General features: G+C 37.2%; 1 protein-coding gene across 4 annotated transcripts; it reads right to left on the bottom strand.

Moving 5' to 3' along the window:
* Positions 1 to 799: 799 nt before the first annotated feature.
* Positions 800 to 47,409, bottom strand: RBBP8 (RB binding protein 8, endonuclease). Of its 4 annotated transcripts, XM_061995276.1 has the most exons (20): positions 47,230 to 47,409; positions 45,472 to 45,514; positions 38,055 to 38,269; positions 32,350 to 32,392; positions 27,061 to 27,156; positions 25,110 to 25,222; positions 23,376 to 23,451; positions 20,217 to 20,386; positions 17,931 to 18,032; positions 16,801 to 16,898; positions 15,105 to 15,226; positions 13,396 to 14,278; positions 13,178 to 13,304; positions 12,036 to 12,136; positions 11,144 to 11,258; positions 10,186 to 10,356; positions 9,532 to 9,601; positions 8,437 to 8,533; positions 4,729 to 4,870; positions 800 to 1,402 (listed from the first exon to the last, which is right to left on the bottom strand). In XM_061995276.1, exons 3-20 carry the CDS (start codon positions 38,164 to 38,166, stop codon positions 1,305 to 1,307), a joined length of 2,736 nt encoding a protein of 911 aa, XP_061851260.1. In that variant the 5' UTR covers positions 38,167 to 38,269; positions 45,472 to 45,514; positions 47,230 to 47,409; the 3' UTR covers positions 800 to 1,304. The 4 variants fall into 4 exon arrangements, with proteins under 4 accessions (XP_061851260.1, XP_061851262.1, XP_061851263.1 ...); XM_061995278.1 differs by lacking the exon at positions 45,472 to 45,514; XM_061995279.1 differs by lacking the exons at positions 45,472 to 45,514; positions 47,230 to 47,409 and adding an exon at positions 40,994 to 41,060.
* Between the last annotated feature and the right edge of the window lie 13,539 nt (positions 47,410 to 60,948).

The following is a 60,948-nucleotide window of genomic DNA, read 5'->3' as shown; positions in this document are numbered from 1 at the left end:
TTTAAACTTAAGAGGATTTAGTGTTACTTAGGTGTTAAATTAACTTCTTTTTTTCCAGTTTTCTTTAGGCATATGCCATAACCTCTCCACCAGCAGAACCCACCAACAATCCTATATAACTACACCTTGAATTAAATGGTTCTTCCACAAAGTTTTGAAATGCATACTTTTTTATACACAACAATATATATAAAATACTAGAACAGAAAGTACAGATATATATAAAAGTATCTATCTATATATATGAAGTACTTTCTATACTTTTATTTTAGCTTAAGGCAGTTAAATAGTTGCTTGCTTTAGGATCTCTTTAAAAAAAGGGAATTCTCACTGGTTGAACCTAACTCTGCCTGCACGCTGCTTGAACTTTTTACGCTGTTCTAGAATGCTATTTTATTCCTAAACATCTTATAGTGTTTTTTTGCCTGCTTAGTTATCTAAAAGCATTACACTGCCTCTATGATACTAGATGCTCTTACTCCGTGAATGCAAGTATAAAACTATATTCCCTACTAAAAAAAATAATTTAAAATACCTCTGGAGAATTCTTCATGATCTAGCAGACAGCAACAGTTATCACTTAAGAGAACTCTGTGCACAGCTGTCATCCAAATTTAGAAATAACAGTGCTTATCTGTATCAACAAGAGAGCCAAAGAAATAAAAACAGATCCAAATTAAGAAAAAAAAAAAGAGAGATTTTGAATATTCTAATTTAAACACTGAGGAAAACATGGTGCTATAACACCAACATTTAAGAACGACACGTAGACTTTGTGGTTTTAATATCTCCAAGCTATTAACAGTAGATATGTTTCATATTTAATGCAGCTTTATTACAAGTAGATATAACTGTTATTGACAAAAGAGAAAGGCTATATATTAAAAAAGTCCAGTGCAAAATAAAAGCACCCTACAAAATCTGCATTTCTGTTGTTATTGACAGGCACTTAGACCTTGCAAGAACAAATGATGTCGGAGCAGTTACTGACACAAGGCGTAGACAGGATTTGGTGGAATTTTAGCTGTTGACTTCAAAGAGAAAAGGAAAGGAAGACCCATTTTCTGACAGGTGCAAAACTTCATACAAAATGTATTGACACAATATGAAACAAACATACATTAAATAGTTTTGTTTCCTGGTACGTCAGATTTTCAAATGAATTTAATAAAATTTACATATTTAATGAAACAATTTATCTATCATTGTGGAAAACGGTTCTTTATTTCAGGTTTATATTAACTATAAATATCTAAGGACAGGAAAGATACTCTTCAAATTGGCGTGCCTTACTTCCCCATCCCTTATGTCTTCTGCTCTTTGGCTTTTGGAGAAAACATTACAGCATAAGGCTGCCGTCTTTTTGGACGTTGACAAGGAGCAAGGTCCTCTTTAATATATCCTTAAAAGAGAAACACAAAGTAAGAAATACAATATAAAAGCACACAAAATTTTAGTTTCTTTTTTTGTTTCCCCTCAGAAAATATGATTATTATTTTTCCCCTTTTGTGGCAACTGGTTCCCACTGGACAAAAAGTGACGAGGTCTGAGGGTGCCACATCACTAACAAAAACATTTTGCTGCTTTCTGATAGATGACTGCATAGTAATGCAATGCAGAGAGATAATACTGAGGAGGAGAACAGAAACTATGAATTGCTCACTTATTCAGAATTGCATTTTGCATCATCAGTTCTACAGAAGATTTTACATAAGAGTAAGAAAGTATGCAAGTGCTGCATATTCAGTTGATTAATAAGTCACAGTCCTAGTTGTAAAGAGAAAACTTCAGGCATGTGTGTTTCATAGGTCTAAATGGTACATCCCTCTGTTTTGAGGACATTCTTATTTACTAAAACTTGGCCATCTGTAAAATGCCAAACATGGACCTATGGATGAAACACACCGTGAAAGCTCTCTGGTAAGGAAATTGTGCAGAAAATTTCTGTAACATCCACAACTTAGTCAACACTGATAGGAAGCAGATATTTTAATGCCAAGCAGTTACAGCACCTGGCTTTTGTCAAACTCTTACTGTTTATCAGCGCTAACATCTGCTGAAGCAAGAGTAGTAGACTCCTACTTCATAGCTGGAAAATACTGTCTCTGGAACTCAGTTATTTAAAAAAAAACCCATCATAAATCACATTTAGTTCAAGACACCAATAAGAAGTAGAAAATACATTCTTTGTACCCCATTACTTTGGAGTGACAGCTGCCACTGCTCATCATGGGAACTCTCTGGTGTTTTGGTGTTCTTGCTGCACTCTCATATAATACCAAGAAAAGGCTGTTCTAATGTCTGCCTCTGATAACTCTGTTGAGGACCACAACAGCTGAAGAGCTCTATTCTCAAGCAGAACAAGGAGGTAGCCAAGAAACTAATTTTAACCTAATAGGAAGATGACAGATGACACCAAGCTGGCTGGGTGCATAGACCTGCTCGAGGGCAGAAAGGCCCTTCAGAGGGACCTGGACAGGCTGGAGTCATGGGCCGAGGCCAACTGTATGAGGTTAAACAAGGCCAAGTGCCAGGTCCTGCACTTGGGCCACAACAACCCCAGGCAATGCTACAGGCTTGGGGCAGAGTGGCTTGAGAGCTGTCTGGCAGAAAGGGATCTGGGGGTATTGATCAAAAGCAGCTGAACATGACCCAGCAGTGTGCCCAGGTGGCCAAGAAGGCCAATGGCATTCTGGCCTGTATGAGAAACAGTGTGGCCAGCAAGACCAGGGAGGTGATTATCCCCTTTTACACGGCGCTGCACCTCAAATACTGTGTCCAGTTCTGGGCCCATCAAGACATTGAGGTGTTGGAGTGTGTCCAGAGACAGCAATGAAGCTGGTGAAGGGTCTTGAAAACAAGTCTTATGAAGAGCAGCTGAGGGAGCTGGGGGTCTTTAGCCTAGAAAAGAGGAGGCTCAGAGGTACAACTACTGGAAGGGAAGTTGTAGTGAGGTGAGGGTCAGTCTCTTCTCTCCAGTAAAGAATAACAGAACATGAGGAAATGGGCTCAAGTGGCGCCAGGGGAGGTTTAGATTGGACATTAGGAAGAACTTTTTCACTGAGAGGTTCATTAAATATTGGAAGAGGTTGCCCAGGGAGGTGGTGGAGTCACCATCCCTAGAGATATTCAAAAGACACACAGATGAAGTACCGAGGGACATGGTTTACTGATGGGCCTGGCAGTGTGAGGTGACTGGTTGGACTCAATCTTAAAGATCCCTTTTTTTTTTTTTTATGGTTGGAAAAGACATTTCAATCATGTGAAGTCATAAATGGACATGCCTAGCTCTTAGATCAGCTTTCTTATCAGCTGGAACAGCTTAAGAGGCCTTGTTCTCCTTGAAAGATAATGATCAAAGGCAGTTCTAGAGCAGCAAGAACTCTCTGTCATGACTTCAGGTAAAGCAGGAACAGACTAGCCTCAGCTAAGCGCTACGAGCATACACAAGAGAGGAAAGACACTGCTCACAAAGGAAGTGGCAATTCATCAAGGTTCCTGAGGTGCTGGCTAGCTGGATTGAGTGATTCACTTTTCCTTATGTGATATCAGAGACATCGTGGAAAAAACACCCAACATTTCCCTGTAGCCTCACCAAGCCCAAGGAATCTTAATAGCCTGCAAATTCTGTGACTATCTTAAGTCTTTGCAGTGGATATTTAAGAAGGGGGAACTTGATTAGGACTTGAAGAGCAAATTTGACATTTGTTCCCCACAGTGGGGGAAGGCTTAAAGTTCTGAACATCATGTTTGAAATATCCATATTTCTTGGAAATATAGCTTCAAATTTAAATTGACTTGGTATTATCTTGCTTAAGCAGTATGATTTGTATTATGAAAGTTAAAAAAGCCCCTAAAAATCAAGACTCACTGTTCTGAAACATTAAGGATGACACTGCAACACTATCACACAAGAACACATACACATCTCTGGCTACATTTTTCTATGCCTGACCTGAAAGTGTTATAAGAACAGACAAAAATCAGGTTAATGCTTCACAGATAACAACTTAATGCACAAATACTGATGTAAGTAACTCAAAGAGAGCTCATATAGGGGTTTCACCACTTCTGAAGAAATGTACATATAGCACACTACAACCTCACCATATTTTACAATTATTACTGAAAACTCATTTCTATGCCAGGGTCTAGGATTTAGAAGAATTATTTATGGAAGAACAATCTGAGTGAAGAGGAGTCAAAACCCCCAAACAAAACAGCTTTTGAGTGTTACTAACAGGCAGAGTCCATGTGCTAAAAACTATTTAGTCACACCTTACCTTCAACATTTCCATCATCATATGGTATTGGGGAGCTCTAAAGATACAGACAAAGCACATAAATAATGCTGTCTGTCTCTCCTCAGTAAGTAACATCTCTTGGCCTTTGCCTCAGAAAACGTTGACCCAATTCTTGCTTTGGTTCAATGGTATGTAGGTATTTAATTAAGTTCTATGAAAATACCAATTATTTCTTCCTTCTATATCCAGTCTCTAAGAAAGCTTCCCTCTATTTACTTCTAATAGGACAAGAGCTGCTCAAAAAACCCCATATTTATTCAAAATAACGTCTGCTGCCAAGTAAAAAAACTTCAGCAAAAATGGGTGAGAAAGACTGTTTTATGACCTAGAGATAATTTCAGGGAACCATTTCGGAAAGATATCTCAAACAAAACAATAAACAGATTTTAAAAGTGCTTTGTAAGCTTTTTTTCCCCACACAAACCTCTTTCCACACAAGTTTGGGTGGAAGGAAATCCAACTTCCCAGAAATTTTCAGGAGTATTTGGAGGAATGTAGCGAAATCTGTGTCTTGAACAGGAAGCTAGTTTCTTTTCTCTCTCTTCTTCTGGAATGTCTGCATAATACTGAATGTCAGGAGGGAAAAAAATTAATCCAAGTTAACAAATTAATATATAAATGACACTGTCAATTACTGTTTAACAACACAGTTATCTAAAAACAATGGTGAGGATAGTCAGGAGTAAAGAATCATTATCCAAATGACAAACTCCCGGTCTAGTATTCCACAAGCTAACTGAATTTACAGATTAAGTATAACCTTAAAATGACAAATCTGTTAGCTTTATATTTTTTTAACACACCATAGGTACATGGTTTAGGCATGTGTACAATTACTTAATGTCAACAGTTTTATTGACTGATTTTATAAAGCTAGGTAGCACAGGCGTTGAAATAAATGAGAATTTTACAATAAAACAAGTTTCAACTTGCATTTACAAATAAAAATAGAAAAGTGAAAAAACACAAAAACACACTACAAAAAAATCCATCTGCAGAATTATTTCTAGTGTTTAAATTTACAGTAATAACAGCAAACTTAAGTCAAAATGCTTCCTACTTTAATACACTTAAATTATGAGTAAATAAGGAGCTAGATTAACTAGCTGACTAACAGTGGGTCTCCAGAAACTACTTGCCAGCTCTGCATTCTCTGGAGTATATAGTAAACTGGCCAGCTACTCTTTCATCCCTGTCCACTGTTCCTAAGGCTGCAACAGAAAAGCATATGCACTCTCCAGACTTTTTTGCTGGGTGCTCCTATGAGTAGCACCACAGAAAGATTAGTGTCTTTTCCATGCAGTTTTCTACTGTTTTATTTGGTGATGCTAGTTAGCATCTCCTAAAAGTAGCAGTCTGGCAATTAGATATCACAGAGTGGCAAAATATTTTCAAAGTGAATGCAGGGGTTTTGATTCAAGTGGTAAACTTACAGCCACGGTCTGGATTGCACAAGAAACCTAACCCTTGTAAAAAGGGTAAAACAATTCTACTCAAATAAGTGTGCAACAATTCAAACCAGCAAACTGAAGTTAAAAACATAATTCAATCAGCTGGAAAGTGATCTACACTGGGGAAATCAGGAAAGGCACAGAATGCCGCTGCCTCTACCTATCTACTAGTAGGATTTCAGAACACCCACTTGGAATCATAAAGTACACCAATAAATTCCTTTTTTCCTACTAGATAAAATATAAAATATAGACAAAATATAAAATAGGCATAAACATCCTCCTCCACTGATAAAAGTTAAGAAATAAAACTGTGTTAAGTCAACAAAATTAAAGAATTCTACAGTATCTGTGTAAACCAAGTCAACTAATAGCCAAGTCTTACTTGGGAATAATTTTTTGTCCTTTAAATAGTCAGAAAATTTAGAAATCAGTCTACTAAAAGTTTGCAGTGCAGTTTTTTCTTTTAAAATGTTTATGATTACTGAAGAATATTTACCAATGAAACAACAAAAAATACAGTACAGTTTTGTAGGGACAGAAAATGAAAAGATCAATCAATAATCGACAAGTTTATATTCAAAAGCAATTACAAAGTTCAGAGGTTTTTTTTGCTTGTTCAGAAATCTGTTAAAGGAGTGACAAAGAACATGCCTGCTGAAGAGCAAAAAGAACCCTTGTCTGTTTTCTAGGTTGATCTCCCTATCAACAGCATTTTCATCCCACATGAAATACTCTAGCTTGGCTTTTCCATGTGTGAAAAGATATGCAGAAGTCTCATCCTGCTGTGTCTTCACTGTTAAAAAAATTATTTACAGAACTGCACAATTTGCAGTCTCAACAAGAATAAACCTTTAAAATGTTCCTCTCATTAGTTTAGCACAAAGCTAAAGAGCAACTTCTGTAATCTAACCGCACATAAACATCTGACTGATTCTCCTACTTATCTGAAGTGTAGCTAACAAAAGGTACTTTTACAAACTACCAGTAACTCCTGTGTACAATCTTCCTCTGATTGCATGGCGAACTAATAACAAAGCAAAACAAGACCTCTTATCAAGTGATCTACACTGTAAAGTGAATAAGATGCTTTCACAGAGTTTTAAGATCAGGACTTTGATATCAGTCCTTTACTGCATGTGCAGAAGTTAAATATCTCATCTTTTCAGAATGACAGGGTTCCCAGACAGAAACAATTTACTGATTTCTACCCAGTCCCTAAATATTTCCTTGGACTTTCGAGACTTTTCAGATCCAGATGAGTAATAAATATGTCAAGACTTTTTTAAAGCATCTTTTATGCTTTGTCTACTACTCCCTTCTTCCATAGGCATTTCATTCAAAACTACTTTCAATAAGGTGCAGTGACACAGCCAAGCATTCCACACATTCCCCATTTTGACTGTGGTAGTCTTAAAAAAAAAAAAAAAGAGATCAAAATCAAAGCCAACAAACAACCCAGACTTTTCTGAACTTTTAGAAACCTAAGATTGTAATATTGGAGCTGTAAATGTTTCCAAAAAACATAGTTACTAGTTACCATAGTTCTAATTTGCCACAAAGTAACAATAACTGGATTTGCTGAGAAGAGATGATCTGTAGCTTACAGAGGCAGGAAATTAAACCTCTTAACACATGGCTCTTGCGCCAAGAAATAAACTGAAGGCTTCTTTTTTTCATTTGGTTTTAGTTTTTTTCCAACATCTTGTTTTCTTTTCAACTCTTTAAATAATTTTTTTTTTTTAATGGTATTTGCAGTTGGCTGTAAAACTTAATTATCTGCATGTAAAAGAGTTTTACCCAAGCTGTTCTTCAGGAATGGGTTTTTGTTAAAAGTCTACTCTTAATAAATTTCTTCAGCTAAGTAAATGTGATTTGACTATAAAGCAAACAGCAGAAGAATATACTAAAAATGTTGGCTCTATATAGATGTGGAAAATAAGTGAAATAATTTTAGAGAATCCATCATTATTCAGTCATTTATACCTCATCAGAACTGTGGATTATGTGTTAGATCATTGCCTAACTCCAGCCTGAAAGTCTATTAATGACCAAATGAAATACGTCCTTAGTACACATAGAGTTACTTCAATATTTTATGTCTAAGAGTAATTTAGTATTTTGAAAGGGAGGAAATCAAGTAACATGAAACCTAAAATCTCATACTTTTTAACCTGCTACTTTATGCATGTATTTGCACACGTATACATGTTGACACCTATGCTGGTGTATCTGAAAACACAGACATCTCAGAAAACAAGAAAAAAAACCCCACACCCCAAATCAAGACATATCTATACACAGGTACAACAGGAAACAGAACTTACTAATTCCAGTACCTGTAAGTTTCGGGAGATTTTTTGAGGTAAAGTTTAGAAATTTTAGAAACTAAAGAATCATTCTTTACCTAGCTAATGTATTTTTTATTACCAAAAGTTTTAACGGAAGCATGATATCATACACACATAAAAAATAAGACTTCAAGTTATATGCAGTTACTACAGGTAAAAACTATCAAATCAACCCCAAACTAGGTAAAACAGCTTTGGTATAAACACTTCTCTGCAACTGTAGGTACTGATGAGGATATTAGATTCGTAATTTCAACAGCACTTTAGCAATTAAAATACTAGCAGAGTTAGGAGAATGGAAGATTAACCAAGTTTTCAAGCACTACTTACTATTTCACATTCCTTACAAGTATGGCCAAGCAATTTTCTTCTTTCTTCTTTTTTCCGAATAACCTCAATATGAGGAAAATCTAATACAGCATTCTTCCTAAAAAACAAAAATGTTTCCACACGATAGCACATTTATTTTTTCTATGTATCTGGAAATTTCCAATTTTTACAACACAATTAAAAAGAATCTCAAGAAAAGAAAAAAAAAAAATCAGAAAATGACTGCAAACACAGGCATACTGCACTTCATAGCTGAACAGGACTACTTTTGCAACTAAAACAGTTCCAGGATTTTAAAAGTGTAATGTGATCTTTTACATATCTGGTGATGTGTGTCTCATTATTGTGGCTTTTCATAGTGTGAAAGTAATTACTGGATCAAAAACATTAAAATCTAGATCTTCTGTAGAATACTTGTATTGTCTGACAAACAGATGTGCTTGCACCGACTGATTTCTGCAAGAGGAACACATGTTGGAGTTCAAGAACAGAATATATTCTTTTCAACTTATGTGCTCATAGAACACCAAACAAGTTTTCCTCTACAAAGAACACATATGCTAAGGTTAAAATAATACGCTAATAACTGAAAGGCTTGACATCATCATGCAATCAAGATTCAGAATACCAAGGATGATTATGCAGAAACGCAATAGTTAGGAAAGCACTAAGAGGTACAGTCATTAAACATTATTTATCTGTTGCCTAGAGGAAGGGGCAAAAATGGGAGAGAAAGAAAGGTTTTTATTTGTACAAGCAACTCATAGGGTCTTCGCTCGAATTCATGACCACATGACTGTAAGACACAGCATGGATTTTAAAATCCTGCATTCAATAAAATTATAAAAAGCAAAAGAAGTATTTCCTTCTCTTTAGCAAATGTGATAGGCAGTTCAATATATTTATTCCCCTTTTTTATCTAATTCAATCTTTTATCTAACTGATCATCTTCTTTATATAATTATTCCACATTTTACCTGTGGCTTCAGCCATTAGTATGTTGTGCACAAACATGTTTATTTTGTGGAAGAACAAGTTCCCTGTAGGGAGGTTATAAAGAGTTTTAAAATGCTTGTACAGAACAAATCAAATTACCTTTCATCACTTTTGAAATATGGCTCCACAAAAGCTTTCTGCTTGGCTTTATCTTGTTTATCCTCATGTTCTGTAAATATACAAGCAAAACAAACAAAAAAAAAAACCAATGTCATGTAAGGTTAACGGATGAGAGAAACATCTGTAAAATTATTAGCCAGCTATTAAGGAATACAAAACTACCATGTGTGTTCAGTCTGAGACAACAGATTCAAACAGATACTAAAAATAATATCGACTGGACTGAACCAGTGAACGAAAAGCATTACTGGAGTAGCAGAAAAACTGCAGTGAGACAAGTTAAAAAAAAATAGGCAGAATAGCAAAAGAAAGGTTGCTTAAATTACAAAATACTGCAAAATGTTTGATAGAGCCTAGAATACAGAGAAGAAAGCAAACAAATAACTGGCGCTTCCTGTAAGAGTCCCTTTGCTGTATAGCACCTATGTCAACTTCCATCACATGTTTCATATTGGTGTGGTGGCTATACAAATGAACTACCAAAATAGTTTTCATATTGGTTTGTGGTATGGACTTACAATGAACACACTCTCCTGTGAATTTATCATCCTTGTTCCTAGAGAAATCAACTTATTTCAAGTCAACTTTTGTGATTTAACCTGGCTAAAAAAGACAAAACAAATTATATCCCACTTTTTAGTTTCTTGCTTGCTGCTGTTATTTCCTTATCCTGCTCTTCACCATGAAGAGTTTCTTTTTCATCATACGCAGAAGTACTATCTTCTGGTAGGCAGGACTCATATTCTTCATGGGCTGTCTGATCAAACATCTCCATTAATGTATTATTCTTTTTTTTTTCTCCTCCTATTATAAAAAGCATAATGAATACCCAAATCAATATCTCCACAACTGAATTCAAGAAACTGCATTTTGATTGACTATCAAAAGAGCTAACATTCTTTCTGCTCTAGTACTGCTTAACTCCACATCAGCTATACATTTATTCTTTCTGCAGCTTCTCTATCAAGCTTTCAAATGTGGCCAATACTCATTTATTTTGCACTTATTATTTATTCATTTTTATCTCCTTCCTGAAATTTGATTAATTGCTGAACTACTTTGACGTACCTTTAACCTTAATACTGGACACATTAAATTTTTGCTCTTGTAATTATGGAGTTATCCAAGCAGAAGGAAATACTTTCTGTGGGTAGGAGGTAAAACTATGGAAATGTGATCAAGTTGCAACAGCTTAAAAGACCAAAATACAGTGTTAAAAGTTACTGTCCTGCAGCCATGATTCATCACATATCATACATGAAATGTGATATAAACATATTTGGATTTATTTTAAATATACTAGTTCTATTTATACGTCATTAAAAGTGAAATTAGTTTTCCCATAGAAAGTCTGATACAATTACATAGCAAACTTCCAAAGCTGTTTGTCATTAAGAGTGACTGTTGCAGGTTACATCAGATTATAAGGTAAATACTTAAACTCTTTAAGCACTGTAAAAGCATAACTGCTGGCTCTATCTCAGCACAAATGCTATAATTTTCTTAATCTAAGTTAAAAAAAAAAATCAGTGCTTTTTTGCTGCAAACCATTTTTTACTGTCTACTCAAACAGGGGGGTAAAAGATCTTACTTGGACTGCTTTCATGGTTTTGCTCCTGACTTTTCATTTTTAATATCATACTTTCAGTAACGTATGTGTAATCCATATCAACATCTTCCCCTCCAACTCTTGATTGAGAACCATCCTAAACACAAAAAGCAAACATGACAATTGCACTCAGAAGCAACTGGTGTAGTTAATATCATTGCTGTGTATCTGAAACACTTTCACAACAGTTGCTGACTTTTTCTTGGACTCTTTCTGTGATTTCTTTTTTCTGCAGTAACGTCTGCATGACAAAGATGTAAAATCTAGGTAGGAGAGTAACATGTTTTGAAATTCAGATGTGAAGCAACTACCCTGGTTGATTACATTACTTGATGGGCAGTAAATGCCTTAAAAGTTTTAGTATCAAATTCTACAAAGACAGAAAGTAACATACAGAACATTAAACATTAAATGTACAGAAATTAAGGACTGGGCAAGTTAATAGATTTTAAGGTAGCCTTTAAGTGGCAAAACAAACAGAATTCAGGAAAATGCTCATAGACTAATAACCTGCAACCAACTCAAGGAAATTACTTAACAAAAAGAGATATCACAGTGAACATTTTCACTGGAAAGCTATGGGATTTAGAACATTTTTTTTGTCTTAAAAGAAACCTCAAGCCACCCTTAAACACACCAGTTTCATACTCAGCCATCTGACTGAGCTTATCAAATAGACTAGACACTGGAAGTGTTTTAGGATAACTGTAGTGTACCATACATAAACATTTCAGCAATGCAAATGTAACAAATTAGCCAAATTTAGAGTATTGTTAGAAAGTGGTTTTGGTCTGCCCAGAATTAAGTTCAAGATACTACTTTTGTAGAATGTTTTGAATATAATAGAACGTGCAAGCTTGATATGCAAGTTTACCTTTGTATCAATCACAGTTATGTCCATTTTGTACTGTGAAAGGTCAGCACCTGGGTCTATGCTCCACTGGAGGTTTTCTAAAGGAGGTTTATCTTTTAGGTCTGGATGCAGAGAACAGGATAAAAAAGACAATCAGAATCTAATTCTGCCAATGGTATTGTATAGTTAGTAAATTTTAAGACTGTATTTCTTTTATCAATTCATCTTAGGGTTTAGGGACTGACTTTTGTCAAACAATAAACATGTTCATTTGGTGTAAATCATATTTTGTTGGAAGAGTTAGAAATAAATCTTGAAGTTTTTTGTCCTATTCAAGGAGCACATCACTCATTCATGTTTGTATGAGGTATGTAACACGTAAATACTCTTGCAGGTCAAATCTCTGTGCTGTGCAAATCAGGCAGTATTAATACTGAAGACATTAGACTGATAGGAATACAAACACCAAGTCTTAGGATATGAGGGAGTACAAAAGTGTCTGGTCATTGCTGCAGAGACGGCACCTGATTTACCTGTGGTCTGGGTTCTAAGCTACATCACCACACCAACTACTGACACATCTTTTAAAAATTCATAATGGAAGTATTTCTAGATAGAGTACATGGTGTAACAGCTCAGCTAAGGAGCACAGAGACAGCGATTCTGCAATCCCAGTTTGAAAAATAAAGTTTTCACTTAATAGGAAAGAAAATGCAACAGCATGTGTTCATTATCATTGAAGGTACAAGATTCATTAATGGATCATCAGGAATAATGAAAAATATTAATAAAACAGCTTATCCTTGAGTACAGTTTTCAAGCATTTGAACTCAAACTTCCTGAGATTTTATTTCAGTATCTGTAATTCATATGCTGCAGTAAACAATACCACTGAATAAAGGAATAAGAACAAGGTTCCTAGCCTGCGCAGTGTACAGTTGAATGCCAGTGACACATGTATAGGCAAAAAATGCCAGGAAGATACTGATTTAAAGTGTGGGGGGTGATTTTGAGAAGTCCTGAACAGATTGAGACTGAGTTAGAAGCAGAACAGAGAAAGTGACTGAAGTGAGAGAAAAGAAGATATGAAAAATATGAAAAGAAGATATGAAAAATTCTGTTTAACCATAGCATAGGCTGGGGGAATATTTTCATCAAGTTACCTTGCTCATTTTGCAGTGCTTTATTTTTTGATACTCTACAAGGGTTTGGTTGAAGTACAGATGCTGGCTCAGACTCTCCATGTCCTGTCCTTGTTTTCTTTCTATTTGGTTCATGGCCACTGGCAACCTAACAACATATTGCAATTTTACTATTTCCCAAAACTTAAATATAATATTTCAAAGGAGAAATAATGACAAAAAGATTCAGAAAAGCATACCTTCACACCATCAAAAAGTTGCTCTGTCTCTGTAGAACTTGACAGTGGTGGAATTTTGCAGGGAGAAACTTCTTCCTTCATTTGGATCTGTTTTTTCTTATCTGGGAATGTTTTTCCCAGCACTGCCTCTTGTACATAGGATTCCTCTTGTAAATCTCTGCCAAACAAATAGCTCTCATTGTTGGCATTTTGCAGAGACGACGAACTTTCAGCGATGGGCCTCCCTAGCTGTAAAAAAATGTCATGCAGAGTCGCCTGCTTCAGTCTATTTTTACAAGTCTCCTCACTTCCTTGTTTCTTCTCTTGACAATGAACACCAGAGAAGCGATCAGACAGATCCAAGGGCTTATCAACTGTATGCTCCCCATTAATATGCTGAACATCTGATCGAAAGGGCACAGAGTTCTCTTTGTTGAAGGATGTTTTTTCACAGCTAATTGCATGCTCATCTTCAGCTTTCTTTCTCTTAGCACATCTGCCTTCTAGCTGCTTCTGGTGCACGAGAAGGAAATCGTTCTTAATCACCTCATTTTTAGCTGTGCAAGTATTTCCAACATAGGCTACAGCCTCAGTGTTCTTTTTCACAACTATCTGCCTATTGATAGAGGCCTGGCTGATAACAGAGTTGATTTCTGTTCCAAGATTCAGTGGTGCAACAAAAGCAACATCTTCAGATTTTGATCTACCTTTATGAGATCTGGAACTAGAAGGATTGTTGAAGAGGTTGGTTTTGAGATTAGGCTTTAGTCCCGAGTCTAAAATACAAGAGGCATGACTGGTACTTGAGTTTTTCTTCATATTGCTAGAAGCTCCAAAAACAGGAGAAGCTACCTGAGAATCCCAGCCAACATGTGGTGGAGTGTTCTGAGACGGATCTGAAAGACTGAATACAGTAAGAGATTAGATATTTTCCCACTGTATGTAGAGGGCTGGGAGGAAGGAAAGAGACATATAAAACGTATAAAAGTTTCCTAACGGTGACCTGCTTTAAAGTTGTCAAGAGTTACTAATATTAACTGAAAATAGAAGGAAAAAGAAAAGAGAAATATAAGCCTACCTAGGAATCTCATCTACTAAAGGCCTCCCTTCCTTTCAATGCAGTGAAATGGAAGAAAGTGAAAATGGCTGCAATAGTAGCCTGTCTAGGGTCTTGTATAGATCTTGTAACCATAACAGATTCACAGAGCTTCTGCAATTGAAGGAAAAATGTGCAAGCTTCTTTCAGATACTCTGGTTTTCACTTGTCATCTTTAAAACATACATTTAAGATGTTTAAGTAGAGGCTTAAGAAAAGTGTAGTTTAGACTAACACATCCTGAGGAGAGTGGGAAGGGCAACAGTCAACTGCTATGACATCTAGTCAGCAAAAAAGTTTTCTGATCATTTTTCTATCTCAGCTCCAGACCTCTTACACTCAGGTTTATGGGCCTGAGAAAATATCTTGCAACAAAAAGAAAGAAGTGAGGGAGGGACTGTGTACATAAGAAGTCCAAATCAGAAGTCTGAGAACAAAGTAAAAATCCACAGGTTTGCATTCTATCCACTCCTTTGCTTCTAATGTTATTTACTTGAAAGAAGCCCTTATAATATGAAAACATTTCCATGTCTGTACCTTTAAAGCAAACTGTTGTAAGGTTTTAAGTTCTCCTAAAACTTCATTTAAGCCTGCTTAAAAATATTATTATTATTATAGCCAAGTGGAAACACACCCTAAATTGTTGTCTTCATTTTTTGATTCAGAAGTTGGATGTTTTCTTGAGTCTTCAGACTGTATGCTCTCTGGGGCTTGGCTCATATCAGTGTGGGGAGGACTCAGTACACTCTGGGACTCCTTGCAAGAAAAAGGAGAACAAAGAAAGGAAGTGTGAGAAGGCATTGGAATTACAAATTAGAAATAGGCTAGGTTTGCACATAAATATTCTGAAGATCCATTCAAAACTCTGAAAAAATAAAATAAGATAAAAGATATGAAATTTTGATCAGTAACTTTACAGAAATCTTATGGAAATTAAAAAAATCACAATTCAAATACATACACACAAAAAACAGTCTGCATGCTATAATTTTCCCTGTACTTACCAAGCAAAAACATCAATCTCACCTGAGTCACCAGTCTCTCATCATTAAATAATCTTTTTAAGCATCTTAGATTTGATTACTGCACAGAGGGACTTTTGGCAGATCCAGGGATTTATAAAATCACATAATCATTACAGTTGGAAAAGACCTTTAATATCATTGAGTCCAACCACTAACTTCACACTGTCAGGCTCATCACTAAACTAAACCATATTCTTCAGCACCTCATCTTCTATGCATCTTTTGATTACCTCTAGGGATGGTGACTCCACCATTCCCCTGGGCAGCCCCTTCCAATGCTTAATAACCCTCTCAGTGAAAAGATGTTCCTAATGTTCAACCTAAACCTCCTCTGGTGCAACTTGAACACATCTCTTGTCCTGTCATTCAGTACTGGAGAGAAGAGATTGACCCCCACCTGACTACAACCTCCTTTCATGTAGTTGTAGAGTGTGATCACGTCTCTCTTCAGCCTCCTTTTTCCCTGGCTAAACATCCCCAGCTCCCTGAGCCAAACCTCATAAGGCCTGTCCTCTAGACCCTTCACCGGCTTCATTGCTTGTCTCTGGACACACTCCAGAACCTCAAAATGTCGTTCTTGTAGTGAGGGGCCAGAAGTGAACACAGTATTCGATGTGTGGCCTCACCAGTGCTGAGTACAAGGGCACAATCACCTCCCTGGTCCTGCTGGCCACACTATTTCTGACACAGGCCAGGATGCCATTGGCCTTCTTGGCCACCTGGGCACACTGCTGGCTGTTGATTAACACCCCCAGATCCTTTTTTGCAGGTCACTTTTCCAGCCACTCTGTCCCAAGGCTGTAGCATTGCCTGGGGTTGTTGTGGCCCAAGTGTAGGACCCAGCACTTGGCCTTGTTAAACCTCATAGGACTGGTATTGGCCCATGGCTCCAGCTTGTTCAGGTCCGTCTGAAGAGACTTCCTGCCCTCAAGCAGATCTATACACCCACCCAGCTTGGTGTCATCTGCAAACTTACTGAGGGTGCACTCAATCACCTCATCCAGATCATTTATAAAGACCTCAAACAGGCCCCAACACTGAGCCCTGGAGAACACCACTGGTGACATTCAAACACAGAAGTTGTACACATAGCAGTAACCGTGCCCCTACCCTCCTCCCCAGCTCCCAAACAGGATAGCACTGTTACACCTCTTCTTGATAGAGTAATTCTCTAACAAGTAAGCAAAAGCAAACCAAAGTAAGCTTACTGGAATTCAGAATACCTTTGCAGAAAGAAAAATATTGGTTTTGAAAATAACTGGCACAAAAAGTTGACTGTGTAAGAAATTTGGGAATGCTACTTACAGATTCCTCTTCAACAGCAAGTCCAATTGTTTCTGCTACAACGGCAGCCAAGTTAAAAGATGGCTTTGGAACAGAATAGTCTCCCATCCTTGGTTTATCTTTGAGTAGAAATAAGCTCACAATAAATTACATATACATTACAGTATCTTACTCCACTCACACAGGTGGTACAAACATGTAACTAAAAAGATCACAAATTAAAATTGGTAATCGTGGAAAAACTTTGGCCTATGTTAGATAAAAAAAATCTTATCCAGAAGTGAGAAATGGTGAAGAGGAGCAAAAGAAGAATTTCTGGTACAGCAAACTGCTTTATCATCACAAAGAAATGTTTCCAAATTGAATACAGCTCCCCAAAATTAAAGACAAGTCAATGTAAAAGTTCCTTCTCAAACTCCAAGTCCAGGGAATGAACAGTCTGAGAAACCATTTAAAATGGTGATAATGTATATAGCGAAATGCTTGTGTTACATATCTTCTAGGTGACACTTAAAAAAACTCTTTCTGTGTTTTTATTTGGAAAACAAATAGACAAGTTTTTTTTTTTTCAGGGGTTTAATGTTACTTAATTTATTGAACTGGGTCAAGGTAATATGATGGGAAAGTACAAAAAACTACAACCACCACAACCATGACTCGCACAAATAATTCCAAAATACTGATTCTCTCAGTTATTCATAGTTAAAATCACAGAAAAAAAAAAGTCACACAGAAAGTTCCTGTCAAAGAACTGTTTATGGAGAAGGACTTGAGACTTAGACTTATACCAATTCACAAATGCAAAAAAAAAAAAAAAAAAATTAAGAGAAGCACTTCTAAATTCATGTCAGGTAGCAAGTGTAATTCTCAGAATACTCCTGTAGTTGGAAAATCAGATATAAGACAATTAAGTTACTTAAATTGTAAGATGTCTGAATTAAGAGCTGAACTTCCTTATTTCTTGACTCTGAATCCTGATGCTAGGCCTCTAGATTATGTATCTAGTGACACACAGGCATTAGAAGACAGGCATTTCAGCAGCAATTCCGTAATTAAACATAATATCCCTTTTCTGTCTGTTTTGTTCAAAGAGATGAACCCTCAGCTCCACAATATTTTTACCTTATTTTATATGGAATTAACACACTTACTTTGTACAGGGGACAGCTGTGGATCACAAGTTTCTGCCACTAGTATCTCTTCTCCATGGTGACTATTCACTTGTGTGGAATACAGTGGAATTCTTCCAAACTCTAGAAGTTGGAGAAACATTTTCACATGGTGAAATTACATTTATATTTTATGAATTTATTACATTATATAATAATGTAATAAATATAATATTTTGTTACATTTATATTTAATGAATTTTGTGTAAATACAGATCACAATCCTGATCTTTTTTTAAAAACACTTGAATGTGAGATTTGATACGTCAGTAGATTCAGTAATCTAAGCACATCTGACTTTTTATTCTGAGGTATTGTTGTGACAAATTAGTCACAAATATTTCCAGTTTATCCTTTCTCTCACAATTATGAGTCCAGTCAGCCATAATTTCTTATAATTATATCACTTTCTATAATCATAGAAAAGTAGGGGTTGGAAGGGACCTTCAGAGATCATCCACTCCAAACCCCCCTGCAGAAGCAGGTCAACCTAGATCAGGTCACACAGGAACACATCAAGGTGGATCTTGAAGACCTCCAGGGAAGGAAACTCTACAACCTCCTTGGGCAGCCTGTGCCAGGGCTCCCTCACTCTCACAGTGAAATAATTTTTTCTTATGTTTAAACTTATTGTGTTCCAGCTTCATCCCATTACCCCTTGTCTTGTTGCTATACACTATAGAAAAAAGGGATGCCCCAACCTCCTGACACCCACCACTTAGATATTTGTAAATATCAAAGAGATCCCCCCCTCAGGCTCCTCTTCTCTAATCAGCTAAAAAGTATGTATTCAATCTATATTTGACCTGTTAAGATGGTAACAAAATTAATACTAAGGTAATGAAAAAGTGAAAAATGTGAGATTTGAATCATGGTCAACTTTGTGTCATGTAGTCCTTTTCATAACCATAACCTGGGCTTTTCATAACCATTAACTGTGATAGGTGTTTACATCATTTCTTAAATTTTAAACTTCAGTTTAATTTAGTAGCTCAATTTTTAATTCGATAAATGGAGAGAAGTAGGTATGTTCAGAAGCTATTCACACCACTACAATTACATATGCAAAATAAAGGGTGTGAATAACCAACACACCTTCTTCATCCCACATTTTGCTATTTTTATTCTTGAAAAGAGGCTTTCAGTCAACACTCACATTTAGATGGATTTACATATTATTTAAAACACTTTTTAAAAAAACCCTACAAGATAAATGAACATATTAAGAGCACCTGGACCATTTATCATATTTCCTGTGTATCATTAAAATTTAAGCACAACGTTCTGTATTTCACAAAAATACCATAGAATCAATCGTAGAATGGTAGGGGTTGGAAGGGACCTTTAGAGATCATCTAGTCCAACCCCCCTGCAGAAGCAGGTTCACCTAGATCAGGTCGCATAGGAACACGTCAAGGTGGGTCTTGAAGACCTCCAAGGAAGGAGACTCCACAACCCCTCTGGACAGCCTGTGCCACTGCTCCGTCACCCTCACAGTGAAATAGTTTTTTCTTATGTTTAAGTGGAAGTTTTTGTGTTCCAGCTTCATCCCATTACCCCTTGTCCTGTTGCTAGCTACAACAGAAAAAAGGGATGTCCCAACCTCCTGACACCCACCCTTTAGATATTTGTAAATATTAATAAGATCCCCCCTCAGTCTCCTCTTTTCCAGACTAAACACCCCAGCTCCTGTAGCCTTTCCTCATATGAAAGATGTTCCAGTCCCCATTGAGAGCTATTACTACAACACTACAGAACAAACTTTTTGAAATTAAATGCACACAGTATCTCTGGATTTAGATACAAACCAAATACAAACATAAAAGTAGGTAACTATCAGTTTCAGTAATCTTACTTTAATTGAAGAATAACTGCTGAATGTGACAGAACACGTATTTCACTGTCCACTAGATGGTGGCATCACTGCACACACAAGTCAGGCCTTAACAGATTTTTTTTCTTTTTAATTAAGAAGATGTATGGGTTGGAAAATGTTACATTTGCATGTGGATGTTGATGAAGAAAAGCAAGAGGCCAAGATAAGCTTTGAACATAAAATTGGTACTGCTAAGGACATTTTTCCCTGACTCATGTATCTATGATTATTGGATAAATGGAAAGAAAGCCAAACTAAAAAAAAAAACCACAGGGCTTTTTGCTTGTTGTTTCCACTCTTTGCAATCAAACTTATATGTCAGCTTTTTCCTCAGGCCTTAACAAGAATTTTAAAATTAATTCTTTAAAACAATCTAAATACAATACTCTTACCACTGTTGCTTTCTGCAAGTTCCAAATCTGGGTGTGCATGTTCCGTGTATCGGATATGCCTGTTCTCTTTTTTTCTTCTCATACGATTCACTACAGAAAATGATGAAGTCGGAACTGGAGAATCTGGAATGACTCCTTCTTCTAATTCCACTGCTTGTTGCTTTTGCTCCCTGGAGATCAAGATAGGTGGTCAAACAAACACGGGAGTCAGCCCCATGAAGAACTTTCATTTCCTTGAGCACGACAGTCGCATGGTTCAACAATGCAACAATTTAGAAAATACAGTCATCTCAGTGACATCACAGTATAAAGAAGTAACACTAGAACCCAGTTTTTAGATACATCTAACAACAAATTTACAATTGGTCCACCAAGCCTACTAGTGGCATACAACACTAGCTCTTAACATTTGAAGTCACTGCACTATGGAACACTTTTTTCCAAGAAGAAACTAAGGACTGTAGACTTGCTAGCTTGTCCTCTGAAGCATGTGCTATTTGACTGAAAGAACACTGAAATGGATGGACCAGTGTCTCTCCATACATACTCCAAGAACGCTGTCTTAAATACAAAAAAATAGCACTATATTGAAAGCAATTCCTCTCCAGAGCACTGGATATTACCTCTTGTTAACATCAAAAAGGTCTTCAGAGAGGAGTGTAAAAAGTAAAGAAAAAAAGATAAGCAAAGTAAATCACAAGTTATGAAGTTTATTTTTTCTCACAGTCAGCTCTAACAGCATGTTGCAGAGTCAGTATATAAAAATTAGCTTAACAAATGTCTTTTCAGAAAGTCTAGACATAGTAAGGAAAAAACAAAAAAGGCATTAATTTAACTTCTTTTAACTTAAATACAGTTTGTTTAGTACTTAATAAGGACATGGGTACTTCTTGTATGGTGGTAACAGTGAAAAATAGAAGAGGCAGTTAAAGAAAAACAGAAGGAAATCTAACTCTGCTTTTTTGGCCATCTTTCTGCAGCAGCACTTTTCCTTATGACTCTCTAGAGAAAACATGGGCCAAAAGATCATTTGCTAACTATAAAGAGAAGGATGTAAGCTTGTGATCTAAGGGAAGGAGAGGAAATATGGATATACTTCTGCTTGCATTGACATGAACAACAAGATGGTATATAAAATAGAACACTGTAGAAAGCTGAGACAAAAAGCATTTTTGCATGTAGTTTTTTTTTACTATGACTAACTTTGAACACTTAATGACAAAACATTGATGCACCAATGCCCTGAGGTATTAACAAATCCTATTGTGTGATTTTGTAACTCCTCTTTTCTACCACATTTACAAAGATCATAGCTGAAAAATTATATCATCTAATAACAATATCTAAGAAAAAATAAAAACAAACAGCAAAACCAATATATTCATCCATTAACTTTGCAAGCTTAAACTACCTGTTAAGAATCCTCCTTAAATACCTGGCAAGTGTGGCCTTGCATGACAAATTAAATGTATATAAATACATTTTTCCTATATATCACCACAAAACACTATCAAATAAAGAAGCTGCTATACACACTACACATCATAAATATGCAACAAATAATTTGTGAATCATGGAAACATTGGTCTGAGACCCCAGAAAAGGTTTATGTAGAATTTCCCTGCCATTTCCATTCATGGATAATGAAATCCAAAGCTGATAAAGAATCAGATAATACAATTCTAAAATTTCACTGGCTTCACTTTATAGAGATAGATTCTTACATTTTTGTCTAAAGCATTAAATTTTGGTAACAAAATGAAGATTGCAAAAATCTAATTTCATGTCATGCACTAGAAACAATCTGTTACCTTGCATGTACTCAATGATGTTATATTAAGTTGTTCATTTTAAATAATGTGACTATAGTTCAATCAAACAAGCAAATGCAGTGGCTGTATGACAAATAGCAGGACCATCCTTGTTAATTACTGTTTATCTCCTCAACTTTGCACTCATTTAAATGATCTCCTAACACGCAGAGCAAATAAGCTGTGTTACATTGGTCATTCTCAACTCTTTTATAACAGTCAGAAATTTTTACTGAAAGTTACATTGTAAGACTGAGAATCAAATTAATAAGTTTAGATGGATCTGTGAGGTGTCAATTTTTTTCATGTCACCTGCTAACTGCTGTCAAGCAGCATAGGAGAACTTTTATTCAGAGGGAAGTACACATTGGGAAGAATACAGCAATTTATTACTACTTGGTATTAAAAGGTATTAAAAATAGGATGATAAAATACGTTACTCTAAGATGAAATGTCTATAGAAAAAGAAAAAAGTGCAAACGATGGGAGACAAATGAAGAAACAGAAAATAACAGGACCACAGTACTTTTGGAACTGAACTCTGAAGTTGTTTTACTCCTCTACGAAAGTTACTTTCTGATGAAGACAATTAAAAATTAAATACAAAAGCCTTATGTATTAAGCCCATACATCCTGTCCCATTCCCACCATGCACATATGCAACTTGTGCACAGAGAGGCAAAACTAAGATGTTTTGCATGATGTGAGGCCATAGTTATACAGGGAAGGTTATACATCTCTGCCTTGCACAGTGCACCATATTTGCATATTAACCATAACACTACGTGGCACAATCTTGCTATCATATCAGACTAAAATTTGAAAGCCAATTTGTAGATCATTATTTTTACCATTTTCTTCTGAAATTTACTATGGTTTTTTTCTCTTCAGAGTTGTAAAATTATCGTATGTATTGCAAGATCCTGAGACTTTTTGACTAGCTGAGAAACAGTTTTTCTAAAGCCTTAACCTATGAGAAAAGAACTGGCAGAGCCAACAGAGGAATAAAAGAGGAATGAGACATAAGGCTTTCCTTTGCACTGTGATCTAAATAATCTTGACCAACCACAAAGTCAAACAGAATTTCTATGACAAATTTCTCTTTCTCAGTTTAAAAAAAAGAGAAGTGTGTACACAGTGATAAGAAAGCAAAAAACGTGCACAATACATAGATGCTAGTTTTATGTTGTTACAGTAGCAGGAGACTATCTTTCCACAATCTATTAAAAAATGGGAAACTCAAGTCTAAAGACTGATATTTATAAAGCTGATATTTATATTCCCAGACATTACTACTGAGGAATGGGGGAGGAGGAGGACAGAATATCCAAAAGCCCTCAAAACTTACTCCAACTCTTTCTGCAATTGCTGGAACTGTTCAGTTATCTTTTTATTTTCATCCTGTAAGTTGTTTTTTTCATTCACTGCAAGTTATATAAAAAAAAAAAAAGAGAAAAAAATTAATGCACACATGTTCACATCATATCTAATTTTGTCAGGTCCTTTAAGGAAACAGAACCAACTCTAAAATGTAATACCATGCATCTTCTCTATGGCTTATCAAAATGAATTTTCACACTAGTCATTAAAAAGGTTGTAAAATGATGTGTTAGAAAAAGCAAAGATGTCACAACTGCTGCATCATACTATTGGTCCCATACAATCATTAATTACTTTTGTCCATGTGCTTATAAGTGAGATTGTGTTGTGAAAGTGAATGAATTGCTCACTCAGTTCCATGGATAAAATTGCTTTCTAAAATTGAAGACAGGCCACAAAGTATAAAGGAATTAGAATTTGGTTTTAGCCACTGATGGGACCAGCTAATTGTAGAGAATAGAAAACACATCAGTTTCTTTAAAAATCAGGTAAATATTCTGGAATTTAAGAGAGACTAGTCAGAAATTTTTAAAGTTTTTAGTTTTCATAATTTCCAGTTCATTTGGCCTATACTTCACACAATCACATTGCATCACCTTCAGCATTTTTCTACAATGTCAAACTAACTTAGTGATAGCTCCCAACTTGTCTCTTCACTTGAAATTTTATTTTCTTGTTCTTCTTTATTCCGTTGTAAATTTTACTTATGGACTATTCTTGACTGACCTTTTTTGCTCAAATTAAAAAAAATCAAATTAAAACATCCCACCTTGAGTTTTAAGGCCCAGAGCTCTATTTAAAGAGTAGTTGCACACTGCTTGTTGTTCCATTAATATCAAGGATTCCAAATACTTTAATATAAACATAAAATACTAGAAGTCCTTGAAAAATTTATGTATTTTATATTAGTACAGAATTTAGTATTTCTCCAATTTAAAAAGCACTTTAATGGTACTTTTCATGTCTGGCATTTCCTATACATCTCACTGAATGTCTGCTTGCTCTTGGTATAATTCATTAATGATAAAGATACCACAGACTTCTTAAAATCTTGTCCTGTATTATTTAGAATTTTATACAATCAATCTTTCTAAACTCTCTTTATGAAGAGATTTGTTGTGTCCTGACTTCATACCACCCAGAACAAACAGTTTATTTTTTCCTGTCCCATATGTACTACTTCCTGATTTCAAAATGACCTGGCTACAAGCTGCCTGGTGTAAAACCATTCTTTTGTGGCTTCAGAGGGTCACGTGAAGGTTACAGGTTTACTGCAGTTAACTCTAAGACCAACTACAGGACAAAAACTGGACCCAGGGAACTTGTTTGAACTTGCTACCCTGTGATCATCAGTTACTTTTCAAGTTAGCATTTCTTAGGAAAGCTGGCAATCAGTCATTCTGTGCCTTAGTTGTAGGAATAAACAGAAGCAGCCACATTTTATCTCAAGTGGCTACTTTACACCATAAGATTTTCCACATCAGTTCACTTTCAATATCAGCACTTCAATCTAAGAAGGTGTGTCAAATGACTAGTAATTGGTATGTTACATATTTTCAGACTTTAGGGTTAAGTATCCCTTGACTGAACTTCTTGGGCTTACTAAATATGCCATATATAAATGATATCAAGTTACAGGAATTCATGATGAACCAGTCCACAAAATAGTATGTTTGTCTTCAGACTTGTGGATAAGACTCACTAAGCTCAGTGATAAGTTTAAGATTCTGCTGCCGGATATTTTCAAACTCTTGCTGCTTCTTTCTCATATGTTCTTCGGTTACAGCACAACGATCACATAATCCCGCTCTTAATCTGCAATAAAATTAAGAAGAAAAAGTCCTTCTGTTAAGAAAATATTGCTGTACATGAAGCAGATATTCTCCCTTGAATATGGCCTCTTGAACAATAAGAACCAGAAAACTTATGAAAACTATGCAGAAGACCATGAACTATGGTGGGTTTATGTGCTGACATAGCAATATTTTGAGATTTCTGAATAATCTACATGCAATAACATTTGCATAAATGAGTGTAGGTACTGGATACTTCTAGAGCAACATGCACTGCTTTATATTAAATAAAGCAGAGCATGCTATACATTGCCACTGAAAGCCTTTGTGAGGTGTCCTACTAGGAATACTGACTGTTATCAATTACCATTCATTATAACTAAAGTTATATAATTTCAGTAAATATAATTAAGATTTGGTAATATAATTACTATCCAAGAAGGATATATCAACTTTTATTAAGCAAAGTAGTAATAATAATATTAATAAAAAAAGAACAAATCCTTTTCCTTGATATCTAAACACCAATAATTAGAAGTGGGTTGGCAAGTCCATGTGAGGTATTGCCTCCACTGTCTCTAATGGTGTATCCACTACCAGAAAAGGACTTGTGTCATCACTTAATTGATGCATTCATTCATGCACGAAAATGTTTGTTCACTTTACAGGTGGTAACTGAAGTGTATTTATTTCTGGCAAAAAGCAAATGGTACTACCAATGTGAAAATCAGACTCTCTTTTTCCTGCTAAATATGAGACCAATTAATTAATATCACATGAAGTATGGAGTATTAAAACAAAAACCCAAAACCACAAATCATAGAAGTTTCCAGTTCCACAGTTATATATTAGAATTAATTTGAATATTGGTTTATGAGTATTTTAATATTGTGGAATTATGGTAAGAGCGAAACACTGAAATGTCTCTTCACACTAGCTTATCGGACTATGTAATAAACACAGTACTATCATCTCCTTGTATTAAACCATTTTAAATACTCTGTTTTCCACCATGTGAGTACCTCACCTGCTAAGAGATTAGAAAAGTCCATCCACTCTGCAAACGTACGCCTATGGACCTTTCACAAATAAACATACCTTAAAGCAAAATTTTGGTATCACAGCTCTAAAATTTGAGATCACACAGAAATGTCGGAAAACAATTTACTAGCACCTGTTGTTAGAAAGCTTCTGAGAGCCCATTAGCAGCAAATTTTACACTCTCCAAAATAGTTATCCTTTTTAAAGAAGTAGAAAGTGCACTGCAAGTTCATGTCCATTGATTTTTCTTTGCTATACCAAATTAAACGGGGAAAAAATAAGAGAAAGGCAGAATGGGTTCAAAGGTATCAGAATATCTAAGCCAAAAAGGCGGCAAAAGATAGATCCTGTGATTAAAATTAGGCAAAATGGACAACTGGTAAAAAAGGCTCCCAAAAAGCTGAAAGATTTCTAGCGAGTTATTTCATGACTTTCAAAGTATATTATATAGTTTGCCCTTGGGTTTTCTACTTGTATTAAATCTCTACTGATATCAAATTTACCTCTACAAAATGGATGGAAAGGAATACACTTGAAAATGGCTCCAATGTCTCCCAACTGGATCTTTTTAATGTCTATTGATCTTCATGAAACTAAGCAAGCTAAGCACTTTGAAAACAACAAAGTACCAAAAATTTTGTTCAGTCAGAAGCATCTAAGTTCTACACTTTTAAAACTGCTATTTGAATTACTTTAACAAAAGGATTGGTTTATTAGTAAAACCTCACAAAACCACACAAAAAATAACCCCCCAACTTGCAATGAATCCAGAGCTACTCTGTAAGAACAAATAAATCCAAAAGCTAAAAGACACATCACCTGTCTTCTAAAACCTTGATAGTGTCATGAAGTGCTTTTTGCTGTTCTCTGAGCTGTTGGTTCTTGGTATAAAACTCTTCAAGTCTCTCTGCATCTCTAAAAGCAAAGAGAAAGAAAAAATTAGTTCTAGCTTTAAATTACAGCTATTAATTTTCAACACAATTCTCTCTGGCACGTTTCTTCCATATTCTTGATAAATGTGATTTTCATCAGCATAAACACTTAAGTTGAAGATACATGAAGCACAAATTTCTAATGACTGGTAATTTAGAAATGTCTGAGTTAGGAAAGGAGCAGCTAGTTTCTAATTCATATTACAGTTAAGGCTCTGTTGATAAATCTGATTTTTGCTCAGGACAAAAATTCAAGTGGATGACAATAAGAGCATAAAACAATGTAGGAGAATGGAAGCTCAAGCACTTCTCTTACTTTACAGTGTTGCAGAACTGTTGGGAAGCTAATTTGGAGCTTTCACAATTGGGACATTTTGGTATTTTCTTAGCAGGTAGTGCATCTTGCAGTATGGCAAGCCACATTAGGTTAGTAAAACTCTGATAAGTCTTCAGATGCTTTAGAAGTTTAATTCCGCAGGAAGCAATTCTCAAAATACTGTAAGATATGGGTTCCCATAATATGAATATAGGGAAGAGAACTCTTCCTAAAATCCTCAGAAAAAGATGATCTTGGGGAAAATATAATTTTAAAAGCGAGGTCTATTTAATTAACAAAGATCATTTCCTCTTCAAAAGACCTAAGGAAAAGCTGTAACATTCACTACCCAATTTCAGCTCCCCTTCACTTTTATTATCAGGCCACAACACATACAATTGTATGCAGCAAGCATACATTTTTTTTCTCCATGGATAAGCAGCTGAATCTACATAACATGACAATGACTGACTTCTAAGAATTCACTCTCAGCTCCTCTTTTTACCACAGAACCCTTTGTATATTCCATGAAAGCAGGTGTTTGGTTTCAGCATGCCTGAGATGGTTTATTTGAGGAAGCCATGACACTGGCTCACAAAAAGCTGCTAAGCACACACACACACACAACAGGAAATAAAAACATATTTACTAACTTGTTGAAATAGTTCTTTTACAAACACATACTTTTATATTGACACTATCCCTTTCAGACACATTAGTCAAACATTTTCATATTGCTGGTAATAAAACAAGAAATTAACAGTCATTGATCATAAAGTGAATGGACAGTTGGAAGGTTCTGCAGCGCATGATCACAGGCAGAATTAATTTTATTAATTCTGAAATTTCAGTACAGATATTTTGTTATTCTGCACTACAATCCAGAACAATATTGTCCTTGTCAGCTGCATATGCAACATGAAAACAGTTACATGCAAACAGCATGAGGGACCATTTCAGACTTGTACTTTCACTTGTGGAGGACATGGTTCTATTGCCTCAGTTCGTTAACCAAGCACAACCAGTCCATGGCAAAATCTGAAGTTTGAGTAAAGCAGTCTGCATTTCTCTCATTTTATTGCATTAAAAAAACCAAACCAACAAACCAAAACAAAAAAACAACAACAAAGAAAAAACCCACTCCATTTATGCAACTTCCAGAAGGCCTAAAATATAAAATTTTAAAATCCTTTCTCAAGCTACCTTTAAGTCATTGTATGGCATTATCTGTTTTTTAAAAGAGGAATAATTAAAAAAAAAAAGACATTAACATAAGCTAATACTCCATGCCTTTGACCTAAGCCCTGTAAAGTGTCACATTAAGATATTAAAAGTGACAGAAGGAATTAGACTTTTTTTTTCCCTTTAAGTATTCCAGTGCACCTGATAAATATGTCAGACATTTTTGGCTATGAAGGCAACCTGCATAATGAACAATCTCTGACCCAGCACTTACAAGTCATTAGCTCCAATGCTGAAGTGGGATACAAAATAAGGCACCCATTGTCAGCTGATTACCAAGTCTGAAATACTAAACCTGAGGTATTCAGATGCACCAAGGAGAACAAGATCTCCTATGTAAGAGTACTGTATCTACAATGTGGTAATTGTAGAAAGATTCCAACTAACAATCGTTAAACCATTCGGTCTGTGTTCAGTCACATCATTGATAATATTAAATCATCTACAAAACTAGCTATCAATTTAAGGATTTGGAATATGGTGCAAATCATGGTACACTAGGTTAACAATAACAGCAGGAGATATTTCATTTTTAATCCAAAAGGAAAATTAAAAGGAAATTAACTACTCTAAAGGTCCCTTCCAACCTCTACCATTCTATGCTTCTATGAAATAACAAGATGTTAATTTCCTGGAAAAAAATATTTAAGTACAGCCCCTAAGTATAAAACATTGTATCAGCTACTTGATAACTGAAAGCCATCTAATAATCTAATATAATTTCACCTACTAAAATAAATATTATTTGTGATACTGCAATATCAACCTTACTGTTCAGAAGGCATATATTGGAATGTAACCAATACCTATGCTGTCTGGATTTTAACAAAAGGTGCAGCAACATTCCATAATAAAATTTTAACTCAAAATCTTGATAAAGTTCATATGAATTTCTATTTCTAATTGACTAGAAATTCACCAACAGACCAAATAACTAATTGCACTGTATTGCCAATTTTCTTCATTACTAATTTTTTGAACTCTTAAGCACAATTAAATGGCAGCTAAAGACAGCATATACTGTGTTCTACTAGTGTTGGAGATTGAACAAGAAGTTATACAAAAGCTGACAAATTTTCATCTCAAGGATCAGACACATATATGGGGGAAAAGAGTTAGCCACATATATACTTTTGGGATTGTAAACCCTCCTGTAGGTTTGGTGAATTGCTTGGTAAATTCCCTTGGTAGGGAATTCTGATAGTACCAGAATAAGCTGGGTGCTTTGTGGAAGTGATTAATTTTCCTTTTGGGATTGTCCTGACCTGCTCCTTCAGCTGCCACTATCTTCCAGCAGCTTCTCTGTAGCCCTTACTTCATAGAAAGTACAATGAAAACACTTGCACCTGCTCTGCAAGCATCAGAGTGACACCAAAGTAAAAACCATAGGCGATTATGTATAGCCTTCACAGATGAGATCTGTATGAATGCAGCTAAAATGTGAGATGAAATGTGCAGGCTTAAAGTACTACTGTGGATTAACAAATGCCAGCAGGACAGGTGACATTTAACTGAAATAAGCAAAACAAAAACTCAGAGGAAGTTTGAACACTGCAAAGTATAAACAAAATCCCAAAAGGTCTCTAGGGAAGAGAGCAACACAGGCATTACACAATTGAAGGCAATTACTTGCAAAAGTCTAGCAGCAAAAAGAAATAACAACCTTCCTAGAAGTGAGACAGTTATAATTACAGAAGAACAGTTACAATAAAAGTAGACATCAAGGTAAGTATGTACTGTAGTACAAACAAATTATACTTGAACAGCCATTATAAAATGCATTTACATATTTCATGTTACAGAAAAAGGAGACAGATTCCACTAGAAGGAATTTACTCCTAGGGAAAGAACACCTTTGTTTCCCCCTTAACCAGAAATATAAGCACATCAGCGTTTAGATAATAACTGCAAAAAATGTTTTAAAGTTGCTTGACTTACTATCATACAAAAAAAGCACATGATGACCTAATTTTTCTAGACTAGTACAGAGTTGTTTCATGCTTATACAATTTGAAATGTCCTGCTTTCAGATGGGATAGTTAATTCTCTTTCTAGTAACTGTTACAGTGCTGTGTTTTGGGTTTAGTGGGAGAACAACGTTCGTAATATGCTGATGTTTTAGTTGTTGCTAATTAGCGCTTCTCATAAGTCAAGTCCTTTTCTGTTTTCCCATGCTCTGCCACTGAGAAAGTACACAAGATACTAGGGGGGAGCATGGCCAGGACAGCTGACCCAAATTAGTCAAAGGGATGTGCCATACCATAGGACATCATGCCCAGTATTCAGACCGGGGGGGAGGTGGTGGGGATGTGCAGATCGCTGCTTGGGCACTGGTCAGCAGGTGGTGGGGAGCTGCATTGTGCATTACTTGGGAGGTTTTGTGTTTGGTTTTTCCCCCTTTTTTTTTTTTTATCTCTTGTTATATTCCTTTTCATTACTATTAATATAGATTGTAAAATTATTTTTTTAATTTTACTTTCATGATCAAGCTGTTCTTCTACTGATCCATGAGTTCTTTTTCCATTTTTTTTTCCCCAGTTGTCTTCCCTATGCCACTGGGATTGCATTGTTGTTAAACCATGACACTAAAACAGAGACAACTGAAAAGCCTAATAGTAATTAATGAGGAAGGAAATTGACTAGCTGATGTTAACTCTGAAAAACCACATTGAGAGTACCCAGGCTACACTTTAAAACTGAGACACTGTATCTTTAACTTCAGACAGCAGTGCTGGTCATGCAAATATGGAGTATTTTGGCTAATTTTAAGAGTTTGGTGACTTTAACATATCTAATATAAACACATTGTTTTCCAAATTGGAAAAAGATCAAGTGATTTATTTTTATTCCTCCTACACAGCACTTTATAAAGTACAACTCATAATACGGGTCATAAGTAATATTAACATAACATTAACTTAATTAAACCTGAAGTAAAAATTTAAATAAAGAATCACATTAGCATATCTCTTATCATTTAATTAAAGTTGGCTTTAGTCAGCAGAAGGAAAATAAAAGCTCATTTAATACTATAAATGCATATTGTGCTTCTACTGGACACGTAAGTCTTACAATTCAGATTTTTTTCCCCAAATTGCCACTATTTTTTCATTCATTAGAAGGAAATACTCATTGAAAAAGAAGTTACAGGTCTCGAAATATAAGAATTTTGTGAAAATTAGCAAGGTTATAGCCAGAATCTTTACTGAATGACTGAAAGATGAGTTAAGGCAAATACATAGAAAAAAAAATCTAAAAGAAGTAGGGTTGTTGTCTTGACACTTCTCTTTTACAGATTTTACTTCAATTTTAAAATGTCTCTGTAATTATCTTACATATTAGAAATGCCAACATCTTGATAGCCATCCTAGAAATACTGTAGATAAGAAAACTTTTCAAGGAATTTGTTCAAGCAAAGCAAACCTAGTTTGCAGGTTACAGACCCTGTAAAGTTACATAATTCTTTAAATGACCTCAGCTGAAATAAAGGTGAGCAGAGTTTTGTAAACATCTGGAGGAAGAGTCCAGGACACCTCAAATGAACTTAGAAGAATTTTCTCTTGTTAATGGGACTCAGATACTAGTTTAATAAATTAGAGCATCAGAATAAGTACTTACAAGCATCTTTCCTTTTTCAACTTAGATATTTTCAGCTGTAAGCCTGGAAAGTGAAAAGAAGAAAATACATGTTATAGAATTCTGGTTTAAAAAAAAAAAAAGATTGAAACAATAACTGTCCTTCTGCCAAGGACATCTGCAACAGAGAAAAATGTTTGGTGAGAGTACAGTTCATTCTGGTGTTCTTGGTTATGTTCTACAGGATGATGGACAAATACAGTTATTATCATCTCTAGGAAAAAAGGACTTCTTAAACACACAGATTCCTCCTTAAACAGGTATAAATACATCTTCGTAAGAGAAGTCACATATGAACACTATGAACTGTCAATGTATTTTCATCAACTATGCCTGCCTAGGCGGCATAAAATGTTCTGTGTACACATGAATGCGTAATATTACACTTGAAATGTAAAATCCAACCACTTAGCTAAAACAAATGTATTATACATGAGAGAAGTCTTTAAAGCACGAAAGGACAACATAATCTACTAGTGATATGTTACCAGAGTCTCAGACAAAGCTTCTTTGGAACGTCTAAAGGTGAACTGAGGAATGACATTTTATCTATAGGTCTTCTGCTACGGCCCAGACACTCCTTAATGTATGTTCTGTGCAGAAGTAAAAAGGTTTGCACATAAAACTGACGGTTTCTGGCAGCCTGGGGGTCCAGCCAATCTGCTTCTACATTTTTAGGTGCATATATATGTGCATATAAGCAGGAAGATAGAGGTGCTCTACCTATGTGCACACCTCAACATGTAGGATGCAGTGCTACGGAAAATTCTGTGATATTACCCACATACAAGCTGGCCATTCCTTTTCTAACTAAATGATCAAAAATAATCAGACTCCAATGGTATAACATCTTCTTAAATATAAATCCAAAAGAAATTTTTATATGACATCAGAAGGTAACATTTATGTATGTCATTCATTCATTTTATTAATATTTTATTCAAACTATGCAAAGTTGTGAGCAACCTCAAGTTGATCATAAAGTGTCTTGTGAGCATTCTTGCATTAGTCATTTAGGATAACAGGATAAACTTATGAAACCTGAAGATCTTTTAAAAAAAACTTCTGACAATTCTGAATTTTAACCGAAGCACATACCTGATAACCTACATTTTCTATAGTAGGTTGTAAGGCATTCCCCTCCTCTACCTCCACCTCAACTGAGAACAGCTCAAAGAGGAAAACGACTTGTTTGAGAAGCTTCAGTCTTCAGGTCATTTACAATGTAACTGTCAGGCCAGCCAGAGCCTCAGTCAACCCATGCCACAGACTGCTACAAAATGCCAGTGAGACAACGACATAAAAATGCACAGAGACTACTGAAAGTTCTTATGAAATACAACAATTTTTCTTTTATCTCTTAAGTGTTCAACACCTGTGAGATGTTACGTTCTATCATGCAGATTAGCATAGAAAGAAGGTTTATTTTTCTAAGTAGTTGCTATTCATCAAGTCAATTAGGCATCTGCAATTAGAACCCTCATAAAGCATGCTTTAATGCTGCTCCACACCCATTGGAAGGAATGAAGCTGCACAACAATGCATCTCCTGTATGAACAGGTAGTCTGTTCAGCAAGTATTTAGGATTGTAACATTGGCAACCTGAGCCACAAATTGAAGAGGCAGTGCTCAAAAGGCCCAGTACTGTGCTACAGGTAACACTATCTCCCCTCTCACCTGAATTCAGGAGGAACCAAATTAGTTACTTAAAAGGTTGGGTATTTTTTTTTAAATCAAATGACTGCACTGAGAAGGCAGGAAACCAGTTTGCTACATTTATCCAAGAGCATTGAATTACTATATTGGGTGTAATCTCCTCCTTTTGCTTTTCCAGAGCATTGGGAGGTTTTAAACATACCCATTTACAGAGCTTTCCTTTTTCAGATTTCCTTATTTAACACTCCAGTGAGCATATAAACTTATGTGAAACTACACTGTGTACATTCCTGATTCAATTTTATCTTTCATACAAACTGCAGACTATAAATCTACATCACCTAAACCTCCTAAGTGCTTTAATAAATGGCACATCATTCCCATTAAAGTGATGGAGATTTTCTTTAAACTATCATTAGGCAGATGAAATGCACAATGCTATTTGATGAAACTTGATTAGACTGTGTACCTGTAATACACTAATTAACAGCTATGACAATTTCTGTTCTGATGAATCTTCAAATGCATTAAATGCACTTTCTCAAAACTGACGATGCCTTCGAAGACTGCAGAATCTTTATTGTGAAAGTTTTCTTGGAACAGGTTGGGCAAGCTTCTGTCAGCAATGACACAAACATAATCCTACCTTAAGGGTACAGTGATGGACTAGATGACCTTCTAAGATCCCTTCCAGCCCTGTTTTCTGTAATTATTTACTTTTGAGGAGCTTCCAGTAATTTCTTTCCCTACAGTAATATATCAATGAGATTGCTTTCCTCATAATTTTCTTTGCATCTATGAGTACAGATTTTTCCCTATTGATATCTACTGTTTTTTTTGGAGGTAACAAATAACTGAAAAAATACTCAAACAGGCTACTTCCTTTCACAAAGCTCTCCTCACATTTCTATGCTGAAATATGTTTCTTTCTAGTATAGAGCTTTATACTGGAATTCATCCTCCAGAACCCTGCTGATAAGACTTGTTGAATATTTTGAGTTAGATGCAAATATTAATACCTGCAACAATCAGTTACAGAATCACAGAATGGTAGGGGTTGGAAGGGACTTCCAGATATCATTTAGTCCAACCTCTCTGCTAAAGCAAGTCCACCTAGATCAGGCCACACAGAAACACATCCAGCTGGGCTCTGAAAAGGAGACTTCAGAGAAGTCTGCAGAAGAGACTTCAAATTCATGAGCAATACGCAAGTATGCCACACATTCTACTGGTAGGAAAGAAAAGTAAACACAGTTTTAATGACTGTTATTCTGAGCTGCTGAGTACTTCTGAATTCCATGAAAAGTCAACTGACATTGACCATGCCCAAAATCTTTGGAAACTGGGCTGCAGGAGTCCTACATCGTCACACAATGAACCTGAGAAAAAAAAAACCAAACCATTTTGTCTGAAGAGGGACAAAATTTAGATTTTTTTGGAAGAGATCAGTTTAAAAGAATAAAAAGCTAGGTTTGTTTAGCTAACATGGTGAAAAAAAGACACTCTTTACAATCTACCAATGTAAAGATCCATTACAATCTATTTCCAACTGTATTAGTCTGAGGTAAACTCAAGATATATAAATATTCGAATTTGTATAATATACCAGACCTCATGCTCATGTATCATAAATCTTACTTTTCATGGATTTGTAATACATAACAAGAATTCCACCATTACAGTGTTCATTAGCATTGTACATGCAAAGAAGTTTTTCTCTAACTACTAACTTTTCCTTAATCCACCTTCCACCATCTTTAAAATAATTTTTTGCTGACATTCAGATTGGAAACTCATGAGTCAATTTTAATTCTTATTTATAGACTTCAGAAACAAGCAAAGTCCAGGCAAGCCTGTGTTTGATGTTTCTAAAATATCTTCCAGTACCATTTTCTATAAGAGGATCCCCACCTTTGAAAAAATTAACTATCCTTCAGGCATGTCTTTGATGTTATCATGGAAGACCTAATTTTACCTAACACGGTGCGGGACATACTGACAAAGGGCTAGGCATGAAAAAGACTGCCTAGTGGCAAAATTATCTGGCCACACCCAGCATATGCATTCTAAAGAGTATCTTCACTTGCATAAAGAAACGCAAAACTTTAAAATCACATGCTGCTCATCCCAAGAAACTAGAGAAGGGGTCACTTAACATTACCCTCTACATTAGAGCTTTGTTTGTTCGTTTTTTGTTGTTCAGACATGCCATAGACTGCCAGATCCCATTCTGTCAGTACTTCCGCATTTATCTGCAGCTGACATCACACCCACTCTGAAAAGAATCATCAAGAACTTAATAAAACAAAATAAAAGAAGAAACATTAAAAAGTAACTAAAAAAAATCACTAAGGTATTTTGTATGTTTAAGGATGCAAGATAAAATTATATTTCATATGTCTACACAAACTTTTTTAAAATTCAACAAAATGCAAACTGATAGGTGTTTTCTTCTTTGGTGTTTTTTTTCTAAATTTACAAACATGAAGTGTCAAGGCCCAGTGTTGTAAATTGTTAAGTCAAGACTTTCAGTGGGAGGTATAAAACATCTATGTGTTATAAAACAATCCCCCAGGGTTTTTCATTTTCAGACGTGATCATATAACCAGACTAAAATGGACTGACATGGAACTGCTTTGGGGCTGGTGGAAGTGACAAAAGCCATTGAAATAGTCTGGCATGACTAAAGCTCTTAATGCACAAAACCTCATCTGATTTTATTTCAGTCTAATACAAATACTATTTCATGCATATGGATATGCTTGTTGGAAAATTCGGTCAAACACTGTTTTAATTCCATCCAAAAGAATGGACTGTGTGATTTAGGGTTAGCAGAACAAAAGTTTAACTTCTTATGAAGTATTTTTAGCAACATTCTATGAATACTACTTGTAAACCAGTATTATAATAAGCATAAATATATATATATAAAATATATTCTACCCTATTATATATATGGTGCAATAACTCATCTTTACTTTGAGTGTTGTTAATTTCCTGCACTACTGAAAAATGAACAGGTACTAACAGTTAATCCACAGTAAAACTGATATCAAAGGTCAGAAAACATAATCTAAGAATAAGCAACTCTTAATAGATTTGAGAAAATTTAGAACATTAAAAACTGAAGAACTGTTTTTCACTTCAGTAGCATTAATCATAGAATGGTAGGGATTGGAAGGGACCTTCGGAGATCATCTAGTCCAACTCCCCTTGCAGAAGCAGGTCAACCTAGATCAGGTCGCACAGGAACACGTCCAGGTGGGTCTTGAAGACCTCCAAGGAAGAAGACTCCACAACCCCTCTGGGCAGCCTGTGCCAGGGCTCCGCCACCCTCACAGTAAAATAGATTTTTCTTGTATTTAAATGGAACTTTTTGTGTTCCAGCTTCATCCCATTACCCTCGTCCTGTTGCGAGATACTATAGAAAAAAGGAATGCCCTAACCTCCTGACACTCACCATTTAGATATTTGTAAATATTTATCAATAAGATCCCCCCTCAGTCTCCTCTTTTCCAGACTAAACAGCCCTGGTTCCCGCAGCCTTTCCTCATAAGGAAGATGCTCCACTCCCTTGATCATTTTGGTGGCCCTGTGCTGGACTCTGCACAAGTTACGGGAAACAAACTATGCAAACCACTTTAATGTATCTGAAGTGACAAAACCCAATGATGAAACAAAAAGGAAAAAATTCCACTGAATAACTTGTTTTGGAAACGCTGAATCACAATCCGTTAAAAGTAAAGTAATAAATATTTCCTAAGCAAACACAGATACCATACAACACTGTGTTACTTATTCTTTACTGACCTGGCAAATCATTTACACTTGTTAATAGTTTAAGTCTAATCCTGTTAAGCCAAGCTTAGGTGGTCAACCTGTAAGGATCATTTGTAATCATTCAGTTCAACTTTCCACATAATGTGACATTAAAAATCTATTTAGTTCCACGAAAAAGGAGCCGTTCTCTGGTTTAAAGTTTTCCTGTGGTAACTGACAGTTTTCTGTGAACCCAGACTTTAACAATTTACCTTGCACTTCTTTATCATGACACTCTTTCAGTTTGGACCACAATTCCTTGAAGAAATCTCCTGTAGGTTCTGCAGAGTTTGGGCTCCCACAGCTTCCTCCAGATGTATTCATCTTGCTATTTTCTGCTCCCAGCTTGACTTCTTTGCAGAACTGGCCCACTCTCACACTTTAAATCACATAGTTATGAAGCTGTTTCTGAAGACAGGTGTATTACCTATAATGACAGATCAACAACACTCAGGTTTGCATTTATCAGAGTATAACTTGCAGCCATGGATGAAATACAAAGCTGACTGCCTATCCTTGCTGAGTTGTACTTACGAACTGACACAGTCACCCTGAAAGAGTGTAAGATGCTAAGTATTTTACTACAAGTAAGTATGCCCCTCTGCAGCTACTAATTTAGAATTAGATTAAGATGCTTTGGAGTTTTTATTCTTTTCTCAGGTAAAGCTACAGCTAAACAGAATCCCTGTTTTCTCAAAATAACTCATAATTCCAAAATATGGCTGTTAGCAAAAGGGTGTCCAAAAAGTTTTATCAGAGGTGTTCTTGTCTACCTTTACATAAACATGGATTCAAATGACACCTTTCTGCAAAGAAAAGCTCACATTCTCTTGAAGTATTTGTGATTCCACATTGAAATGATTTCCCCTCCTGGATGAAAAGGAAAAACTATACATCTCCAAAACATTAGTATTTGAGGAGAAAGATCAGACACCTCTGTCTTAAAAGACAGATTGCCTACACAACTCAGAACAATATTACCCATAATTTGTATTTGAAGGGATTTTTTAGCACAGATGATGCCTTCAGGTAAACTACAGGGTATTTCGACATAGGTCTGAGCCAAAGTAAGATTCAATTCTATTGGTACTGGGTGTCCCAATATTGAAACTGTATGTGAAACTGGATATTCTTAAAGTTTTCTCCATTTTTATGTGGTCAATGTTGAAGAAATACTTTTGAACAGGAATTGTGCCACTACCAGGTGGACATAGCTATTTCTACTACTCTGCAACATAAAATCACAGTAAGAAGAAAAAAACCAAGACGCATTTTATAGTGTTTCTAAAGTAGCAGCCTGAGCAAGCAAACCACAATGTCTATATAGACAAATAAAAGGAGAAATTGTATCTCAAATTTTTAAGGCACAAGTTATAGTTGCAGTTCAGATGATACAATGTCTACAATTAATCAAGAAGCTACATTTCCTGTCTTGAGAGCCTTCAAGCAATTTGTAGTATCTGAATCAAGCTCCTATTTTAGCTGGTTCCCTAGACACACTATGATAAAACGTTCAGCCCAGTGGTCAGTGACCTACTGTAGGGCTTGGAGGCCTTGGTTCAAGTCTCCTTTCTCGTTCCTCTGCGTACAGTCTTAAGTAAGTCATTTTTCTTTCAGTCTGTCTTTAAAATGGAATAAAAATAATGCGATAAATGGAATAAAGTATTATTCTTGACAACACAGAGACACTTGAACTATATGTCTTCAACAGTATGACAACAATTAAATGCTACAGCAATGGAGAACACTCATTAATCATTACATTGCTCCACATTCGCTTTAACATACTCTGTCCATGGAAAATTCAATGCCCATTTAAGTATCCTGTCTCAAGTTAGCAAATGTTCTTATATTAAGATACGTTCTTAACAGAAAATAAAATTAATTTTTCAGCAGGAAGTCGAAGAGTAATCAGCTTGCAGCTGAAATGCTCCACTTTGTGTGCAGTCACCTTAAGCCACCTTACAATGCTTTGTCGAACCAATTGCCTGATGACATCAGGAATGTCTAATTTTAAACTCTTATTTTTCTGTCTTTAACATCAGATATCTCAGAAACCATCTTGATATTTTTCCCCCCAAAGATGACTAAGAAAAAAATGCACAAAACTTGCTCAGTTTCTGCAAACTATTAATACATTTTCAGAATGCAGACAGAGGCAAAAAAAACCAAGCAAAGACCAATGAGTTTCCCCAAGCTTTACCTGCTTTAAGATCCCAAAATGCTGCATTGCTTTCTACAGGTGTTCAACCTGCCTTCAAATAGAGGGCCCTCAACAAGTATTCAAACAGAGCCTTTGACAGGTGTGGGCAATTGCACAGATGTGAGAGACATTCAGGGACGTCAGCTTCTTAGCATAGTCTCCAGACCTGAGAAAGGATTTTTCCTTTCCTTGGGAACAAAGCTGCCTAGGCTGGATGTACAGACACTTGCAGGCAGGGAGAGAACTGGAAGCTGCCTGAGAGGGAAGGAAGCACAATGGCAGCCCCTCTCCCGAAGGCCCTGTTGCTGTACACACTTACGGAGCTGGGCTGCTCTCTCAGACGGGCCTTTACTCCTATCGGCCCAAGTAACTCTTCCACAGGAAAAGCTGAACATTTCTACTTCCCTCTTCTTCCACCCTCTGGTACCGTAAGACATCAACTGTATCTCCCGGGGAGGTTTTTTTCTTTCCCTTTCCACAAACACTATCCGAGAAAACTCACTCGCAAGACACGCCCGGGTGCTCTGAGAAATCCTGCCATGACCAGCGCCTGAGAGGTTGCCAGGTGGGAGGGAGCAAACACCCGCACCTCAGCCGCTCCGGCTTCCCGTCAGGCTTGTGTCGCGCCTCGGAGTCTGGACGGCAAAGGAAGGGTCGGGCATGTCTCACACGCCCCTTCTCCCGAGCGGCGGCAAGGCCAGTCGGAGCCTCCGAAACGGAGAGAACGAGCAAGCGCGGCCCGCACCCCGCCGGGGACTCCCGCGGAAGGAGGACTAATGTTTGCAACGTGCACCGCGGGAACCCACCGGGCTCGGGGGAAGGCCCCGCCCGCAGCGCGGAGCTGTGGCGGAGCCCGTCCACCGGGCGCAGCAGAGCGGGAACGGGAGCGGCGCGCTCGCGGCCGTTACCAGGCGGCGGCGGCAGCGAGGAGAGCGCGCGCGCCGTTACCTGGTTGGCTCCCTGCGGCTCCGCGCGAAGCGGCGGGAAAAGGGAAAACTGGCGAGACGCGCCTTCCCCGCGGACGGAGGAGGGGCCGGGCAGCTCTCGCGAGGCTCCCGAGCTGCTCTCGCGAGAGCGGGTCTGTGAGGGTCCAGGGCCTCTTGGACTGCCCGGTCCGCAGGTTGGTTGCCGCGGCCAGGGGGCGATCGCTCTCGTCTGGTCTACAGGTACCATGGGCAACGCCGTTTCAAACACCCATGGCGTTGGCTTGGGTTGGCCCAGCCCTCTCCCCCTCAGCCTGTGTCTGGCTTGGCGGTTGGGGTTTCCACTGAGAGCTTACAGAGATGCATACAGAAGAAAACGGAGGGGGCGGGCCAGGCTTTGGCAGGTGCCACGGTTAAGCGTGGCAGCAGGCATAAAACACCGTGGGAGAGCAGGGGAGTGTGCAAGAGAGAGCCTGCGTTAAAACAAACACTGCCTGTACCAGGAAGGCCTACCTGAAAGAAATTCTTGCTGGTTTACATGTAAAGAGGATCTTTGGGATATGCTACTGTGGCAGAAGCGGCATTGCTAGTTAGTAGTCAAGCTGGAATACGCTAGTATTAAGCAGAACAGGCTGTCCAGGGAGTCTCCTTCTCTAGAGGGTTTCAAAACTTGCCTGAACATGTGCCTGTGTGACCTGATTGGGGTGAACCTGCTTTAGTAAGAGGGTTGAACTGGATGATCTCTAGAGGTCCCTTCCAACCCCTAACAATCTGTGATTCTACGCTGACAACTCTGTCTTCTGCAGGATGTAGTCTACTGGCTGCTGGGATTCACGCACAGAAGATGTATTTGCAGCATTTCCCTCTTGTGTTATCCCCCTCCTCAACCCATTGATCTTATCCTGTACAGCAGGACAGCCTGGATTTCAATATTTTCAAGGACTGTGAAAACCTGTAGGTTCATATAATTAGTATGGCATAAGGCAGCTGAACTCCTGTGTCACTTCTGAGATTTTTTTACTAACACAAATTGTTTGGCCTGAGTTGCAGTTCTTTCATTCATTTAGATCAGCCCTGCTGTTGACTATGAGGTAAACTCTTTGATTTTTAGTTTGTAGTTCTCCTTAGTAATTAAATAGAAACAAAATAACAGCTTTTCACTATTACTGTTCTACCTGCACATGATTCCACTAGACTATTTTAGTATATATAGGAACACTTGTAGAGACTGCCCAGTGGCATGATTAGAAGACACAATGGTCCATCAGTTTGCAAGGGCCAGTGCTGCCAGCTCATACTTTCAAGATTATTAGCAGCAGTATGAAAAAATTTAGGCGTTCAAGTATTTAATAACTGTTAGTAGCTGTTCCACCTTACTCTTGTTAAATTAGTAACAGATCACCTAGATCTCCAGAAAGTATTGTAAATATGGAGCTACAGCGTAAACAAAGATGGATCTGAAATACTATTTCAACATTTCTGAAGTATTTTGAAATACCTGTTGGACAAGAATCAAAGAGGATCTGTGATTAATGAAGCTTTAAATGTTACTCGCTTTTGTTGAAAATACTCTTAGTTTCCCATCAAATATGTACCTTGGATTTGAAGTGTTTTGAAAAATCTTGTAGTTAACTTTTCTGCACGCTCTTCACCTTGTTTAACCACTTATTTTTTTGACTAAAGTAAATCCAATGTGCAGTGGCTCAGCAGCAGATTACCTACATCATAAATTTAATCCATTGTCCTACCAGTACACATATGATAGAACAAATTAGCTACATCTTATGGAAGAAACGCTCATAATAGGTTGTGATAGTCACTCCAGTCTTAAATAATGCTTATTGACAGCTTTTTATTCTGCTTTTGAAACTTCTATAGTCTAAAAGTTTGTGATATAGGAAAGTAATCATTTCCTTGGAGTTAAGAGAAACAGATATCTTAAAGACATATGCAAACCTGGTAAGTAACAATAAAATAGCCCCCTTGACAATTGCTCAGGTATTCTACCATAAGCTGGACCTTTCATTGGCAAATAATTATATCATCCATTTTATTTTCCAATAAACTGTGTGAGCAGTTTATTCTCATAATCTCTCATGTTGAACTTTACAGCAATATAAACCCATTGGTTTCTACAGTGTTATCTACGCAAGTGATAATGGGTAAAGACCAGCTTTATCTACCTTATGGATTTATTTGATTTTATGTATTCCATAATCATGTATTTGTCCACCACTTACTGAAGAGATCCTTATCTCATTAGATGCATTAGAAAACTACTGAAGAGTCTGGTATTCCACATTCACCTGTGTTAGATGTCTTAAGATGACTAGTCTAACTGGAACTGCATCTCATTCATCTCATAAAACACACAATAAAACTGTGGGGAAAATGCTCCACTTTGTTGTGCTTGAAGAGAAATGAAACTTTCTATAGTGTCGTGGCTCATGTCCAGATTTCAAAATGACCCTTAAAGCACATTAAACTAGGTGACAGAATACTTACCCATGAGGAACTGTGTAAAAAGGGACCCTAATTTAAACCTAGCCCATTTTAGGTCCAGCTGCTCTGAAATGTTTACTCTTACTAGCAGTCTGTGAAGCTGTTGATTTTCAATTATACTCTAGTGTTAACGCCTTACTTCTTGATGACTGCATTATTTACCAACAAAACAAAAATTACTGAATTTCTTCTGAATATTGTAAGAGTGCTGCTATGTTGCAGCACAGATAAAATTTTAAAATAGCCTTTAATTCACACACCACCACCATCCCTTTTTGGGGAGTAGTGCAGAGGCTGCATCAGTGTTTCTAACCATTCAGGTAGTAGAAGGTGACCTAGCTTGCTGCAGATTCATACAGAATACAGTTAAAAGAGATAAGCAGCAAGCTTAATTTTTTTGCTTTTAGTACCTTAAATTTAGACCTAAGAATTAAAACAACCTTTGAATTACACCGAGGAACTCTAAATAAATGTTTTGATTGCTTTAAACACAACGGTAAATACGTCATTCGTTTCCTGTATGTGTATATATGTATGTACACACATATGTGTATCGTTAGATAAAACAGCAAAATCATTATTTATTTGCATGAGATTTAGTAGATTGCACTTGTACATAAATTGCCAGTGCATTCACCACTTCTTTGACTTGCAGATCTGCACTGAGGGATAAATATATTGTTTAACTCTCCAGTCATGTTTGTTTAATGAGTTTTATGTTGCAGTTGCCAAGAAGGCCAATGGCATCCCAGCCTGTATCAGGAATAGTGTTGTAGCAGGAGCAGGGAGGTGATCATTCCCCTGTACTCAGCTTTGGTGAGGCTGCACCTGGAATACTGTGTCCAGTTTTGATCCCCTCTCTACAAGAAGGACATTAAGGTGCTGGAGAGGATCCAGAGGCAGGCTATCAAGCCAGTAAAGGTTTTGGAGCATGTCCCCTTTGAGGAACAGCTGAGAGATCTGGGGCTGTTTAGCCTGGAGAAAAGGAGACTCAGGGGAGACCTTATTGCTGTCTACAACTACCTGAAAGGAAGTTGTAGCTAGGCAGGGGTCAGTCTGTTCTCCCTAGTAACAAGCAATAGAACAAGAGGAAATGGCCTCAAGTTGTGCCGGGGGAGGTTCAGGCTGGATATGAGGAGGAATTTCTTTACTGAAAGGGTTGTCAGGCATTGGAACGGGCTGTCCAGGGAGATGGTGGAGTCACTGTCCCTAGAGGTGTTTAAGAGACAGTTGGATGTTGTACTTAGGGAAATGGTCTAGTGGTTGATAGGACTGAGACAAAGTCTAGACTCGATCTTAAAGATATCTTCCAGCTGAAATGATTCTATGATTCTGTGATTCTAAAAACATCAAAGGAACCTAATTTCGGATGCAGCAAATAAGAGATGTGGCTGCTACCTAAATGGCATTTGAACTTGAGTTCAGGAGTGTAGGAACTAGCAGTTCCCTGGATGGAGTGTGATTTTTGTGCAGCTGGGAGGGCACGCAGAGCACACCACTGCTGTGTGGCACCGGTAGTTGCTTCCTCTGGAAAAATAGGGAGGAGCCACTCCATCTCCCCCACTAGCTGAATTTGACTCTTCTCAAGCTGCTTGCGTAGCCACTTTTGAAATCAAGCCAAGATCAAATTTCCTGATGCCAGTAACATTGCTCACTTTAAGAAACTCTCTTCTTTGAAGAGCTTTCCCTGCTCCACATCTGTGGTCAGAACCAGACAGGATTTATTCAACTGAAACTCTCAGGTCTTTTAGAGAGCCTTGATCAAGAGGAAAAAAGCCACCTGAGGGATGCTGTTGCAGGACTGAAGTACAGTGTTTCTAGTCCTCAGACTTTTAAGGAGCAGCAGCACCTATATGTGTTAGCTACGTGCAGAAATGTTTTGCTCCTGCTGATGTTTCCTCAGGCCAACATGAATAGTCTGAGTAGTTATGCATATTTATTTCAGCTTTGGAAAGCTGAATTAAGAGTTTACAGGTCTGTGTACAAAGTCATGCCACCTACCTCTTACTGGAGTGAATGACAAGAATTCAGGACAGGAAAATAACTAAAAGAGAAACAACATATGGGAAATAATACTTTAGTTACCTTTTGAGGAAAAAAAAATCCCCAAACAATGCCCTGTGCCCTTCCTGCCCCCTAAAAAATAAAAAAAAAGAAGCTGTGGAAAACTCAAATGGAACAGAAGAGAGAAACCTGGGAGAGAGAGCAAAGCAGGCAGTATTTTGAAAAACTGATTTATTTGATTTGATTTTTATAAAAGATGCTCTGTTAAAATTTTGTAGCTTTAGAGATCAAAACTGTCTTGTAGCATTTTACAAGCTCTACAGACAGCCCCTATGCAAACCATACAGCTCAGCCAGCTGTATTTTTTTCTTTTGAAAGTGATTTGTTCCTTTAGCAAATTTTCCTTCCATATTTTATAGCAAAATCAAAAGAGATGATAAAAAATAACCATTTTTTCCCTGACGACTATTTACAGCTTCTGTGAGAGTACAAAACTTTGCCTATATTCTTTTCCTTTTTCCCACACTTTGAAGAAAAATTTTCACACGTAGATATGATGATGCTAATGAAAAAATCATTTCGATCTGCTATTCCTTGAGCTTTTAAGTTGCTCAGGACAGCTTTTTATTGGCACTCTACAAAAGAGTAATGTTCATTTTTTGCATCAACCTGAAAATAGCTGGCAATAAACACCTTCATAACTGATGCTTCCTGATATGTGACTACCATAAAATCTTACAGAATCCTGTACAGATAATTTTTTTATCTAGTGGTTTATGTTCATGGAAAACTGGTTTTTTTTTTTTTACATCATGAAAGGTTGGTAATTGTTTCACTTAAAGGTAGAGAAAATTAAGATTTCCGGGAGTGTCGAATTAGCTATGTGAGGGTTTTCAAAAATGTAGTTACACAAATGACAAGAATATTCACATTTACTTAAGTTAAAGAGTTATTTTGTCCTAACAGGCATGACAAAACCTGTCTTCATTCCTTTCTATTCAGCTCAGCAGGTACTTCTGTGCTCTGATGGTTAATCAGTTACCAGATTCCACAGCTTTTGTTTTCACACTGTTTAATTTTTCTTTGACACAGAACCTGTGAATGGATTTGTTGCAGCCAGAGGAATGACTTTTAGGTCTGCCTGCTCTTTATGATTAGGGCTGCTTTTGGTTACCATTGCCACCACCGTTACTCACTCTAAATAGGTAAATTTCTAGTAAGTGTACAGAAAGAAAGAAGTAGCAATGACAAAGCACGCTTCCTATCCTACCATGGAGCAAATTCTGAATATGAAAAAGTAGGTTTAATTAACCTAGTCCATAAAATTGAGCAATTAATAAACTTTGTCAAGAATTAGTAACCACACATCATACTTTAGTGGCATTATGCCTTGTCACAACAGTGCTGTTAAAAGACAGGGATTGTAAAAACACTGCATAAAAGAGAAGACCAATAGGCAATACTTAAATGACCTGCTCAAAATACTAAGTCATTGACAGTGGAGTTCCCATCTCTCACTCCTGTGTTTAGTTCACTGAACTGTCTCTCCAGTAAATACTCTTGCTGATGGAGCAGATGATGTTGAGCTGCACACAGAAAAAGCTGCAGTCACAAAAATCCTGTCAACAAACATCATAGAGACTAGCAGTAATAAGACACATTTAGGAGATAGCCATTATATCATTTCCAGCATAAGAGAAATTGTTGGTTAAGGTTATCTGAAATTAATTTTAAAGAAAGACATTCAAAACTCACCCTTCAGTTTGAATTGTGAAAAGTTCTGTTCTTGATCGGGGTGATAAATATTTACTATTGACTTCCCCTCCAGCTATAAACCTCAACTGTAAGTAAGATGAGGAAGCCACTGTGGACCACACTAGAGAATGCCGAGAGGAGATCTGCTGCACCTAAGATATATACAATGTGCAATGGATAACCTAATATGCCTTTCATTTAACTGGCTGGGCAGGTTTCTGCATTCTGGAGAGCATGGAATCATACCAGAATTTGTTGGCATAACAGGCCCGTCAGACCGGTTCCTGGGGCGCCCAGGAACCTGCCCAACCAGTTTGCATCAAAGACCGGCCCAACATGCTGCAGCTCAGCTCGGGGAGGCTTCATACATGGTGAATTATTCACGCCTCTGTCAGCTCCCAACATACTATTCAGAGAGAATGATGTAGCCTCCAGCAAAATAATTTACTGAGGAGTGGAGGAGTGATACATCCTTGTTAAGTGTAGCAAGATCTCATTGTTATAAGTTTTCTTTCATTTTATATGCAGATACACTGGGCTAGAGGTCTTGCCCAGCATAAGTACAAAGAGAAACAGGAAAGAAAATACTTTTTTTTTTTTTGTAATATTAACCATACAGACTTAGTATAATCAAATAGCACCAAATCTTTGGTGTGACCAGCTAAAAAAAACCCCAAATTATGCTCTAATTCAAAGTTATTTCCAGCTCTGCTCTATGTGTTTAAGTATACCTGCTGTATATATAGAATTCAGCAAAGCTTTGTTGCATGTGGGACACAGGACACTGGGAGCTTGCACATGAAATATCCACCTTGTGACTTCATTGGAGCCCTAGGTCAGTGCAAGCTCACCTTGAATTTCTGCACAGAATATTTGAAGGTGAAAAAGGTCAGAGAACATGGAGTATATGGGACATACTTCAATAACCACGAGGAGCTACTTGTGAGGCAACACCCTGCTTCTCTGAACAGCAGCTGCCCTGTTACAATAGCACATGGGCTGTAGCAGCAGCTGCACTGCTTCTTATTCATGCCTGGGAGGCAAGAGTACTTGCACATCAGTCCTGCATATGGCATAGTTGCTCAAGCTGTAGGCAGAGGTTGGGATATGCCCTGACAGAAGCCTGCATCTCTGTAAGCTTATTACCTTTTTTTTTTTTTTCCTTCAAATACAAATACAGACCATAATTTTCAGATCTCCTGCTGTGATCCCACAGTGTTATCATTTGTAATTTTTTAGATCTCTTCTCATTTACACATTTTAATAATAGTTACTAGACAACTAGTGGTCAGAACAGGAAGTTACCATCAAATTCAACTAGCGTTGTGTAACATGGGCAGCTTTTTCATCATCGACCAGGATACATAAATGAAGAAATGCTGATATTTGAATATGCTCTACTCAGATTATTTTATGACAGGACAATAACCCTTCCTATAAGACTACATCTTATGACAGCTTTGAAAGGAAGGCTTATTTCTGAGGAAGGCAATGGGATTACTAACTGAGCTGAAATGACAGATGTATGCTGTTTGTGCTTGCAGTCACAGGACCTTAGGCTATGATTTCATACAGCTAAACAGGGCTGGGCTTGGTCAGTACTTGGATAAGAGATTTACAAAAAGTCCGCTGCAGGAAGTGGTTTTAGTGATTCAGTAGGGTAATTGGACATCAATGCCAAATGTGATGGAGACATTGGTTTCTGGAAATGCCACAGTTTTTTTGCTGTATAAAATTTAAGTTTTTTAAGACTCTGAAGCCCTTTCCACAGGCACAACCACTTGAATTGTAAATCTCCATCCAGTGTGAATATACTATGTCTGCCTACAATTTGGTTTTTATGTCACATAATTGTATAATGTGCGTCATTGATTAACGCAGGTAAAATTACTACCCAAAATAGCTGTTACAATGTTGAAAACGTTCTGCTTGTGTAATAGGCTCAAGGAGGGCTGGTGTGCTTCAAAGCTGTTCTGCTCCTTTCAGCTGTGTTAGCTGGTCTAGTAAAAGATACTGTCTGAATACATCCTGCAGACTCAGCTCATCATGACAACACCAGGGCTGAGGAAAGAACATTTTGATTGTTTTTAAATGGATAGAATTAATACCAGCTTTCTTGATATATTTTCTACAGATTAAACTGAATCTGATGGTGAATCTTTAAAAAACATTGGACTTGCCATTTAACTGTTTACTGTAGTCTGAAAAGTATAGAGATAGAAGGGATCTTTACTATCTCTTCCTCTGACTTGATAGCTTAAAGAAGGATTTAAACACCCGTTCTCTTCTCCAGCCTCTTGCTCCCCCAAACCAAAATTACCATGTACGCACCTTACAGATTCAGTAGGGTTGCTGGCAAGATTGAGACCTTAAATTAGGCTTCCACATGTTACAGATTTTTTTTTCATAAGTAAGAAAGCAAAGATATAGGACAAAGACATCCTTGTATATGTCAATATATTCCTGGATAAACATCATTTGATGGTTGTTCTCAGCCTTGTAGCTCGTGACAGTTCTAAAAATACAGATACCACAGAAAAAAAATATTGTAGTAAGTAAGAAGTTCCCTGTGAGAGAGATTGCTTTTCCTCCTAAAGAAAGCACCTTAATTATACAAAGTACTGAATCCTCCCTTATTTCAAATAGAATTTAGAATAAAGGGATCTTATAAATGAATGGTCTTTCAAATCAAACCTATTATTGAATGCTTTCCAAATTGAGAATAATTTAGAAATTGTTTGTCATCTCTCACTTCAGTCAAAAAAAATCTCACAATGCTTATCTGTGAACTCTTCTAATTTATACAATCATCCCATAAAATCTTCTTCAGGAGAACAAGTTCAGAGAGTTGCAATTCTGAAAAGTAAGACAATCTAAATAGTGCAGGCTTCAACTTGTACTTATAGTGAAGGTATGCACAAACATTCATGTCTACAAGTATTCATTACAGAGAGTTTACAACATACCTCCCCGTAGCTATCAAAAGCTGCTCAGTATGTTCACAAATTCAGATAACACACATGCCCCTGCACCCTTATCAGACTTAGGTAATATCTCTTTCCTCTTCACTGATTGTGTAGCAATGTAAGAACAGGGAAACTGTTGGTTCATAAGAGGCATACTGAAGAACAGGCCAAGTCCTACCTTGGATAGGAAAGAGGCATAGCAGCAGTTAATTTGTGACCCAGACGCTAGCTAGAGAAAAATGCCTACAAGTGAGCCAAAGGATGCAACCTAAAGCGTTTTTTGATGCTTTTCAGAGCAAGAACAGGTTTAGAATTTGTTGTTACTAATTTGCTGATGACATCAGTTTCTCATTTACCTCATCTGAGACGGCAGGGCTGGGCATTGGCAAGAAATCAAAAAAAATTTACAAGAGAATTATCACTATTCTCACTACAAGAGTAAGCATGATATAAAAGCTTGACTATTTTTCTCTGAGATGAAAAAGCTGTGGATTTTTTTTCTTGGTATTGGTCCACCTCATTCTCCACAATTCTCAAGACTGTCTGTAACAGTTGGTAAAGTTGAGTAATTCAAGAAGCAAAATCAGTTTTGTGAACTCTTGAATGTAGAGACATCTCCCTATGGGCTGTAATGCTAGAGAAATGTTGTAAAGAAATTTAAGAGAAGAATAAATTCCTAGGAAATTCCAACATTCCCTTCCACTCCCAGAGAGGAGGCAGGAAAAAAAGAAAATGCAAACATAAATTAACAGAAGCACCTCAGACAATAACACTGGAATGGTTACTCTGGAATAAGATTGCAGGAATGGCTGGACCTGCATTTTTGTCTCATTTGAAGAAGTCCTCCCTAAAAATAGTCCTTTACTGCATTCTTGTATATATAGATTGGTTATTATTTGTTTCAGAAAAGCCTGCCACAGACTAAAATATCAACATCCATTGTAATTGGATTTTCTTTTTATTTATTGTCTGTATTTGACCAGGTTTGAATTAGTTATAAAGCATTGCAGCTTATCGTCTTACAGACATTTAAGAATATTTTGCCTTTTTTTTTTTTTTTTGCTGTTGTGGACATTAATATTTCCAGAAGAGTAATTTCTATGAAGAGAGTTATAAAACAGGAACCAAAAGTGGCATTGCTATAATATTTCTGGCTTCTGAATAATAATTATCTTTTTGTTGTCTTCCTTTTCAGATGATATGTATTAAGCAACAGTGTCCCTGTGTGCAGACATGGAAGCACGGGATATCAGGGACCTCACAGTTTTCTTTTTCTGTGCTGAAATTAGATATCATCTTTCTCAATTTTGTCTTCTACATCTTTAGTTTGTTTTTAAACATGAGAACTACTTTCCCACCTCATGGGGATTTAGTTGGACTAACAGCTTCTTCTGTAGTCCTTTGTCAAAGACCTTGGAAAATCTAGGTAATTTATCTACTACTTATTCATCTGCTGTCTTACGAATGCACCACATAGTTTTAATAAAGAGCTACAGTTTTCTATTGCAGAAGATTTGCTGAAATGACCTTAGAATATTAGGTTTCTCTTTGTGTTTCATATTGCTAAATCAAACTGTTACTGAAGAAAGACTCACTAGAATTTTCAAGGATTATTCACTAGGTTTATTAAAAAAAAAAGAATCTGTATTTGTTGCTTTTTTGTTCTTTGAATATTAGTGGGAAAATATATTTTGATTTTGAAACTTGATATTAGTGAGAAAATATCTTTTGTTAGAAACTTAAAATCCCACTTTGTTATTAAGCATCTTTAGAATTGAGAACATTGGGAGAAACCCAACTGTTCCTATGTTCTCTTACTTAATTCACTAGTTTTTTATTGCAGCATTTTCTTTCCAATACCTAAAGATTTTTCTGCCTTTCATATTTCTTGTACTTAGTTACAGCAAGAGCAGTAGAGTATTGAGAAAATACTAGATGGAAGTAAATGTAGGTTCCAACTTTTCAAAAGAAGAGCAGACTTTTGCAAGTAATATGTTTCAGGTAAAATTCTGAATTTCTGAAGTTGGAACGAGCTTTGCAAATGACTTTACTGAAGCTAGATTTTTATTCCACTTATACTATGTTTCTGGTATGATAAAATAATCAAACAATCTTTTGAAAAAACTACTGTTCCAGTAGTATGTTTTTGGCTTAAGCTGCTAAGGGAGATACTTCGTTTTTGAATCAAAGGGGAAAGATAAACTTGAGCAGCAGTTTCCCCTGTCGCTAGTCAGTACATAGAATGCAGGACCATGTATTATAACCCGAGAATTCCTTCCAGGCCTTGCATGGTAAAAGTAGCAAATCAAGACACAGACCTATCAAGCCTCCAGCTTTGACCTTCAGCCTGTGACTTGAACCATAAGTATGCTTGTATCAGTTCAGTTCATCATCCAGCAAATCACTAGCTGGCTGTACCCCAGTGACCATCTACCTCTAGTGAATTTGTTTCTATGGGAGATATCTGTTAGCATCTCATTCCAATATGCAAGAAAGCATACTGCTTCACAATGTCTTGTGCTGAGATAAACCCTTTAAGTGACAGACTCCCCACCTGCATTGTAGGGTTTTTCCATCATACTTCTTGTCTGCATGTCAGGCAAGCTGAGTCCTTTTGTCCTGAAATGGGTCGGGGTCCTGTGTTGCATGTCAGAAAAGAGGAATCATAGGAGTGTTTTTAATGAAATGTACTTTTGCCTCCTTAAGGCTGTAATTTGTACTTACTGTAATTTGTCAAGGGTTGCTAATATATGTCTAGAAAATATAAAATAAGATCAATCTTAGCTTCATTAGTCTATTTCTGAAATAGCTTTTTAATCCACTTTGCAAATAACAACATATTGAAATTACAAGGTGCTATGAAAAGTGATGCTAAATCTGAAATTAACTGCTGTTGTTTCAAAAGTAGTCACTCTCAGAACAATAGAGTAACCTATAGAGTACCCAGGGAAACTGATGTTTATATAGCTTTTATATCTGATTCCTTCACAATGTTCTGTATTTCTTATAGATATCCATAATTAGAAATTGATTCTTTTATCATATTCCTTTTATTTTTCTTTGTATGAAGTGAAAAGGGAGGTCTGGCTTTTGAGACTTTTTTTTGGTCTTATTTCTCATTATTTCTTATATTGAATTAGATTTTGTGACTTCTAAGAGGTATCCACTGTCTTCATTTAAGCGTCTGAGCAGTTATGTATGTGTTGGCTTAGTCACATGGAACTAAATTTCTGTCAAAAATATAACTAACAGAGACATGAATTTGGCCTACTTATTTTATCTGATCTCTTCCTCTCGCTCTCTCATTTCTTAGTTTCTATCATCTATGGTCAATTGTTTATATTCAGGAACTTCAACAGATTCATATCTTCATTGCTTAACCTGTTGGCAGCTCTCTCAGGACTTTGTCTCAGGACAAAGTTCACACCAGTATAGCAACATTATTGAAACAGGACTGACAGAGGGGCTTCCTTTTATGCCTCTTCCAGCATTTGTTCTTTATCCTGTTTGAAACATAGGTTAGCTACCTCTGGCCAATCTGAGGAGGAGGTAGCTTCTGGTAGAGGGACGACAAGAGAGGTGGGAGGTGGAATAAGGTGTGGTAGTGCCTTTCCCAAGCACAGCTTTCTGCAGAGCTTCTGACCACCCTCCTTTGAGACATGTAGATGAAGCCCTGACTTTCAGGAGTGGCAGAGTCTGTCTGTTACTTCCCTCCTTGATTTACCCAGAAGCCAAGTTTGCCTGTCTCCCAGTTGCGCCAGTGAAAATGTGGATTTTCCTGTTGGAGGACACCAGCGAAATAATCTGGTTAAAAAATTTATACTTCAGCAAAAGGAACTTTTAAACCAAAATTCTTAAATTAGTACAATAACACAGCCCCACAAACCCTGTATTAGAGTAGATGAAGTACTGGTAAGCCTTGACAAAGCAGGAAAAATTATAGACCTGCATGTCATTTTTTAAACAAAACCCGTGTTTCATTTTGAAACAAAGACATCAGTGGCAGCATGTGTGAGGGGGCGTGTGCTCAGACTTTTTCAATATATGAAAGGGATCAAACTTTTAGAAACTAGCACATGCATAGTAACTAAAAAAATATTTAATATTATATGAATGCTGTTCAGGCCTTAGTTTCATGAGAACACTTCATAATTTCATGAGAAAACAGCTACAACATAAGTGCATTACTGTACTAATTCTAGAAACAATACAATACCTTTTCCTCATTCCCTACTTGTTTATCGCTGATGAGATGGGATCAACTGAAAAGAAACCCCAACCAAACACAGAAAAGGTAATTGCAATTTAACAATGTCTTTTGTGTTAGACTTATTTTACTCCCTCAGGAAAAGCTGTGTAGCTAAAACATAAACTCTTCACCTGTACAGGAAAGATTTACTCTTTGAAGTAATGATGATGCTGGTCAAGTTTCTTTTTGCACCGTGGTTACTGTGGTGTTCATAACACCACAGTATTTTCAATGCTCTAGTGATCAAAAAAAGAAGTACAATACAGACACAATGTAAGTATTGTTGTCTCTGTAAGTACATATGAGCTTCTGAAAATTCCAAGGGAAGTGGGAATTTGCCTTAAGGAAAGCTTTTTTTTTTTTTTCTGGTACTTCCATAAGCTCCTGACAGAGTAGTTGTGTCAGGACTGACGACTCAAGTCATCTTTATTCGAGCCTCTACCTGAGGCAAAACTATAATCCAGCTGATAGCTTCTCAAAATTCTGAGTCATGCTGTCTGAGAAAACAGATACTACAGGATTTCAGCGTGGAGGGGCTTTTAAAATGTTACTTCATACAGGAAGATTACAGAGAAGTAAGCTAAAGTGTGAATTTGCAGTGCTCTAGTTACTGTGCCCTAGTCCCTTCTGAACTAATGCTTGTAGTAAGTGTGTATCCTACTTTCAAAGTGGCAGTGGTTACCTTGTATAGGTGAGACCTAAGTTAATCTATTGAAACTTGATCATATCCCATGTGCAAGATTCACTTGTATTCTTTTATGGTTAGCACAAAGTGGGCAGAAATGTCAGCAAGCCTGACCTGGAACATCTGGATATTTGAAGAAATGGATATTAGCAAGCGTGACCTGGAACACCTGGACATTTGGCAGTCTGCATATGAGGAGGAATTTCTTTACTTGAAAGGGTTGTCAGGCATTGGAATAGGCTGCCCAGGGAGGCGGTGGAGTCACCATCCCTGGACGTGTTTAAGAGACAGTTGGATGTTGCACTTAAGGAAATGGTCTGGTGGTTGATAGGGTTGGGACAAAGGCTGGACTCAATGATCTTAAAGGTCTCTTCCAGCTGAAATGATTCTATCTCCTCTAAAACGTGCTTGTACAGATAAATCTGTGAGTCAATTGGATGCTATATAATTCAGGTATTTAACAGGGATTTTCCTACCATCCCTTGTGCAAGTTTTTCTGGCATTTTCTTCTTGAGGAAAACCATAATATTTTAACAGGTGCATTTTCAAACTGAAAATAATTTGAGAGCAATAAAAATAGATCTACTTATACAGTGTGGAGGTCTTGAGAGTTTCTATTTGCAAATCAGCAATGTGTTTTTCTTCTTATGTAAGCATCTAGAAATGAAAAATCATAACACACTAATTTCTTTGGCCCAGCACTGAGAAACAGAACTGTGATGCACCCTCTAGAATTAACAAAACTGTGTTTTGTTAGGGACCCCACTGTTGGCCTCCCCTCCACCCCATCTCAATCTGTTTCTAGCCAAAACTAACCAGGTAACCATAAGGCTCCTTACCTGGCCCAAACACAAACTCTACTTTCTTATAACTGGGCTGACTCATACACAGTCAGGGCCAGACAGTACGCTCCACAAAATGGTGGCAAATAAGAACCTAAAAGATGTCAAAGAATACAGTCTTAACTAACTACTTTCAAATTCAGTAAATGAAAATATGTGAGCTTTCCCCAGCTGCAGGCAAATTAAAGTATATATGGAATAGTAAACAAACAGAGTATATGTACATCTGGTCATATATTTTTTCTGACACTCATGTCTATAGTTCACTTCTGTCTCATATTCAGTCAAATACAGGAATATGATTAGTTCTAAGAGAAAATATCAGGGACCTATATTTGAGTTATGCTTTAAAAGGCACCAAAACAAAAGCATGAAGTGTTAAACCACATCTGAGGTACTGATCTAGGCTCTGCTGCCGTTTAAACAGACTTTCTTGTTATGTATTAAGGTAGAAAATATTTCACTGATGTAATGCATAAAATTATTTTTCAACCTAAAATGGATGATCTCAGTGTAGATGTGGGAAGAATTTGTCCTGTTGTGCTTTCTTCTTTCATTATTTGTTGCTCCTTAGGTTTTGTGTTTTAGGATTCTTCAGACAATTGTCTTGTATTATTCTGTGAGGTCACACAAAACCAATGGAGAATGTAGGTTTACCTATTTTATAAACTGGGCTGGCAAAGATCCTGCTACCTAGGTGTTTGGAAGGGAGAGGGAATATCTGTTGTCCATAGACAATTTCTGCTTCCCCTGTACAGCCAGATACCTAGCTGCTCCTCAGCAAAAGGCCAAGGAAATTGATGGCTGGTGGCTAATTTGGGGTGAGAGCATAAGGGAGGGAAGGGTTATATCTTCTTGCAGGAGGAAGTACCACTTCCAATTTCTTCATTGCAGCAGCAGGGGTTAAACACTCAGCTCTTGAATTTTTTCAGCACATGTGAGTTATTTTATCCTCTCTTTTTTTGGGATGCTAAGATCCAATATTTTCTGAGAAGCCCTAGGATAGCCCAGCACTGGCAATGCTAGTTCCTAAGAATTCTGTATACTTCTATACCTACTGTTCAGATGATACCTTTGGGCTTTTTCCAATCATGTCTGCATCTTATGTTTAAAACACAAAACAGGACAAAGATTAATGCAAGTGGAATGTGCATACTGGAACATGTCCTACTTGTTACAGGAAACTATTGTCATGCATTACTGACAATCTGACATGGGGTCGATTGTCTGAATTGCAGAGTAAAATGGGAAACTTACGTTTGAGGAAACAGAAACCATTTATCAATAGCAAATCTCCAAGTTGTTTTCTTAATATCAGTGAGAAACAATAATTCAGTGACAGTGAGAAGCTGTGAGTTTTTGTCGTAAGTACTCTACCTGGGTCACCAGCAATACCAGATGGATTTTCTTCAATAAATAACTTTTTACTTTTTTGCATTAGTCATGATCTCGGTGAATTTCATGACACAATGAGGTTGGTTTCAAGTGGTACTGTAATTGATTTTAAAACTGAAAACGGTCACTTCGGTTTTCCTCTCTTTCTTGGAATTTTCTGGACCATTCCTGATCTGTGGAAAAAGTGAAAACTCAAGCGTACCCTGACTCCCCATCACCTGGTTGACTTAAAATCTAGGCAGGATCTGGCCCAGTCTCTGTCATTTAGAACAAAATTATCTTTTGAACATAAAAAGTTTATTGTTGAGACAGAAGCTACTGCACTGAATTGCCTTGCCAAGTTTCTTTTAAGAGACACCAGAACTACTGAGAATTCAAATGTTTCGCTTCAGTAAAATTGTGGGAGTTTCTGACTGGCATTAAGTGCGACATAAAGGTTAGACTGAGCCTGTGCAAGTGAAAGATATCCGGAGTAATAAAGGGCAGGAAAGCAGGATGGGGTGCTATGTTTTGATGTGCTCAGGGCTTATAACAGCCATATTACATGTCTGCTTGGAGACTTGGCATCCTCTCCTTTTCAACTGGCCTAACAAAGTAGGCCTCCTCTTCTTCTGGATGCATATGTATGCCTTGTACAATGAGCATAGATAGAGTTGAAAAGCCTACAAAGGATCAGAGAACACACTCCAAAGCACTTGGCTGGTAAGCTGCAGCCTGTACAGCAGCACTGTGGCTGTAGTTGTTGACAAATGTTATTGAGGCCATGGCTGGAGAAGGCAGCAGCTGACACCAGTGGTAGTATTCAGGCTGTAAACGGGAAGGAGGGCATGGGCACAGCAGAGATGACAGCCGACACAGCAACTGAAGTATGAATCAGGGTGTGGAATTTGGACAAGAATACAGACAATTTGGATCTGAATTTTGAAGCTTTCCTCTTGTGAAAGGAAATGCCTGCTGCATCTAAACATACTCACTCCCAGCGGTGTTTATACAGTTGCCCAACTGATTATGAAGCAGTTCACCAGTACTGGTCAGAAGCATCCTGCCTATTGATTTTCTAAAGAGAAATTAATCTTGTTTCTGTGTAGGAAGTGATTAGCATGTTACTGAGCATATTGGAATCCTCAGAGAAACTAGACCGTTCCAACATCTGAAAAACAGTAATATGAATGTTTCCAATCATAAGTGTCTCAACAGTACCAATCAAGCAACATGCTTAAGAAATCAGGAAAATACCATTATCCAAGCACCTTTTTCCTGTTTCTTTTTGGGTTCAGATTTTCCTCTGGTTCAACTCCAGAATAATCACCTTATGGCAATTATTTAGAAGGTTGGAAGAGTTAAACCAGGGTGAATATGGCCCTTTTGTTTGTGCTATCTGTACTTTTTGTACTCTAAAGCTCAGTGTGACACTTGATATTGTACTTAGTCAAAGCCTTTCAAGCAGTGCTCTGTGTATCAGATTAATGATGCTCTGAGTTACACAGGCAGCAAATCAACCAAATCAATACACATACAATGGTTCAGGTGGCTTTTTGTCAAAAGAATGAAGGACTTGCCGTGACAACACCGGAAAGATAGAAATATGTGGGCAGATGGCAGAAGGGCCTCGTTTGGACAAGTGAACAGCCAGTGTCATCTCACCTGGCATGTGACCTGAGAGAATTTGGCTCTGGGTTCTTTCTTCCCTTTTGCATGGCCCTTTGTTCATTGTCTTTCAGCAGTGACTGATGTTTGAAATCCATATGCTACTGCTGCTTACAGAGGTGTAGCACCACAGGAGAGCAACCTGAGCTTTAGAGAAACTTCAAGAGCAAAAGGACATAATATCTATCTTGGGACAGCCATTTAAACTGGTCTTTTTATAAAGTTTTGTCCTAAGAACATGGCAGTAGCCTAATTTTGAGGGATTGCTTGGCTCAGCTGAGACCTCTTCACTTCCATCAGGGAGACTAACCATTGCAACACTTAAATACAAATTGATGTGTGAAATGCTTTTAAAAATCCTGATTCTAGGGAAAAAAAAAAAAAGGAAAAGACAAACCTGCCCTTTTTTTTAATGTAAATGTTTGGATCAGAGCAGGAAGAAGGACTCTGTTGGTAGTCTGAGAAGTTTGCCTCTGCAAGCCTTCCAGAGAAATTCCAATGAGATTGTTGTTTCAAATGCTCAATTGTCTTTTCTATTTATTTATTTTTTTTTAATTTTAGGTTGACAGGTTTTGCCATGCAGGAAGATCAAAAGACATACAAAAATTATGTAAGAAAGCTAGGAAAAGATAGAAATGCAGAGAACCTGGCAAAAGACCACCAGGTGAGTGATCTTGTGGAGGCTGAGTTGCCTTCTGGCTGGGTCTGAGATTCCAGGATCCAGTGAGTTACTTGTGCTCTCTGCTTAGGAAGGGCAGATACACAACAAGTGACTTTTTATTTCTGTGCTTCTTGTCCCTTTGTTACTGGAAGACAGCTAATAGTAGGAATGATGTTGCCTTATATCCCTAAGGAAGAGCGTGCATGAGGAAAAATGTTGGCTTCCTATTCTGTAGTACTTTCTCTGATTGGTTGCCCAATAGAACAACACTTCCATAATGTTTATATGCTTTATGATACATACTAGCAGTAGAATCAAAGCCAAGTGCCAAGATAATCAATCTCACTTTCTTGAATTCATAGCATCATAGAACAGAATCATAGAATCCTTTTGATTGGAAAAGACCTTTAAAGTTATCAAGTCAGACCATTAACCTAATACTGCCAAGCCCACACAGATTACCCATGAAGTTTAAGTTATGTATGGCAATAATGTCCTTTAAACTGTTAAGTACACAGGAAGAAGTTATTGCCTGCTGTCTTTTTACTTGCACTGTATCAGGGCAGCAAATCTCACTGTGTGCGGTGACATAGAAGTGCCAGACACCTTCCTGCTTCTGCCAGAGCCACAAGGAGCTGAACTGGCAGCCAGGCCATGCTGGCCTGTGGCATGCACACAGCTGCCAGCAGCTAGCTGCCTGGAGGGAGTGTCCATTCCAGGAGATGATGCAGAAAAGGGTAAGGCACCAGTGTATCATCATTGTGGTTGTTATATGAAGGAAGAAAAAATACAGAGATGAAGTGGCAGGCTCAAGGTTGCACTGAGGAGCTGGAGTCATCGTATGAACTGAATCCCCCATTTAGCCTACATCTCCATCCCAGGACCTACCCACAGCACTCTGTGTTGAATCACACAAATCTTACAGATTTCTTTTACAATGTAATTTCCTCATGCTGATGAAACAATGCCAGTCCCTGTCCATGCTTTCTCCATGTAACTTCAAGGGCTTTGCCAACTTGGGCATGAAGGAAAACCACAAAGGGCAAAACATGCTACTCCTTGCTTGGACTTCTGGTCTTTTTCTTTCTGCTGAAGATGCCTATTTGCTTTTTAATTACCTTAATCTGATTAGCCTTCACTGGACCTGTTGTATGACAATGAACCTGAACTTACATCTAACAGTGTGCTGTATGTGCTGCTGTGTCACTCTGTAGGGTGATACTGTACCTCCCAGTCTGCTTGCAGGACACATTAGAAGGCCTCTCTACTAAAGC

Source organism: Colius striatus, chromosome 4, assembly GCF_028858725.1.
Source record: "Colius striatus isolate bColStr4 chromosome 4, bColStr4.1.hap1, whole genome shotgun sequence".
Taxonomy (NCBI): domain Eukaryota; kingdom Metazoa; phylum Chordata; class Aves; order Coliiformes; family Coliidae; genus Colius; species Colius striatus.
Note: the sequence above shows the minus strand (reverse complement) of the source record. Positions and strands in the feature narration are given on the sequence as shown.

Excerpts from the sequence above, each read along its gene's own strand:
- RBBP8 (XM_061995276.1), bottom strand. The coding sequence starts at position 38,166 with ATGAATACATCTGGAGGAAGCTGTGGGAGCCCAAACTCTGCAGAACCT. Across the intron at positions 32,393-38,054 it reads TCATGATAAAGAAGTGCAAG|GCTTACAGCTGAAAATATCT; the intron begins GTAAATTGTTAA and ends TTCACTTTCCAG. Across the intron at positions 18,033-20,216 it reads ACTTGCAGAAAGCAACAGTG|AGTTTGGAAGAATTCCACTG; the intron begins GTAAGAGTATTG and ends TCCAACTTCTAG.